Genomic DNA, 71,428 nt, shown 5'->3' on the forward strand with positions numbered 1-71,428 from the left:
TCCCTAAACTATTTTCGTAGTAAATCAAACAAGATAAAAATAAATCCCAATATTTTTGTTTTCAATTTACTGTTAGTTATCTAAATAAAAAATCCAAACCATTATCCTAATTATTTTGTATTTCGATCTTTGCTCTTTTTATCTAGGATATTTCATCCACACGTGCGAAACAAGCATGTGTGGACATGCAATTTGTGAGAAAAAGGAGGGGCTTTTGGGTGGAGAAGAAATTAAGGAAAGGGTAGATTCGTCATTTGAGAAAAGACCACAAAATGAAGACATGTCCTTTACGTTGGGGTCCCAAAAGACAAGTAGTCTGAATAGAAGCGTGTGTGGAAACCAGAAGAAGCTTCTCAGAAAACTCACTCAATCAAAGCGCTTCCTCTGCTGCTTGTGTTACGCAATGCGATGCTCTGCTTTCATTCCTTAGTGTTTTATGCTTCACAAACGACAACGTTAACTCTTCGACTACTTCGTACATCACACCATTAACTTTCAACCTCGATCTTCGAGTGGTTTGATGAAGAACTCCTGCCTCTGCAACACCCATTAAGCTAAAGGTAGTAGCTGCTATGCATGCATATGATATCAGTATCAGTCCTTCATTTTCCTCTGTATTTTCCAATGGAAACTTAATTCAAACCTTTATTTCCTTTAAGCATTTATTGAGATAGATGGCTCCCCAACCGCATCCTTTACAGGACTTAATTTCCATTAGTCTAAAGTCAACCACATATTTATACGCTTTTCCAACTTCCTCAAAAGGCTAACTCTTTATTTCCGCAGAAAGCTGATGATTACGCTGTTCCCTCAAATCCAAGTTTCATTACGCATCCAGAGATGTTTCACTACAACGCTAAGTTCGCTCTGATTCTCACCATCTTCGTTTTCTGTTCAACGATCGCCCAAACCAACACCAACTGCACGCGCAGTTGCGGACAACACTCCCTGCAATACCCTTTTGGCTTCTCTTCTGGCTGCAAACTCAAACTAAACTGCAGCAACGACAACATCAAAATCAAAATCGGCGAGTTTGAGGTTCAGAATATAACCTCTGATAGCATACTCGTGAGTCTTCCGGTGAAGTGCAACCGCAGCATGGGAATCGTAGACCCTCTTTTCGGTGTCAACTTTGCTCCTACGTTCAACAATAGCTTTCTGTTGCAGGGTTGCAAGTCCAAGCTCAATGGCTGCGATATTCCCCCATCGAGTTTCGTTGGCGAGCACAACCCGGTGGAGGGGTGCGGCCGGAAGAACGAAAGTGAAGATTTTATTTGCTTCACGCAGTTGCAGCGTAATAGTTCGCGTGAAGATGTGCTCGCGCAGCGAGATTTGAAGGGAAGTGGGTGTAGCTTCTTGTTTTCTGCTCTTGCTTATGATAAGAGTAAAGGGAAAGAGCTTTTGCTTCAATTACAGATGCTTGAGTTGGGGTGGTGGCTTAAAGGGTCGTGTAATTGTTCAAACAATGCATCCTGCACGAAGATCAAGCTTGCCGGAAGAGAACAAGGTTACCGGTGTCAATGCCATGAAGGTTTCGTCGGCGACGGTTTCAAAGACGGCGATGGTTGCCGGAGTAGTGAGTCTCATTCAATCACACGTTAGTTTGTTTATTTTTATACCAACCTGTTAAACTCTATTTTGATCACACTTTCATTCTTGTTTTGGGGAGAATACATTAATAGTAACAAGGTAAACGGTAAACAGTGTTTAAAGTTTTGTTTAACAAAAAGTTTAAATTAAGAAAGGAAATATATGTATTGTTTTCTTTTCTTGAAGTAGTCATTGTAATGATGATGATGATAATGGATGGTGATTATGATTGTTGAATGATGACTAAGTGGTGTTTGACATCTGGTTGCAGCTTTATGCTTTGGGCAACCAGGTTGGTTTAGTTTATAATACTGGTGTAGGATTGTACATCGGGAATTTCGGGGGTTGAGTTTTTTTAAGTGGGGAATCTCTTAAAGATCAGTGTGTGCTTTTTCAAGGTCCACAATGGCAATAATTGATTTGTTAGGGGCATGGATGGTATCTAGATTTAAGCACAGGGTTCAATGTTTTGATTATTGTGGACCAATTTAGATCATGGTGATAATGATTCTCTTTCCGGGGGTGGGAGTTAGTTTTTGAGTTAATGAGTGATTAGTCAGCCATAATTTCGCAGAGAATATGGAAGAATGGAACTGTTCAATATTTGGCTTGATATGTTCTTGTTTTGAAGGGTAATTTGCGTAGGAAAGAATCCTTCAAAAGTCAACATGTTCTGATGGTACCTTTGGATTATTTATGGATCAATATTAGGTAAATCACATGTCTGGTAGGATAGATTTGAATTTTTTTGATTCTATATTATAAGTGGTCAGAGGGGAGAGAGTGGTGCCAAATACATTTATCATCTGGGTGGGGAATTAGGAAGTGAACCTAATAGTACAGGTAACTTCTTAGTTCAGGACATCACCTACCAATGGTTGTTGCTTATCATTTTTTCTTTTGCTGACACTAGAAATGGAGTGAGAAACGAGTCATTGGAAAACTAAAATTAAGTAAACATCTACTTTGACGCAATCCATAAGAAATATTGTTTAAGACACGAGAGATCAGGTTAGAATTGGTCAGTAGATACGGCTATGAACTCACCGACTTTGTTGTAGATCTGAATAATGCCATGATTTTTAGTTGTTTACTCTCTTGTTTTGGTGTCTGAAATAGAATTATGGGTGTTAAAAAATCAGTTGCATCATGCAATAATTCTGGCACTTACTATTTCGTTTCCTTGGAGACGTAAGTATTTAACATTGTCATTTTTCTAATCCCCTTTTACGTTTTATCCTTCTCATCAGTTCCTCCTCAATGCAAAGCTTCAACACTAAGGTCTGGCGGATGTAGAAAAGCAATCAAAATCGGTGTCCTTGTTGGAGGTAGAACCTTAATTACCAACTTCAGCCCATATATGATCTTCTATACAGTATAGTTCATATATTTTTTTATTCAATGATTTCCTGATAAATGGATCTCCTACTAAAATAAGCAACAGTTGGAGAAAGCTAAGCACTAAATGGATTTTATGTTTTTGTTGATTAAATTATTTCTCTATTCCCATTATCCAATACATAATCGATTCAGTTAAAAATGTCTAGTAGAATCTGAACAAATGCTGCATGGTTGTTTACAGGGATCATAATTGCGACTACCGTGGTAGTTGCTCTGTCTCTTCTATGTTACTTTACTAGGCGTCGTTCCTCTTGGCTGAGAAAACAATTGACAGTAAAGCGCCTATTACGAGAAGCTGGAGGCGACTCTACTGTTCCTCTATATCCCTACAAAGAAATAGAAAGGGCCACAAGTTTTTTCGATGAAAAACATAGGCTGGGAACTGGGGCTTTTGGCACAGTTTATGCTGGACACCTTCACAATGACGAGTGCGTTGCTATAAAAAAGATTAAGTATAGAGACACCAACAGTGTTGACCAAGTCATAAACGAGATCAAGCTCCTTTCTTCAGTGAGTCACCCAAACTTAGTGCGCCTCCTAGGTTGTTGCATAGAAGGGGGAGAGCAGATACTTGTGTATGAGTTTATGCCCAACGGAACACTATCTCAACATTTGCAAAGAGAGAGGGGCGGAGCACTTCCTTGGACAGTAAGACTCACCATTGCTACTGAAACTGCTAATGCTATAGCATACCTTCATTCTGCAATTAACCCTCCAATATATCACAGAGACATAAAATCCAGCAACATACTCTTGGACTATAGTTTTCAATCAAAAGTGGCAGATTTTGGGCTTTCTAGGCTTGGCATGTCAGAAACATCACATATCTCAACCGCTCCACAGGGGACCCCGGGCTATGTTGATCCCCAATACCACCAGAACTTCCACCTTTCTGATAAGAGTGATGTCTACAGTTTTGGAGTGGTTTTGGTAGAGATAATAACTGCCATGAAAGTAGTTGATTTTTCGCGACCTAAAAGTGAAATCAATTTGGCTGCACTTGCAGTTGAAAGGATTAGGAGGGCTTGTCTAGATGAAATTATTGACCCCTTCCTTGAGCCACATAGGGATGCTTGGACACTCTATTCTGTGCACAAGGTGTCTGAGCTTGCATTTAGATGCCTTTCTTTTCATAGTGACATGAGGCCTACCATGATTGAAGTGGCTGAGGAGCTTGAACTTCTCAGACGCAGTGAGTGGGAAAATTTGGAGGAAACCATATGCACAGCTTCATCGGTTGGGTCCGTGTGTTCATCCCCTCGAATTAGAAGAGAGAATTCAGTGGTTGGTGTTAGTTTTGAGAGAGTTCCAGGGCAAGGGAGTGAGATATTGATTGTTCCACCCAAGACTGAAATGTTTTTGCAATCAATGAAGGAAGTGAAGGACAGCTCTCCTGTATCTGTGCATGATGCTTGGCTAAGTGGAACTAGCTCACCTTCAACAATTGCTAGTTAGGAAATATACTTATTTTGGCTGAAACACCTATTATTTGAATGGCAAAGGTCATTCAATGGTTTCCTTTTTCTTTTGCAATTGTAGGTATAGAGCCCTTTCGAAGTATATATGATTGGCATAGAGATTCTTCTTTCTCTCTCTCTGAATCGTCCTAACAATGTCCAAGGCAATTTATTTATGTTCATCAATCTTAAGTATTCAATATACAGAATTCACCTATTCACTATTCTTTGTTCGTAAGAAAGTGACCTATGAATAGTTAGCGTGTAGAATTTGTTGCAGGAATAACCAACAGCGGAGCCTATAACTATCTTGTTTGTATTTGTTTAGTCAGTGATGGAAGGATGCCTTTGATATTTGCTAACGGTGCTTCAATAGAAGTTATCCGAAGTCAGTGAGCTAATAAGTGACATTACACAAACATGGTTTTCATTGGTATTTTATGTCATGGCAATCTATTCCATCACTGATCAACGACAAATAGTAAAATACACACAAATATTGGCAATCTCAAAAAAAATATTTACTGCAATGAATTCAACGGTGGTGTCGGGGGGGAATGCTAATAATTTAGAACGTAAAGGCATCCTTCAAGGTTTTTCTTATTATTTGCTGTAATCCCTTATTGAAAGTACCCATAATTTGGGTGGCAAATATAGGAACAAAGTGACGAAATTTGCTTTTGACAGGAGGTGTTTAGCATGTGTAGCATTTTAGTTTGTAGGAATAATGAAAATGATAGTTCCATGAAGAGGTTAACTAGTCCCATAAAAAATACCCCCCTGGTTTTGCTATTGGAAATAGTATCGTTTCAGGCAATCCAGTGTATTAACCCTTTTGATTTTAAGTGCCTAATGATCCCAGTTGTAGCACACTACTTTTACTTAACCTTTTTTAACAAAAAACTGCACGATCTTTCGCTGACAAGAGAGTTATTTTTGCTTTCAAAAGAGTTCGCTGAAATCTAGAAAAGTAACAGATAAAATTGGAAGTACCACTCATCTTCCATTCTATCCTCTTGTTATTCAAAATACTCTATTTTCAACCGATTTTCATAGCCATTTTAACAAAGCTCACACTATCTGAGGTTTCCATAGCAATATTAAAGTTAAATTGACAAGTAAGACGAATGACAGGAGGCTCCTCGATTAATGCGAAAACATAATTCTGTGTTGCAACAAGAAACATTACTACTAGGCTTGAACCTGAAGATGTCTTATAGAAGAGTGCCTAAGTAAAAGGAATATAGAACCTAATAAAGTTGTGGAAAACAAGCATAATGTTCAGTTCAACAAGCATATTTCATTTTAGTTCCGGTGAACACGCGCTTTTTGATTGGACACGAGTTGCATGACCAGAGTGTGAGAGCGAGAAGCAGATTAAAAAGTGTTTATGTTCACACATGGTATTATCCACATTCAACTTAACAACAAAGCTCGCCCACTTCCTGTTCTCAGATGTATGTCAGTGGAATCAAGATAGTAAATTATTGCACATGAAAAGGTTACAAGAAGCTCAATAATTTGAGAAATTATGCAGAAGGCATCAAAAGCTATTGAAGTCAGCACTTTACAGACGCTCTAATTTGTCATCACTTGTAATGCTGCTCAACTTTGTGCACACTAGGAGCTAAATCCCCCCACATACTTCAAACTAATCTTCATCAAACTCCACCACAGTGGACTTCCCGTTGTGCTGAGCCTGGAACATCCAACACCACAGAACCAATCCCATAACTTTTTAATTCCATGTTTTATTTCTATATATTTGGATAGAAATTATATATCTTGACAAATCTTATTGAATGCGTGTGAAGTAAAAGACAGAAATTCTGAAATGGGGAGCTATTAGGGAACAAACCTCTTCGGACGGTAATGCATGGGCACAATGATCCTTCGAAGGGACACCAAAGAAGTGAAGACGTGTAGCTAATAAAAGTCCCAGAGCTCCTATAAAGGAAACAATGGCAATTTTCTTCTTCAAGTCTTTGCTTGGGAATTTGCGAGGAACACCTTCTGGTGTACTCGTTCCCTTGGTATTGCCAAGCTCTGCAACACATTTTTCCTGACATCACACCTTTAATTAGAGCATCTCATGTACTTCCTATCTTCAAAAGATTTACATTCTCATAAATTTGAATGGCTACTTCAATTTTTTCTGCAATTTAAAATTAATTTAATCATATGATGCATTAAACGTGAATTCTACTTAACAGGTTTCAGAGATAATCTTAGGAAGTTTAATAGTTACCACGAACTATAAAAGTGAATGGTAGACGTACCTAATGAAATTGAATAGTAAAATTAAAAAAGATCGTAATAAAGAATTAAAGAAATACCGTTGTTGAAGATTTGTGTAGGTTTTGATTTAAGATCTTGACTTTACGAATGCTGCGACGTTGGAACGGAATTGGAAGTATTTGAAGAGGTTGATGGATTTTGAAGTGTGGTGAGAAAATGTGGAGAGTTGAGAGGCTCAGAGAGAAGTGAGACATTGAGGGAGAGAGTAAAAGAAGTTAGAAAGGAAAGATCCTCTAGTTAAGTATTTATAGGTGTAAGTAGCGAGTAAGTAGAAGAAGCAACTAACACGGAACTAATGGTGATAACTTGTACGGTGAATTTGATTGCAACTGCTATTTAGTTTTTTCTCTTTGCTTCTTTAACTTCCTTTACGATTCTAATCATACATTAATGCACTCTCTGAGTAACTAACAAAAAGAATAAGAAAGAAATGCAAAGTGAAATTATTTGAATTGAAATAATAAAGATGGAAAATGAAAAGAAATGGACCCTAGATTCTTAATTGATTTAATATAATATTTTTTTAAGAGACTCCAAGAATAGCTGTCCAATATATTGGTTTTGGTCTTTTAGTTAAATGATTATACAGTTGTGAAAGGATGTCTCTGGTGCAAGTTAGCCATATAGGTCAATTCAATTCTTCGTTGCAAGTATGCAATTTATGTACATAATTTTTGTTATGGTTCATTTTGAAAGTGTATTGTTTTTGTACATTTTTATATAGTAAAATTTTCAGATAATAATCCAACTAATATTTCCATATCCCTACTCTTAGCTAGCCTTAACTTAGATGTTAGTTAGTCAAGCAGGTATATATTTATTGGCTCAATTAACATTTAAGTATATTGTAAAATTAAATTTGAATATTTTCAATATGATTTTTATGTTTAAGAAGAAGACTTGACTGTTGCTTTAGTTTTTTATTTTTGTCTCTAGTTCAATGATTAAATCATTTTCCCCCTTTTTAATTTCCTCAAAAAAATTGGCCTAGCAGGTCAATTAACTTATTTTCTTGCCAAGAACGAGTCTCAGATAAGAAGAAGGAATTAAAAACTACGTAATTCCCTTTATGATAAAACTAAATAATAAGATACTGAGACACAAATAAAAAATATTAAATACTCTATAAAACAATTTTTTTTAATAGAAACTTAATTTATAAAACACTTAAAATTTAATTAAATTTATTATTTAGTAGGACCGGAGATGCCTTATTTTCTTAAACTTGAACTGTCGTGAAGCAGTGTGCAACTTTTCCCAGCCGAAGAAACTGAATGAAAGTGTTTTGAAAGTATTATCAACTTCTGTAGTGTTACGTAAATAAAATACTACTAACATGTTTTTCTTTGAGGACAAAGCTATCGTCGTCTAAAACATCAATTTTTTCTTGGACTCTGCCACCAAATGTTTTCAGAGTAATTTACTCATCACTCTGTAAATTCATTTTATGAAAATACATCATTTTAATTAAATTCAAATTGTAATATTGTTCCAGAACTCTTATGTAAGAAACACTAAAGAAGATAATTTTTCTCTAAGAAAATGTTTCGGCTATTTATAATAAGTCATAGCAGGGACTCGAAGCTACCAATTAAAAATTTTAATAAAAAATTTTAAGCTATTACACCATTTAAATTTTATTGTGAAGTTATAATTATTATTATACTTATTAATATGATTATAATTATTAATATAAAAATTATTAATATTATTTATATATTTAAAATTATTTATATTATTAATTTTATTAATATTAATATTATTTATTTTATAGTGTTAATAGTATGCATAATAATAATAATTATTTATAATTATTCATATTATAATAATATTTTTAATATTATGTATATAATTATGATTAATATTATTATATTATTAAAATGATTAAGATTATTTATATTTTTGATATTGTTAATAAAAGGTTTATATTACTAATTACTAATAATATAGAATTTATTTTAGATATAAATTTATGGGTAAAATTTGTGAATAATGTAAAATTTACTTACGGATAGAGATTTGTGGGTAATAATTTGTAGGTAAAGTGGAATTTACCTATGAATTCAGGTCAATGGATAATGTTTGTAGGTAATGTTGAATTTATGTACGAATTCAGTCATTGGATAAAAATCTGTTGGTAAATCTGATTTTTTTTAGTGTGTATATGTTCTTAAAATATTATAAATTGTAAATTAATTTATAAATATTTTACACAAATTGTAAATTGATCTTTAATTATTTCATTTACTATTTGAAATTTAATTAGAAGATTAAGGTCTAACCCTACTGGTCTAACTAAGTCAACCCAATCCAACTTGGGTTTGTCTCGACCCAACATTGTCCAACGTATCTTTAACCTTAGCCGACCTTGTCTTAGCTTGATAAGAACTTGGTCCAACATGGACTTGAAGTGGGCTCGACTCGACTAGGCTTGATGTTGGCCCCACTCAATCCAGTTTGATGTGGCTTGACTCGAGTCAGAGCGATGTGAAAGTGATTCTACTCCACTCAATGTAGACTCGACAACACTCAACTTAATGTGTGTATGACTCGATTTGACCCAACACAGGTTTGACTCGACTCGGTCTGACGTGAGTCCAACTTGACTCAGTCCAATGTGGGCTCGACTCGACTTGGTTCGACAAAGACCCAACTTGACTTAGTTCAATGTGGACTCGACTCAACTAAGCCTAAGGAGGGCACAACTCTATCGACCTAAGGTGGACCCAACATAACTCGTCCAAAGGTGGAGCCAACTCAATTTGACTTGACTCGATCCAACATGGGTATGACTCTACTCGAACTAACATGGACACAATTCTACGCTGTCCAAAATGGGTTTGACTCTAGTCGACTTGATGTGAGCCTAACATCTTAACCCAATATGGGTCTAAATTAACTCGGCTTGACTCCATTCGACTAACGTGGACCTAACTTGACTCAGTTTGAGGTGGGCCTAACTCGATTGGTGTGGGCCTAACTCGATTGGTGTGGGCCTAACTTAACTTCACTTGTCGTTGGTCTAACGTGGGCCTAACTTGACTTGATTCAACGTGGGCCCAACTCTACTCAGTTTGACGTGAACCTAAAACTCGCCTTGAGACGATGTGGGTCTAACTTGACTCAGCTTGATGTGCAACTCAGTTTGAGATTTGACTGATTCAACTCGACTTGATCAAGGAGCACCAGACTCAACTCAACTTGATGTTGGCTAGACTCAACTTGGCCTGATGTGAGTCTGACTCAACTTGGCCCAATGTGGGCTCAATTCAAATTAACCCAACATGAGCCCTATCAACCTTGGTTTGACTTGGACTCAACCTGACCTAGACTCAACTCTTGTCGACCTACTTGACTTGGGTGCAACCCAACCCTATCCTTCTTGACCTCAGACCGACTCAAACAAATTCTCTCTACTTAAATCGACTTGACCTAAGTGCGACTTGCCTTGGTCAACATAGATCCAACCCAACTTGGCTCAACATGAGTCATCTCAACCTAACTTGACTTTCTTGAATATGGTTTTAGCTTTGACCTAGACTTAGTTTGACCTAACTGGTCATAACTCGTGCTCAGTCCAACTCGGTACGACTTGGTCATGCTTAACTCAGCCGAATTATACTTATAACCTGACCTAGACCTGTGTCAACTAGCTTGAGATAGTGTCAACTTGACCTAACTTGACTTAAGTGTTATTTGATTTTGCTTATACTAAGTTTAGATTTAGACTGAATAAATATATTTTTTATACCAATAAAGGTTTTTAAGTGTTTTTTTTTCATTTTTATTTTTAAATAAGTTTTTTACTTCAAAAGAAAATGGTTCATAGAACTTTTGTTGAGATTTTGACCCTATGAACTTTCTTTCTTATGTGGATTTTTTGGTCCCGAGGGCCAAATCGTGTGTATAGGCTGGGCCAAACCGTTAGTTATTGTTCGTGCCTCCTCAAATATCAAAGTTTGATTACTAGTATAAAGCTTCCTCTAAGGGCCTAATCCTAAAAAATGTACAAGAAATTAATGAATTCTTAATAATAGTTATATATAAATTAAACAAAATATTGAGATAGAGAAACATCGTAAGAGTATGTGGCCTTTAGCAAACTGTGTTTGAGCGGAGACTTATCTGTCAACTAATTCTTCAGTTCTATACTCATAGTTTGGGTTTTGGATTAACCAGGATTAGGCAGACCAGACGGGTAAAATGATGAGAAGTTCTCTCTAGTACGATAATTCCTATTTGGTTGATTAATAAATTAAATATAAATAAACTTTTTTAAGGAATTAAACAAAAGTAAAACCATTACATCATGTCTGGTTGAAATATTTCTAATTGTCCATCACTTCCGAAACGATGCCTCCTAATTAAGAGAAAGTATATTATATGTAAGGAGAGTAAAATATTTTTATATAGTCATCGATTCACAAATTACTATGATAAATATATTAATTACTAGAATAATTATTTTAAATAATTTTTCACACTACCACTTAACAATGGATAATATTATTATTTTATTTTTATTTATTAAATATAATATTTTTTGTTAAAAAAATTGTAAGGCCGAAGTAAGATACAAAAGTGGAATTCAAAGAATTGTATTCTTTTAAAATATAAAACTATACTTTGACATTCACGAAAAGATATATCTATTTTACGATTATTTTAATAATATGTATTAGTATTTTAAGTAAAAAATAAAATAAATTTAATTAGAATATTAATATTTTGAGTTGTGTTCTTACATTGGTGTAAAGGTGTGGCCACTCATTGACATATTCATATGAGAATGCCGCTTTTAAAGTCGTTAATTAATCAGAATGTGCAACAGAAAAAAGCAAAAAACGGGAGAAGTAGATGTTTGGAGCGATTTGTCCAAGGATTGTGATTTGGCAAGGCGATATGATTTCAATCTTTGTTCCCTGAAACGTTGAAAAGCCATCCAAGTGGGGGTAGGTGAAAACTCCAAACTCAAAAGTGATTTACTATGTTAAGAGCAAGCTGTTGCTACAATGAGTAAGCTGACAAAAGAAACATAATTAAGAAAGATGTTTACTAGGTGCCAACACTAATATTTATCTCTCTCTTTTATTCCAGGTTGAGCCATTGAATTGGTAGAAGTAGAAAACGTAAGTGGATCATAGAAAGCATCATGTGTTACAGGGTGTTGTGCCAGAAGTGTGGGAAATATACTTGGGGTGGGTGTGGTGATCACTTGCCCAGTGTTTACAGAAACATTGGGGAAGGAAATCATTGTATGTGTCGCTCGTGGCCTGGCATTGTCACACCCCGACCTACTCAACAGCAACCAACACAATCAACAACTACTCCACCCCAAGCTATAAGCACGTTTGATTGTTGGAGATATGCAGGTCAGATTATCAAGGGCCTGTTTGGTTACGGGAAAAGCGCGTCACTTTGAAGCAACCATCTTCCAGTATCTTCTTCTTTGCTACATGTACTCAGTGTTGTACTTCATTCATAATTGGAGTCTCACTTTAATCATATGTATGATACAAAAGCCTCATTAAATGTTATTCATATCGTTAAAACATGAAACTTCAAATTTCATTGAACAACAATACCAGTATCTATAATGTTATGTCAAAGTTTTGCTATTGTAATCAAAGTTTATCCAAATACGATTGAGTTAAAAAAACGTGTCTCAGCTTATTTTTAGATCAGTTTACGCACAGGTGTTGTGGACAACACTAGTCTTCTTTTCCTTTGGTTATTGATTAAGTCAAAGTGATTCTACGAAAGGAATAATAAAAGAAGAGGAGTTATATTGTACTATCTTGTGATAAATTAATCAGAATCTCTATCATTGAACTATTATGAATAACCCAAATAGCAGATTAAAGTGACAAGATTTTATATATATAGTTCAGAGCACGGAGAACCTTGAGTAAGAAAACTCGCTAAATGTGCTAAAGTGGCTTATAAAGAAGAAATTTACTTTTTTCTAAATGGTGTTTTCTGCAGGGAACCCTCAATTTCTTGAAGCAGTCGCAGTGGATTGTCTGAAATGAATATTTTTGCTTATGGTGGGATGACGAGGACAGAGAGAGAGAAACAAAAGGATTTGGATACCTCTTATGTTGTTCCTAGGTGTTGCTGTTGACATGATAATACTATGAAAACAGTCATATGTTAATCCTTCCGCTGTTTTGTTATTTTTATGCTAAGTGTGGATTCTGTATCAACAATTAATATACTATACTCCATTGATAAAAAAATGGTTATTCGTTTTTATTTCCAAGAAAAAAAATCATATTTTTTAAGTATAAGGAAATTTTAATTCTTTTTTATTTTATTTCACAGTATTAAATTTTCAAATACTTTAACTTCAATTAATATTTAGCTTTTGATTACACAGTCATAATACGTAGAGAAGAACATTTTAGAAAGAATATTAATAAGTTAGTAAAATTAAATCTAATAATATTTTCCTAGGATATGATGATGTAAGGTGGGGCTGGTGAGGTTAAAATAAGCAACATAAACATGCATGCTTTTCTATGTTTATGGTTGAATTAATAAAGAATAGTTTCCTCTGTTCTTGTGCTGATTGTTTTATTACTTTTAGATAAGGTTCTTCAACTTGCGACGCAGAACTTTTAGAATTGAATAGTTACTGTTAGTTTACTATCTTGTATTATGGTTTTGTGCTCCTTCCTATTTTAACCTACTCTCTGTAAATGTGTGTATGTCCTCGAGCGAAAGAAAAGAAGAGGGCGGGAATTGATGAAGTAGGGAAAGGGAGGGACCTTTGGAATTTTAAATACAAGAATATAGTTTGATTTAACCTCATTATTACATCTGGAGTTGGTAAAATGGAAGCAAGTAAAAATGTGTTTGGTTTTTCATTCAAATATAGCTATGAATTGGAATGAAAGTAGATTAAAGCACATGTGAACAAACAATCAAAGAAAAACGAAGCAAATTAGCCCAGTTTAAGAGTTGGGTGGGAAGAACTTGAAAGAAGAGTGTGGTATTTTGGTTTTGGTGGTTTGTCTTTACATTGTCCTTGGAGAACGCCCAAATGCATGGGCAGAGTAATAGGGTGCATTATTGACAGAATGACACGACTTGTGTTTGTGCAAATAGCCTGATGGTGAGCCACCAAACACGTGAAAAGAAGCATCAAAGACATACCTATTACCTATTAGTAAACCACATTCTAAAATAATTGATCTATCCTCCCAGTAACTTTGTTCATTCAAATCAATTTCAAACCTGTGTAGGGTAAGTGGGGCTTCTTTGACCTTTTCCACATCCTTGTTCAAGATATTGTGCCCTCAGACCTTCTCCTTGGACGCTCGTTCCTACACAACTTGATCCTTTGTCCACATTTTGGACTCTCCCAATTTGAACATTTGAAAATAGCTTGCGTTCACTTTGAACTTGTGACGGGAATAATTAATAATTTATCTTACACTGACTGTCTACTTATTAAATGCAGCCATAAATTCTTAGTAAGGATGCATGAAAGGGCAGATATGGCAACATAAATGAAGGGAGAGGGGCATTTCCAGAAGACATGGCAAGGGGACCAGAGGTGAAAACTTCAAAAGTTTCAAGACTAAAAAATCTTAACAATAATGATTCTGAGATGCATATCAAGCAACTTTCTTTTTATATACAGTTTCCTACTTATGACTATTTATATGTATGCCCACTTCATAAAGTAGGAAAACTCTTGAACCAATTAAAGCCGATGGAGTGAGTATGAGCTGGACCAAGTGGTGTGCTCATCACAAATTTCAAATATCCTTTCTTACACTTAACCACTACAATTGACCTGTGCTCTAAGTTGCATATTAGTCCCCAATTTCTTGTTTTTGAACTATGTTACGGTGACTTATTATTTGCCAGTGACATTGACAGATAAAAAGTAAAGTACATTACCAATCCTAGTGATTCAAATTGATTTCATTTTCCAGTACTGGTAAACTTCATAAATTTCATGTGTCCTGTGAATTTTTACAATATTAAATAACTAAATAGGACACAACACCTCATCAGTTCAGCGTAATATAACGCTAATTTATTTATTAAACTAAAGGAATCAAGTAAGTCAATGACGGAATTTCATTTATAAGATTTAAAATATTTCATCATTTGCGGAAAACGTAAGGGAGAAACAAAGTATAAAAAAATAAAATAGTATATGGTCTAATAGGTGATTGTTGTCTTTTCAAATGGTTTTAAGGAGAAACGGCATGGAAGACACTTCCCTTTTTGTTGAGTGTATTAGGCTCTCTTAACTCATGAGAGAGATAGAGAAGGTGAGAGTGAAATTGTGATCTGATTCGTAGAAAAGAAAAAGAAAGAAGGTTTGGTAAAGGAGGGAAAAATGATCCAATGTGATCCCCTTTTTAGGAATTTGCTCTAGGTCCATTTGTCCGCTTTGAGTTTGTGGATTCCATTCCATTCTGTTTCACTTATTTTTTAATTTTTTATTTCTAATTATCTTTTGTTAAAGTTTCAGCTGTTGTTTTCTTTCATAAAACCTCAACAGAAAGCAGAAACAAACAATTTATTTCATTCTCATCTTGCCTTTCTTTTTTTCCAATTGGTAGTGCAAGTCAAGTCCATTTCAGCCCCTGCAACACTACCACAACTCTGGGTATTATCCCCCTCACATTTTGCATCTGTCCATTCTAATCTTTCGTAGTCGCCAATTTTTCAGCGTCTCCATTCCCTCAAATCATTCCCACCCTTCTCATACTCATGGATCTGACTGTCCAGTAACCTACATATTCCCAGAGAACAATAAAATCATTTCATATATTTAATTTACAGAGAAAAATGTCATCAGCGGAAAAACCCAGCTCCAAAGGGCAAGCGTGGTTAGAAGACTATTCTCCTTTAAGCTTCTTGGTTCGTACAAATCCGTTTTCTTCAAGATTTGTTTTTCTCACAACTCTATTCTGCAGGTTCTGCACAACGGGATTACCGAGTGACATTGTGGTGGAAGTTGATGACATGACATTCCATCTCCACAAGGTAAGCCTCAAAATATTTCTTGCATACATGCCACATGGGTATATTTCCACTTCCAGTAGTGACAATAATCCGTACTCCATTCTCTGAAATTTGTCTCTGATGCCTATTTCAGTTTCCTCTGATGTCCAAAAGCCGAAAGCTCCACCACCTCATAACGCAGCAAGAAGCAGCGGCTCATTCCTCTGCCCCACAGCAGCAGCAACAAGAAACCGAAGACGAAGACGAAATCGTTGAAGAGCAGTGCAACGTGACGTTCACAGGCTTCCCCGGCGGCTCTGAGGCCTTCGAGATGGCCGCCAAATTCTGTTACGGCGTCAAGATCGACCTATCCCCGTCCAATGTGGCCGCGCTCCGGTGCGCCGGTGAGTTTCTCGAAATGACCGAAGAGTACTCCGAAGACAACCTCGTTTCCAAGACGGAAAGGTTCCTCTCGCAGCACGTGCTCAAGAGCCTCAAGGACTCTGTGAAAACCCTAAAATCTTGTGACTCCTTGATGCCTATGGCGGAAACGCTCGGAATCACGCAGAGGTGCGTTGATTCTGTGGTTTCCAGAGCTTCATCGGCGGATCCTGCATTGTTTGGATGGCCAGTGAGTGATGCCACTACTGCTTCCAAACAGGTCCTCTGGAACGGAATTGACGGTGCAGGAAGAAGAAAGGCCGGCGCCGGTACCGGCGATTCTTGGTTTGAAGATCTGGCGCTTTTGCGTTTGCCTCTGTTCAAGAGATTGATTCTTGCGATGAAAACTGCGGAGCTGAGTCCTGAGATTATTGAAACTTGCGTGATGTATTATGCTAAGAAGTACATTCCTGGTGTTTCAAGATCGAATCGGAAGCCGTTGCCGTTGCCTTCATCGTCGTCGTCATCCGTTGCGACCGAGGCGGAGCAGAAGGAGCTTCTGGAGACACTAGTTTCGAATCTTCCGTTTCAGAAGAGTTCGAAGGCCGCAACGGCGACGAGGTTCTTTTTCGGATTGTTACGAACGGCGAATATACTGACCGCTTCCGAAGCATGCAGAGACGCGTTGGAGAAGAAGATAGGATTGCAGCTCGAAGAAGCCACACTCGACGACCTTCTCGTGCCGAGTTACTCGTACCTGAACGAAACGTTATACGACGTCGAGTGCGTGGAGAGGATTTTGAGTTATTTTCTGGAAAGTTTAGATGCAAGAAACGCCGCATCGAACGAAGACGCCGCGGCGAGGTCGCCGGCTTTGATGCTCGTTGGAAAACTCATCGATGGATACCTCTCGGAGATAGCTTCCGACGCGAATCTCAAGCCGGAGAAGTTCTACAATTTCGCCATCTCGGTTCCCGACGAGGCAAGACTCTTCCACGACGGTCTCTATCGAGCAGTCGATGTGTATCTGAAGGTACCGAACTACCAATTACATTGGGATTAATTACCAATATTCTCATTTGATGGAATTGTCAATTGTGTTCATATTCACTTCTGCAGGCACATCCGTGGATCTCCGAAGAGGAGAGAGAGAACATTTGCGGATTGCTGGACTGTCAGAAGTTGACGCTGGAGGCGTGCACGCACGCGGCGCAAAACGAGAGGCTTCCGCTGCGCGCGGTTGTTCAGGTGCTGTTCTTCGAGCAGCTTCAGCTGCGACACGCCATTGCCGGAACGCTGATGGCTGCGGAGGCTGCTGTCGAGCCGGGGCGCCAATCGGCGGTTCTGGAACGGGAAGCTGAGGAAGGCGAAGAAGGGTTAGAGCACGTGCAGGAACGGAACGGCACGTGGCGCGTAGCGGTGAGGGAGAATCAGGTGCTGCGCTTGGACATGGATAGCATGAGGACGCGGGTTCATCAACTGGAACGCGAGTGTTCCTCGATGAAGAGAGTCATCGCTAAGTTTGATAAGTCCGGCGGAAGCGACGGCGGTGGCGGCGGTTGGAGGGCGTCGCTAGGGCGGAAATTTGGTTGCAAGTTTAAAACTCAGGTTTGTGATTCGCACGAGTCAACGGCCGTTGATACCCGCAAGGGGCGCCACCACCAGCAGCCCCAGCAGCAGCATCCCCATCATGAATAGTCACCATGCTACACTTTCTTCCTCTCACGTGAGAATCATTGTTGGAGTAAATTTGATACGGGCCCACTTGTAACTCTTCATTTTTTTTTCTTTGATTTTCCATAAATTTAATTTTAATTTAATAATACATAGCTTTACTTTCTAAAATATGAGATGAACGTGTTTTAGAAACTTTTATTTATTACTATATAATTTAAATTGCTAACTCTATGGTTTTAATTAATCGAAACTGAAATGTATTCAGATAATCTTACATCATATACCTTATAAATTAGTTTCAGTTTATAAGATGTTTCTTTCTTTTTGCCATGGAGCTCCAGTGCAGCAATTATTGGGTGTAAATGGTTTGAGGTGATGAACTTTTGAGGTGATGGCGATGTGGTGAGAAGCACAAGACGTGAAATTATAGGGTATGAATGATAGTGGGTGGCATGGTGGAGACAGCAAATAGGTAATGGAAAATTCTTCGAAGTTTGTGTTATTATTATTGTTGGTTGCAGTACTCAATCACACTCATAATTGCTTCTAATAAAAGGTGGGGTTATGCCAAAGTGCTTTTCCGAAACTGAAAGTACTCGTGATCATGATACGTAGAAACAGCTACAAAGGCTTCTTCACTTTCTGGGTTTGATGCTGGACTCATTATTGTCTTTGCTTCCATTTCTCGTTGGGCAACACTAAAGTAGCCTTTCTGTGATTGGGTTTGGGTAGAAGGGGGTACAAATAGTCAAACTTATTATTTCATGTCTTCCTTAATTCTATATCCATCATCATTACGCGGGGAAGTTTATAGTCCCTAACTTTCAGCTTTCAATTTTATCTCTCTTCTTTTATTATTATTGTTGTTGACTTGAGAACATGGAATTGGAAAATAAAACAATTCCCAAACTCACATACATGAAAGTCACCTTTCTATCTGCATTATTTTCAAGGTAAACATTTTAAGGTTTATATTAAAAGAATACAAAATATTTATTGTAAATAAGTATTTCATATTTTGTTAGTGAAACTACTTTAACAAGATAACGAACGCATTGATCACCAGTCAACTAAAATCCTTTTGAACTTGATGAGTTTACAAGTTATAATATTTAATTAACTAAATTCTTGAATTAGTCAGCTAATTGTCAAGCAATTTAATAAATGAAGTTAGCTCTATTTTAACATATTAAAACAATCTTTTAGGCACGTAGTAAAATTACTTAAATAAAATCTCATTTTAATCAACTAAAAAATTTGTAACTTCAATTGATTTTGTTTTAGCGAACTAAAATGAGTTTTGGTTGGTAAAACTATCATATCAGCCAAGTTGTAGCTGTCACTCTTCTTAATTAGGAAATAAGTTCAAATTTAATAAAAAAACACTTTGACATTTGGAAAACAGTTTGAGTGTGATTTTTGCATTTAAAAGACACTTCTTTCGAGGTATCAATCAAGAATAATTAGATTAAGATCACAGATTGACCATCTTAATCTTAGGTTGAAATTCACCATTCTTTTCTTCTTGATTTAACACAAAGTTTTCTATCTGATTTTGTTCCATTATCGTTTTCATTGTTATTAACTAAGGTGGTGGATATATATATATATATATATATATATATATATATATATATATATATATAAATTTATGTTACACATTAATATGAAATTTGACATTTGACTTACACTAATATTGTAGACTCCATTAATTATAACACATTAAATGTAACATAAAAGAGAAAAGAAAAGAAGAAACAAACATGAGGACTAGACCAAACTTTTGCAAAGAAAACTTCTTAGAGAAATCTAAGCAAAACGATATATAGGACATTTATTCATATTATGGAAAAAAAATTAAATAATGCTAGATAACATATTGCTATACAAAAAATATTCAAGTATATTACTCATTCATAAAGATGCAATCTTATTATTACATTGGTCGTGCTCTCTAAAAATATGATAAACTTGAAACACAATATCTTAAAAAAGACAAACATGTATTCCATCTATTATGGATAGAACATGGAACAAAATGCTTGGAAGAAAAAGCAAAACAGACCAAGGTAGAATCACTCTAAGAATAATGTATCTTAAGGAGAGAAGAAAAGCCACCAACAAACCCATCATACTCCCTTTAGCACAAGCAGCAAGTCAGAAGAACCTATAGCAACATCATTAGTGTTGACTTTAATCCAACCAACAAGAGAAAAACTCCATAAAACTTGGGTAGGCCTGAATGCTTTTCTAGGCCTAGTATTGATACCAAAGAACTTCAAGGTAGAAAAGTCAAATATATCATTATACATAGATTTATTATAAGAGTTGCCTGACATTCTAATGTAGTTCTTTATAAAATGAATGACAAAATGGGTACTAATTTCTTGTTGGAACCTGGAATAATTCTTCCTTCTCCAAATCATCCAAATTGAAAATGAGATAACATGAAAAAATGAGATAACATGAAGTCTAATAAGTTTAACAAGAGGACCTCTGAGAGACTTAATAAAAGATATAAGGTTTACAGAAGAAGAAAAAGTCATCTGAGGGAAAACTTGTTGAAGGCAAATCCAAATATAAACAACATTAAAGCATTAAAAAAAAAAGAGATTATAAATAGAATTGTCGTGAAATCCACATAAAGAACACATGGAGCATAAAACCACTCCTCTATGATGAGCCTATAATGAGCCTCAAGATCAGTAAACAACTTATTGTAAAGGAGATTCTATAAAACCAAGGTTTTAGTAGGAGAAATAGAAGATGACCAAATAATATTATCACAATGACATATGTTTCCATAAGAAGAGGAATAAATCGACCAAATTTTTTACTATAAGGTTTAAGATCTTTAACTACATTGTATATTTTTTTAATTATTCTTTTAAAATTTGAAAATTTACTAAATTGATTTAATTAAAATGAGTAGTCAAACTCTATTGTAAGAATGAATATAGTAAAACAAATGTGAGACTACATCGATTTGATAATGTACTTTTTGAAATTTTAGAAAATATTAACATTACCAAATATTTAATAAGTTTTTCGTTAAAAATTATTAATTGAAAAAATTCTATTCATTCATTTAAAAAAAGAGTTTTTGAGACTTGTGAAGAATCAATTTATTCCTCTCAAAATTAACCTATTATTCTAACCCGTAATCCTTTTAATAGAGATAGATACGAGGAGTGTTGATATATCATTTTAACTTTACAAAAATTAACTAAAAAATAGGAGACAACTTTTTATATAACATCTTAGTACAAAAGAGAGATAAATGCACAATTTAGTTGTCCTTTATAAGAATAATGTAAAACTTATTTCTACTTGTATGAAAAACGAGCGCCAAAAGCTATAATTCTGTTTGTAAGGTTGCATTGCACAGTTGTGTCGGTGGTTGCTTCTATTATGGGATAAACATACAAGAGCATAAGGAATAAATATATTGTGTAAGATAAAAGCAATATGTTAGTTCTGCTTTGTATTGTGTAAGAAATATTAAAATGGTAAAGTTCTTTAGAAGGTCTTCGTAGTCTTCAAAACATGGATATTGGAGGCATTCAATTTAACTTTTTGGAAGTTTTTCTTAAGAAACATTATAACAAAGTGTGGTTTCTACACAATACTGTTAAAAATCTTTTCAATAGCTAAGTAAATAATACTTAATGGCTTTTGAATGTTTTCCAACCAATTTGTTACCTATTCTTATTATCAAAATTTAAAATATTTTAAGCATTAGGCATTGGCCTATTAGCTTCAGTCTAATAAACAACACTCAGTGAAATATATATAACTTTAAACTTTTATTAATCTAAAAAAAATGGATCTGGAGATTAAATTCATGAAGTTATGATAATTTACTTTACATCGTTCGTATATATTTTTTTTCTTTCTACTTTTGGACTCGATTCAATTTAGGAAACTGTTACGTCTTACTAAATATATTTTTGAAATATTAAAAATTGTGAATTGTCTTGGATAATTATTTAAACATAATTCTAATTTATAAAGTCCTAGGAATGAATGTGAATGTTTATGACATTTAAATTGATTGTGACGACAAAAAATGTCATGTTAAAAAGGCAATAGAAGTGAAGATTTGATCTAAATAATTTATCAAGGACACGAGATAATAGATTATATAGTTAAAAACTTATTTTCAAATGTTTCCTCAAGAAAAAAGAAGAGGAGTTTTAGCATAGTCTCTAAAGTGATAATAAATTTCAGACATGCTTATATGAAAGCATATTTTTAATAAGATGAAGTCACTATTACAATCAATATTAAACACTAAATAGTTTGTCCTAAAAAAAGTTTAAAAGATAGAAACTACTGCAGAAAAAGTTTATAAATTTTTAATATTTCGCATATTTATGTAAAAGTTATAATATCAATTAAACATCACATAAAAATTATTTTTAAAAAATAAAAAATAACTAATCACTATATTGTTTAAATTAAATATTATTTTAAAAAATAAAAATTATTAATATATAAAATAATTTCTATTATTAATAAAATTTATAAACTAATTTTTAAATTATATTTAATTAAATAATAAAATTTTAACTATCAGTTAATTTAAAAAAAAGACACAAAAATATTTTATATTAAATAGTAATATTGTACCGTCGAATGAGCTGACACAAAACTTATTACCAAAATTGTAATATAAATAAAATTGTCCCAATTTGAAATGTTTAAAATAGTTCTTTTTTTATAACTGTCTAATGAAAATAATTGAAAAAATATTATTGTTGTATTTTGGTTTTTGTTATTTAACCTCTACGTTAGTGGTAAAATCCTTTGTGGTTGTCTAATTTTATTTTAGGGACTTTGTTGTCCTTATTTGAGTTGTTTAATTCTTAGGTGTTACTATAACAAAATTATGAAATAAAAATCAATTTTAAAAACAAAAAATAATTAATTGTTATAGTGACTAAATTAGAGACCATTTTAAGGACTAAATAAATTTTTGGTTTCTAAATTAGTTTCTATTATTGTTAAATGGTTTCTAAATTGGTATGTAATTAGCAACTAAGGTTTTTGCTACCAAATTTATAAATTAAATAATTGGTAGTTAAAACCTTGGTAGCTAATTAGATATCAATTTAGAAACTATTTAACAATAATAGAAACTAATTTAGAAATAAAAAATTTGTTTAGTTTCTAAAATGGTCTCTAATTGAGTTACTATTGTAATTAATTGTTTTGGTTTTTAAAAATTGGTTTCTATTTGATGGTTTTCTTGTAGTGTGTGGTCCTACTAAGATTTTTTAGATTATATTTGTCTTAAATTATTTGTTTTAGTTTCTTTTTCATCTTTGTCTTAAATGTGTTTTAGTTAATGTTCCTTCTACTTTAACATTCTTGATATATTATACATTTTTTTTTACTTGTTTCTTTAATTGGTTTTACATGTTAAATTTCAGTAGATTGTGATCCCTCCTTTCAACCTATGTGTGGATAAACCATTTCAAACATTTTTCTCATTTCAAGCCTTGTGTGACTTGTATTGCTGATTAAAAAAAATAACTTGTGTGACTACTACATTTGAAACAAATTTATTTTTTTAAGTTTCAAATAGAATATTAGTATATGTTACACTTTCAGAAACTTATGTAAGTTAGGAATTGTAATTTCATGCAATTTTGTCCAATCTTGATCTTTCCAACTTTAAGGTTGGAAGTTTACTCTATATAAAATAAAATGCATAATAATAATAATAATAATAATAATAATAATAATAATAATAATAATAATAATAATAATAATAATAATAATAATAATAATAATAATAATAATAATAATAATAATAAGTCCATTACAAATGACAAGACCCGTAATTGTTTTTTTAAATAACTAGATGATTTACAAAATGATATAAAAAATGAGATATAAACATCTTATTTTGTTATGTACAATTTGTTATATATTATATTATCACGAATTACATCACCAAACACTACAAGAAATTGTTTATTTAGCTGCAAAAAAAAAAAAAGCGAAGGTCTTAGGTCGATACTAAATAGTGTCAAATAAGCCTACGTTATTCACAAAATTTAAATAAAATGTGAGAAAGCGTGGGTTATACCCACGCAAACTTTAAAAAAAATATAAAAAAAGTTGCATGGATGAAACGGCCACTATTGAAAATATAAAAATAATAAAAATTTAAAAGTTTGAAGGTTTAGTCCATGCTAAACATTTTAAATTATATTTAAATAAAGAATTAAATTCTGAAGGTGAAACTCACGCAAACAAATAATTTTTGTTTATTTGAAAATTCTTAATTGTTAAGGTTTTGAATATTTTGAAAAAAATTTAAACCTTTTTTAGAGGATTGCATTTGATACGGGAGAAGTCATCGTCGTTCATAGCCTTAAATTTAGGCTATGAACAGCGTGAGCAGCGTCGTTCTTAGTTTGAGCGTGAGCAGCGTGCCATTGTCGTCCATATAGAGAGGGGAGTAGTCACCGTTAACGCTTGAGCTTGAGCAGCGTGCCACCGTGATGGAGTAGCCGTGCCACCGTGAGAACGCAAACGGAGTCTCCGCAGTTTTTCCTTAGGTTTTCATCTCGATTCCTTTCTTTCTGTGTTGTGTAATTTTGTTATTGATTCCTACTCTTTCTCGTTTTCAGACAATGAGATATTAGAGAATTTGTTTCACCATATTCAGTTGAGTGATTTCCACATGCTTCAACCTTAAACACATTCCAAAAACTTGAAAAACCCTTCCAATAGCGCCCTGAATTTCCCAAATTTCCAAAATGCTGCCCTCGGAAACGAAACCACAAATTTAAGAACAAGCTCCTACACTGATAGTCGTGGTTCTTCTTTGGTTCTTTCTTCCAATTTACATGCTACTTGTGCTCGCGGTAACAGTTCATTCTTCTGTGGTTTTTTCTTCTACAGTTCATTTTTATTTCGATTTTCTCATTGGTTAGGGTTCATGGTGACCTAAGTAGAGTTGATCATTCTCTTGTAATTGCTTTTGTCACTATGTTTGGACTAATATGCATATCTCTATATATCACACCATGCATCTATGACCTCCCTGTACCTCAAATCAACTCATATGTAATCATACTCCTTGCCTTTTCTCCAATAAACAATTTTGTAGACTCTATTTGACTATTTTTATAATTATATACATATATATTCCCATGGACAATATATATTGATATGAGCGTGGACAATGCATACTAGTGTTGTTGCCATTAATCAAATCAGTCTTTAATAAGATGTTTGGTTTGGTGGAGAATTAGATTTAAATCGAAGTTGGTTTATATAAAGGAAATAAAAAAAATCGAAGTTGTTCCTACCGACCATGTTGTTTTTCCCTGTTTCTTTTTTCTTTTATAAATTATCATTTTCCACATTTTTTTATCTACTTTTTCTTTAAAAAAAAACTCAAAACTGTAACAATATTTGTGTATTGAAGTTGCTGAAATTTGTATCATTCTTATAGGTAAACTTTTTTCTTCCTTTCTCTCATGTTTGTTCTGTTAAAGTTTTCATGATTTATCTTGAGAAATGAAGTTGCTTGCTAAGTGTTTGAACTATATTTCTAAGGTTGAAATATTGAGTCCTAGTTGATTTCTAATGTACCCTTAAACAATATCCATCATAATTTTAAAATGATAGGGCAATTTGTGATGCTTTACTTTTTTAAATTTGTTTATAGCAGTGTATTTGTAAAGGAGCTTAGTTAGTTGAATGTTTTGGAAGGAAATTTTATTGAAGTTGTGTGAAGGATATTAGCTTCAAAGTTGTGTGAAGGCAAAGCCCACGTTAATTGCATCTTTGCGTGGGTTTTTTGTGATTAGTGTCCGTCTTTGACTCTTTCTAATAAAAGTTTTTTTTGTAGTGAAAAGAATAATGATTTTTTTTTACGAAAAAAAAATATGCAATCTACATTATAGTCCAAGATAAAATATTTAATTAATTACTAATTTAATGAATTACAACATTTAATATGTCTTATTTATCAATAATAAACTGATTAGAAAAGCTTGACAATTAATATTAATAGTCTTAGTTAAAAATAGAATACTATATTAAAGATATTATTTTATGATAAAGTTATAGAATCATGTGTTGTTCCCTCTTTCTGAATCCTTTACAGCACAAGCTTGCGATGTTCGATGCCATCTAAATTATTATCGTAGACTTACCTTGCAAATTCAGCATATACCTTTCATTTGCCCTACAATCTTATGACAATTCTTTATGGCTAGGAAGTGATTTTACATGTAATTTAAAAAAAAAAATATTTTACTAAAAAAAATTATGAAATAAAAATAAATTTTAGAGACAAAAAATAATTAGTTGTTATAGTGAGTGACTAAATTAGAGACATTTTAGAGAATAAAAAAATTGTTGATTTCTAAAATTAGTTTTTATTATTGTTAAATAGTTTCTAATCTTGTACGCCAATATAGTTTCACATCGCTCAGAAGTCGAGACTAATGACAGTTTATATATTCCTTTCTCCCTCAACTCACCGTGACCGAGCATCGACATTCAAAATGGACAATACCTCGAATATGGTGATTGATCCTATCTCTCCGACTTGAGATCGGAACAGATAGCTAATTAGATACCAAACTAATTTAAAAACTAAAAAAAATAGTTTATGAAATATCTTTAATTTAATCACCATAATAACTAATTAATTTACTTTTAAAATTAATTTTTATTTCATAATTTCTTATTTCATCTATATAATTTCACGGTGATTACACCAATTTTATGGGATTATATTTGCATAAACAACCTCTTCTCTCTCACTTCTTTTGTTCAAGAATCTTGTTTGTTTATCCTCACTCTTGTTGGTTTCAATCAATTTGTATACTTACGATGATAAAATTTATTATTTTATTAAATTTTATTATAAGCAATAACTTAACTTCTGTGACACGCACAGCATGGCTATATGTGGAACAAAAACAGAATAAAAACATGTGCAAAGATCTGCCTTATGTTTTAAAAAAGATAGTAGTTACTTCTGCCAACAAACTGCCACAGACGGTTGAAGAAAAGTTGCAGTACAATATACAAATGCATGACATATAAAGGTTAACATAATATATACTCTTTCAACAACTTCTAAGTGTACTTGTGATTTTTAAATGTATAATAAGAACCCTCTTTCTACGTTTTTTCAGGAAATACTTTTTTTTATTGGCATAAATGTTAAAACTAAAATGAGTGGCATGGCATGTCTATACATAACTAGTATATATAATAAAAATAATAATTTAAATTTAGAATATAAAAGGTTATGCAATTGTTATACTTTTGAGTGTAACTTTTTGACTTCATAGTAACTGTTTATCCTAACAATTGTTATTGAACCAATCCAAAAATGTATCAAACTGATAAAAAAACTGATCAACAATAATTGATAAATTATATTTTTAACTTAAAACAAAATGAAAGTCAACTTAAATTATTAGTTTTTTTATTATACATAGAAACTTGTTATTATTAATAAATATTAATATATATTATTAAACTTTTAATTAAGTATAATATCTATTTTATTTAAACTTGTATATGTGTATTTTAAATATAGATATATAAATTTATGTTTTATTTTAGTTCATTTATCATAAAATTATGATGTTATTTTTTTTTTAAGATTATTTTATTAATATTAGTTTGATTCCGATTTTATGCAAATTAAACTAGTAAAGTTTACATCATTATTTTGATAAGTTTAATGAGTTGTTGGATTTTAAAAGCATTGATATTTATTTGGACAAACTCTTGTACTCTCACTACACACCATCACATTTTCGTATAAAAAGTTCGTGGCTTACACATGGTACAAGGAGTCAAACATAACATTTATTAATAATATTATGACCACGGTTACTGTGGGGCATTTGAATGTCTCCCACAGTAGAGAACATGTTTCACAGTCATTAGATTTTTAATATAAAAAAAAGCGTATCCAAATTAAACATTTGTCAAACAATTGAATGAGACCCTATTAGCATTACAAAATATTTTGATAGTTAAGAAGATTCTGTTCTAGTGAAGTCCACAATGGGCACCAATTTCACATATTCTTTTGAAGTGGCATCTTAGTTCACACTTACAATAATTTTGAAATATGATTCAATCAGAACACATTTATTTGTAAATTGTTCTAGTCAACTCGAGATGGTCGGTATCTGGATGAGCTTCTAGTGGTGGTCTTCCTTTAAGTGATTCAACCTTTGAGAAACGAGAGGGGCTCCTCCTGCGATGACACTTCGACGCTCAAGTCAGTAAGAGCATAAGTATAATGAGTATAATATGAAATAGGAGTTGAGAGTACTCCCTCTGTTGTTTATTAGATGATGATTAGATCATATATTAGATGATCATTTCTATAGGGCGTAATATGGTATATATAGATCGAATTGTAACATCTTCAGCTTTAGTCATGATTATACCTTAATTAAGTGATTAAAATTAATTGATTGAGATCTCTTGAATTATGCTCCCTCGTAATGTTAGATAGTCAGAAAATGACCCATAAATGACTAAATATCAGGCCAGGATCATGACCTAAGATAAATAAATTATGAATGCATGAGGTCACTAATTTATTTTGAACATTATCGTTGTAGTACAAAAATATAATAAATCATAAACTATTAAAAGACTATTTATTCCATTTTTATGAAATAATAAAATAAATAAATACATATAGTAAAGCCAATTAAATCAATATTAATAAATTGTTGTAATTGAAGAAAACATAAATAATATAATATTGTAGAAATTTAATTAAATGTACAATAATGTATTGAAAACATAATTGTATAATTGAAAACATTAAAAACTGTAGCTTAACATTGTCTAATACACTTTCAAAAAGAAACTTTTTTTTTAAAATTATATCTAACAGAAATATTTAATTTATTTCTACATTTTGTGAATTCTCTTCTTCAAATGATCTTCAACTTCATCCTAAAAAAGGTAAAAACAAAAAATATTAAGTCATGAAGGCAATATTGTTGTTTACTTCCAACGTTAATATATATGTACTTGAGACTTGAAAGAAACAAATTCACTTCCTTTCATTCAATTTAACTCGTGAAATAATTTCAATTATGATGTTTGTAACTATCGCAAGGTTAAAAAAGTGCATTGGAATAGGTATAACATAATGCACCATAGATTTAAAGAAAATAAACAAATTAATTATCACTACATTAAACAATAATTATACTTGGGATATAACTTAACAATTTGTATTATTACATGTCCACCCACCCATCACTATTCTCAATTTGTAACCTAAAACCAAACCAAAATCCAAGAAAATATGAAATAGTATTATTTTTCAAAACACATTATACACTTGGATAATGATTTGAGGGAAAATAAAAATGATTTGAGGGCTTACAAATCTTCAAAATTCAAAGACTAAAAGGCTTGAAGTTTTAATAGCAATGCCAAATATATTCAATCATCAAATAAAAAAAAATAGTTAAATTTATAGACACGTGGATTAGTAGTAAGTGCATCACTAGTGAAAAAACAACATATTAAGTAAGTTTAACTTTTACTTAGTTGATTTTATTACCATGTGACAAAAAAGTGTGATTTTTTTTTTTTTTGTAAATAAAAGGTGAGATATATGTCGATTTCAAGTCACCCAATATAGTAATACATTATTTACGTTTATGAATCAACCACATAATCCTTAGAAAAACGTTTACAACACCGTAGAGGACTTGCACCATCTTTATTCTTATCATTTGGTTTCCTTTGTTTTTTTCTTCACGACATTCCTTTTACTTTTAGAAATTTCACCATTAAGAAAGTTATCAAAATAATTATTTTTATATTGTTATCAAATAAAATAAAATAAAAAGTAACATTTCACAATGAACAAATTTTCATAAAAACACATGATAATTTTAAAAATAATTTTTATCTTATAAATTCTTTCAGTGTACTTTTTTATTTTAATTTTTTTTATCAGCAATGTATTAATAGAATAAAATAGAATAAAACACTTAAGGGTGTCTCAACCCTTATACATAAACACTCCTAGTTTAAGGAAACAAACTTATTTTAAACCTGTCTTTTCTCAAAAAAATTAAAATAGACTTTATAATTATAAAGACTAAATATTTTAAACTCTTTAAAAATCTTTAAGAAATTTTGAGACTAAATTATTTTAGTTTTAATTGCCGTTTTTGTATTTATTTTAGTAGTTTTGATCATATTTAATTTTCTATTTATGCACTCATTGAGTGAATTTTAATTTTTTATTTGAGATTTAATATAAATATTAATCATTTGTATTGAATATTAAATTGTTGGTTTGAACACTTTAAAAAATTATTCTTTTTTACGTGATTAATTAATGAAAACAAATTAAATTTGAAAGAACTTTTAATTGGAAGTATATTTTTTGTTGTTTGTTACATATTGACACAAGATAAAATGTGTTTGATGGATGTTGAATAATAAATAACTTTTCATCCAATAGTAATTTGAGTGGTTAGAATATCAAAGATCATTATGTATGTTTATACATAAAGAAAAGTACAGCTATACCTAATTGAAACATGAGAAACACTATGTAAACTATGTATCAAGATGATGAAAAGTATTTAATAGTTGTGAAGATGAAAACCAAGGTAAAAGTACTGCTTACATTTCTTATATCTCAGTTCAATAGATGATCTAAATTAATGAAAATAGCAAACATTAAAAGACTTTTTTAGATTAGTACAAACACACAAAAATGAAATTTATTTGATTATAGGTTAACATGCAAAAGATAAAATTTATTTTTTAAATAGTATAGATGACACTTTGCAACATGTGAAACAAATTGGCATTGTGTCGAAAGGGATGCAATGCAATTTGGATCACAGAGATGGTAAACACAAAACAGTTAAAGACGATCTGAAAGTTCGCATCGTTTTGCATTCCCACACCATTGGTCAAACAACGAATTAGGACCTCATATCATATATAACACAACATTCCACACTCACTTGCTTTCAAACTCCCTATATACCCTTATCTTTCTCCATCACTTCACATCAACAACTTGGCTACATTCATTCATTGGTTGGATCTCTGTTGGTGAATTGTGAGTTCAGATCTGAAACCAAATGGGTCGAATATTACAACAGTATGTGGATATCAAAAGGGACACTGTAGTTGCTAGTTTAATCGATTCCGATTTAAATGAGCTCAAGCTTGCAGCCGGAAAGTTCCTCCACGATGCAACCGTCGTAGGAGGCAAAGCCATTGGTGCTTCTTTCTTTAAATGGCTCTCTTCCTTTGCTGCCATGTAAGTTCAAATTTCTTGCCACCAATATATGCGTGCATCTATTATCCTATGTTATAATTTGTTAATCCAAATCTATTTACATTTTGACTGATATCAAATATTTGTTTCAGTTATTTACTAATACTGGATAGCACAAACTGGAGGACGAATATACTAACAGCGTTGTTAGTGCCTTACATATTTTTTAGCTTTCCTGACTCGTTGTTCTACTTTTTAAGGTGGTTTCTCTATTTCTTTCTTCTGTTATCGCTTTACAAAATACACGTTTTAGTTATATATTGATTGAATCTAATCGTTCAGAGGTGAAGTTGGAGAATGGATTGCATTCGTTACAGTTGTGCTGAGGCTTTTCTTCCCTAGACATTTTCCTGGTATGCTTAACTGTTTGTAACCCTAACAACACTTAAGTTCAACTGGAAAATATATTTCTACATATTTTTTTGCTAAAATATGATTACATAATTTATATTATGACTTTTATCTCATTCATAATTCGTAGTGTCAAAGTGTTTATTAAATACAAAACTAAAAAACACTTAAAAGATACTCCAAGAATATATTTAATAAACTAAAAAATCAAATTATAAAAAAGTTAGAAAGTTATATGTACTTAACTAGTGTTTTAAATTACGTGCAGATTGGCTGGAAATACCTGGCTCAATGATTCTTATTTTGACAGTGGCTCCCGAATTATTTGCTCACAAATTAAGGAATAACTGGGTTGGATTAGCAATTGATCTTTTCATTGGTTGTTACCTACTACAAGAACATATCAGGGCTTCTGGTGGATTCAAAAATTCTTTCACACAAAAACATGGAATATCAAATACTCTTGGAATCTTGCTCCTCATAGTCTATCCTATTTGTGCATTCATTATTCATTAAGTATAAAACATCATGCATAGTAGTTGGTGATGAAGTAATCTGATAGGAAAATAAACTTTTAGATGGTAGAGTTTGATACCAGCCTAGACAAAACAACTCCTTTACCCCACCAATGTAAAGTTCATATAGTTAGCTATTCTAAAAAATAAACTGTTAGAACATAATTTCACTTAAGTGTCCTAAATATGTTTGCAAATCCTCATGCAAAAATTAGTCTGATCACTATTCAGCAAAAAAAACAGTTAATAATCAATTCGATTTATTCCTTAAATTTTTATGGATGGAAGTCTAATTACCCTTTACTTTTTTATAAAGATAAATCTCAATCTCTCTCTATAATATATATATATATATATATATATATATATATATATATAAATAAAAGTGCATGTTTAATCTGACTTTGAATTAAGTTAAACTTGAATTTGTGATCTGAATCTGAAATTGTAGATATGAGACTTCAAATACTAATTCAAATATTTATATTATAAAATAATCAATTGGTAGTAGATGAAGATAATTAAATTTAAGAATTTGCATTTGCAAAGGAATAAAATCATAAATAAAAGTTAAATTAAATGTTCAGTTAATACAAGAGAAATCAAACGATTTAGCCAATAGTTGTTGGCTTGACTTTTTTTTCTTTCAACAAAGATGTAAAAAAAAAACAACTTTTAATCACAATTTTTTTTATACCCCATTGTCAAAACGAAAGCCTGAGGGCTCTTTGAAACTCGTGCTAAGTATTGGAATGATTTATTATTCTGATGTGATCGGAACTTTTCGTTTGGATGTAGTTTTAGTTTTACTTTTCTCGTTTTGTACCTTACCATACGAAAAACTGAATCCAATTACATATAAATCCACCGCAATTCCTTCTTCCTACACATAATAGGGTTATAAAAAGTATAAATTATTGATGAGTTGGAAATATTTCACATTATATAATATTATATAATATGGAAATTTATTCTACTTGCCCAATTTAATCTCCAAAATGTATTCCAAATTTAAGAAATATAGTTTGGATTAGACCATTCATAAGGTATTTTAGATTAGAATCTTTCTTCCTATACCTTCATACTTTCTTGTGCCACTCTCATACTAAATATGAAAATATCATTTTATTCTTTTTTTTTTCACTCCCTTGGATTTCAAATAATAAGCCTATGGATTATGTAATCCGGATAAAAGTCAATTTCATATTTAGAAAAGACTTCCGGATTATGTAATCCAGAAGCTAATAGCACATCTGAAAAAAAAGACTTCCGGATTACATAATCCGAAAGCTAATCTTATGTATAGAAAAGACTTCCGGATTATGTAATCCGGAAGCTAATCACAAAAGACTTCTGGATTACATAATCCGGAAACTAATTTTGAATCTAGAAAAAAACTTCCGGATTATGTAATCCGGAATATTGAAAAGGGTATTTTTGGAATAAGAAAAATTTATGGGGGTGGCACAAGAAGGTATGGAAGTGCAGGAAGAAGCAGCCTTTAGATTATATAATGAAAATTCTTTGGCACCTTCATGCCTTCTTATCACACTTTTATATATATAAAAAAGAGAAATAACATTTTTACTTTTTTTCTTAATGTTTTTCATTAAGCATCCCCCTCTTTCCTTTTTTAGGCTTAGCGATTTTCACTGTTGTATTGTAGTAACTTTTCACCTTTAACATCCAATGTCGTGACCCCACCTTCAACTTCACTGCAAGACACCTCCCATGTTTGACTCTCTAAGTAGAAAAATATTATATTTTGAATTACACAATTCAAAATACAAATTAATGTATTTAGTGTAGTTTAGATTCTAAAATTCGAAATACAAAATTTGTATCCTATAAATTTGGAACATTGCGTATTATGAAGAATACATATCAAAATTTATATTTCGAATCGTAAAATCCAAAATAAAAATTTGTATTCCAATAATCCATATAAAGTAAAAGAAATTTTTAAATTTACAATCTGAAAGTCAAATTTTCTTTTGGATTGCACCATTCTGAAAGTGAAAATAGTTTATAAAAAAATTATTTTTTCATAAACCAAAAGGACAAATTGGGAATTTCAATATTTATGAGGTGCAAAAAATTTCCCCATAGGATTAGCCTTAGAATGTTTCTTCCCGCACCTCCATCACTTCTTCAGCCACCTCCATAAATTTTGAAACTCCCAAAATTACCCTTCATTTTGAAACTCCCAAAATTACCCTTTAGTAAGGAGTAAAAATAAAAGCGATGTTTTACACTATGAATTACTTAATCCAGAATTCAAAAATTACAACTTCCAGATTACATAATCCATAACCTATTTAACAATTCAGAATACTACATTACATAATCCAGAACTTATTTAAGAAAATAAACCTATCGAATTATGTAATCCAAAACCTAACTAAATACTCATCGGATTACATAATCCTGAACTCAATTACCAGTTCTTAATTTTGCGCCCACCTTCCTTCTAAAGTCCCAATCTCCAAAGCTCTTCTTCAAATCTCTCTTCCAAACATTGTCCTCCATCATTCACCACTGTAGCCCTCTTTATCCACCACAAGGTTAGTAGTTTTGATGGTTTAGTTTCTAACCCTTTTTAATTTGAATTTGGTGGAAGTGTTTCAAACATGATAGTTTAATTTGGTATTTTTCTTTGTTTAATTAGGTTTCAGATTACATAATCTGGTAGTTTTAATTTGTTAAATAGGTTCTAGATTACGTAATTTGCTGAGTGTTTAGTTAGGTTCCAAATTACGTAATCTGGTAGGTTTATTTTCTTAAATAAGTTCATGATTACGTAATCCAGTATTGTTAGTTGTTAAATAGGTTTCAGATTATGTAATTCGAAAGTGGTAATTTTTGAGTTATGGATTATGTAATTTTGAAGTTGTAATTTTTGACTTTCGAATTAGGTAATCTATAGTGTAAAGCACGGTTTGTATTTTTTATCTTTCTACTAAAGGGTAATTTTGAGAATTTTAAAATTCATGGACGTGGCTGAAGAAGTGATGGAGGTGCATAAGCGGTCTTAGGCTTAAGATGATTGATCAGGCCCATTTAGCTTGTGGCCCAATAAATGGACTCATAAACCCTTGGCTTCTTATTCCTACACCGTCACATTTTTCTTCCTGCACCCCCACAATTTTAAATATCCCAAAATTGAGATTGACCTATTATTTGAAAAGGGGCACCGTGCTGGACTTTCTTTGCCACTGTTCATCTTCATCATTGAATATCATTCAGTGGTGGATGATCTTTGCAGTTGTTCGGAGCAAGGTGGAGGAGTAGGCTACGCTGCCGAAGTGCTGCTTGGGTTGTAGAGGTAAGAATTAAGTTTTTTTAGGGAGCATTGGTGGTTATGGAGATTTTGTGGTTACCAAAATTTGGGATCCGGTAATGTGCTATGGATTCGTCAATCCAGAATTGATTAAATTTTGTTTTCAGATGAGAAGGTGTTCTGGAAGCTAAGTTTTCATAAACTGTTGATTTTTGGATTGCTGAATCCGGAAACCTAAATTCTATTACGGATTGGTGGATCAAGAATTATTTTTTGTATTATGGATTCCTGAATCTGGAATGCGTAATTTGCATTACGAATTTCAGGATCTAGAATGCATTTTTGGAGTTATGGATTTCTGGATCTGAAATGGTTTTTTTGAATTATGGATTGTTGGATCTAGAATGAATTGTTTGACTTATGGATTCATGGATTCGAAATACAATGATTTAGTTTCATTTTTTAATTTGTAGAAACATGGACAATAGTGAAGAATTTGAACAAGAAGTATATGATGGGGTTGATGTGTGGGGTTCAGCTTCTTCAGGTTCAACATGTTCTGCATCTTCATGTTCTTCATCTTCATTAACATGTCTTCTTATTCTAACAGAGGTTGTGGGACGTAGACAATCACCTTGTGAACCTCCTCCCCTAGTGTTCACAATTTCTGTTCAATTACACCATTCAAGTTAAACTAAATTACAAACTAATGAATGAGTGTATACTAACCCAACCCCACAACTCCTCTAGTTCGACCCAATACAATTTTGGTTTACTAATTTGAGCCAACACAAACCCGAAACATCAAATTATTATTCTGGAAACACAAATCCGAAACATTCCCAGAACCACAAATCTGAAACATTCCCGAAACCACAAATTTGGGATATTTCTGGAAACATAAATCCAGGATTTTTACGGATTTCATAAGACGAAAATCATCCGTATTCTATAATCCGAAATTCTACTGGATTCTAAAATTTGGAATGTGAAAAACTATTTACGAAAACAAAAAATCAAGAGCACTCTAAATCACAAGAGATGTGTGAGATTAAAAGGTGAATGGACTTCTGCAGTTTGGAGGTGCCGCTGCTGCAAAACGAAGAAGATGAAGACCGGATGCGCAAGAAGAACAATGTTGTCTAGGGTTTTATTAGGTTGGGGTATTTTTGCAATTTTAAAAACTAATAAGGACGATTTAGTCTTTGCATAAAAGTGTGGGAGTGCAGGAAGAAAAATACGAAGGTGCAGGAAGAAACTGCCTAAACCCTTATGGTTGTGCTGAACCCTAAATCTTCTTTTGCAATAGGGATGGCAAAGTAGGGCGGGCTTCCCCCCTAGCTACTAGTAAAAAACGCGAGACAGGCTCACCTCTTCAACCCGCCTTAACCCGCCCCGCATAACCCGCAACTCGCGCGAACTAGCAGTGAAGGGGGGCAGGCTGGCCCACTAATCTGCAAAACAAAACAAAAAATGTGCTAGCAGTGGATGAAGAGAGAGGAGTGCATTGCAAAAACGAAAATAGGGTTTCAATCCATCCAAAAACCAAAATGCAAATGCTAGGTTTTCTTCAACGCTATTTCCCTCATTCCAATCTACAACTTTGTGTTGCCGCTTCACGCCACTGTTATTACCATTTGCGTCGTTGTTGCCCCCCTTAACGTCGCCGCTTCCCGTTACTGTTGTCGCCCTTCGCGTCATTGTTGTCACTGTTGCTGCTCTGCGTCCTGTTACTCTGCGTCAGAAAAAAAAAAATGAATGCGGGCTAACCCGCAAACCCGCGGGCTAGCCCTTACGCAAGGTGGGACAGAAAATTCAACCCGCATCCATTACGCATGGCAGGCTGGCCTACTTTGCCATCCCTACTTCGCAGATCTAAAGGCCTATAAAAGTGAAACGGTAGCCCCTCATTTCCATTCAACTTGCACAACAAGAAATGTAAACACAACTTCAATTTTTTTTCGTATCTTAAATTTATTTAACGTCGTATGTTTTGTATTCGATTTTCTTGATTTGATTTTGTTGATATTTGTTTGTGAATCCTTTTTTCATTGAACTTTTGGAAAGGTGTGATTTTCTCAATGATGATCAAACAATGATGGCGAGTCCGATCAAATCCATTCTTACAATTCTGACGACAAAACGAGGCATTTGTCTGAGAGGATTCCACTATTCCCATTCATTATGTTATTGCATTCATTTTTCAAAAAATTATTGTGTAGAGTTTTTGTTTTCCATTATTATGGAAAAGTTGTGGTAGTAGGCAAAGCCATTGACGCTTCTTTCTTTAAATGACTATCTTCCTTTATTAGTTAACAACTTTTGTTTCCATGCCTCTATAAAACAACTCTACTTACGATTTCTTATCAAGAATATAGTTTTTCATCTCTCTCTTTCTCATCTTTCTTTACCTCCTGCAAATTGATCTCTCTCTCCTCTGGTAAGAGTCATTCATGGATTCTTATACCTCTGTTGCCAATTCTCCAATCTCTTCAACCTCTACTACAAATACTGCATATGTTTCCCCTTCTTATTTTTTTCCCATATCTTTGCCACACGCATTCATTTCAAACTAGATGATGATAATTACTCGATCTAAAAACAACAAGTGTTAACCACCATTAATAATCTCAGTCTTACATCCTTTTTTGAACCTCCAATTGCTTCTTCCTCATTGGACACACCTTCACTTTCTGCCGCCTATCATCAGCAAGATCAAGCTATAGTCGCTTGGTTTCTTTCCTCCATGACTCCTTCAGTGTTGACAAAAAGGGTTGGTCTCAAAACTTCTTATGAAATATGGCACAATCTCATGGTATACTTTTTCTTTTAAACATGTTCTCGAGTAAAAAAACTCAAAATACGTTTTGAGAAAACTACTAAGCATCTTATTCAAGTCCATAATACCTACATCTCCTCCCGGGTTTTTTTTTTTCCATTTGCATATCACCCTCTCTCTCCACTATTATTCATTACATCCTTTGGTGCCATGTAAGTTCAACTTTCTTGCCATCAAAAGATTCATGCATCTATTATCAATATGTCATAATGTGCTAATCCAAATCCATTTACAAATTGCTGATATCAGTTATTTGTTTCAGTTATTTACTGATACTGGATGACACAAACTAGAGGACGAATATACTCATAGTGTTGTTAGTGCCTTACATATTCTTCAGCTTTCTTGACTCGTTGTTATACTTTTTAAGGTAACGATCACATTTGTAGTTTCTCTTTCTTTATTCTGCTATTTATCGAATTACAAAATACAAGTTTTAGTTATATATTGATTGAATCTAATCGTTCAGAGGCAAGGTTGGAAAATGGATTGCATTCGTTGCAGTTGTGTTGAGGCTTTCTTCCCTGGACATTTTCCTGATATGCTTAATTGTTTGTAACCCTAATAACACTTCAAGTTCAACAGAAAAATATATTTCTCCATATTTTCTGGGCTAAAATATGATTACATAAATCCCAGTTGAGTCTATTTCTTTTATGCTCTGACTTTTATCTCTTTCATAAGACTTTTATCTCATTCGTAATGTCAAACTGTTTATTAAGTACCAAACTAAAAAACACTTCAAAGATACTACATTCAATTTTGACCCACTTACAAGATAAGTTGAAAATGCTCAAGTCCGACTTGAAAGTGTGGAATCGCGAAGTGTTCGGGTGTTTGGAATTCAGCTTCACTCCTTTTACATGGGAAACCAGATTTTTGCCATCTTGTTCAAGGTTGCAGTAAAACACCTTCACAAGATCTGGATAGACATTTCCATTCATCTCCAGAAATCCTTTCAGCTTTTGATGTTTGAGCAAGTCTTTGGCTTCTATCAAATTCTCCTCTCTCAGCCATGAGAACTCAAGCAGCTTGGGTACATTGATTTGCTTCCTGCCAGTTTCATGTATGAACCTTGTCATTGCCTCTGAATCTCCAGCAAACCAGTTTTCCAGGATACCTTGGCTGCTTTGAGATTGCTCCTTGGATTTCTTCTTTCTATGTGAGGAGGATGCCATGCTTAATCTGTTCTTCCCTGCATCAACATATTACCATACAATTCTAGAAGAAAGACATTACAGATTATTATTCAAAAGCAGAAACAAAACCTGTGGTGAAGCAATGTGCACCTGGACAGCTTACAGTGCAAGTGAGATGATGTGAGGGACGAGCTAAATTGTGCTAGGTTTATATAGACTTATTAAACCAAAATTGAAAAGCACAGATTTTAATTCAGGGCAATGTAATCAGATTTTGGAAATAATGAATTTTGAAGAAAAAATCAAATCCCACAGATATGCTACAAATTTTATTCCAATGGTGCAGCAGGTTCAGGTGTGGATTCACGTAAGAATATCTTGGAACCTGATTTTGGTACATCAAATCTGTTGCATCTACACAAAATCCAATTAGTTAGGATACCCACACACTAATTTGCATGGATCTGCTGGTCAATAACCGTAAAAGCAGTCAATAATAAAGTGAGAGAGAGAAAAATAAATCTTTCTCTTTCCTAGTCACAGCTGTGATTTCTGAAACAGAGAACGAAACATGTTAAAACATAAAACAACAGATTGAAATTTTCACTGCAGAGGACAATTCAAGCTAATTATACCCAATTCATTTAAAAGAAAGTGAAACCTGTCTTTAGCAAGTGGTTTAGTGAATAGATCAGCTAATTGAAATTCAGTACCAATGAATTGTATATCACATGTTCCGTTAGCTATATGTTCTCTTAGAAAGTGATGTCTAATTTCAATGTGCTTAGTCCTTGAGTGCATGACAGGATTCTTAGACAGATTTATGGCACTTGTATTATCACAATTTATAGGTATGTTATTTAACAGAATACCAAAATCACTTAGCTGCTGCCTTAGCCATAAGGTTTGAGCACAACAACTTCCAGCAGCTATGTATTCTGCTTCTGCTGTGGAGAGAGCAACACAAGCTTGCTTCTTGCAATGCCAAGAGATTAGACTTGATCCAAGCATGTGACAAGTCCCACTTGTGCTCTTTCTATCAACTTTGCAGCCTGCAAAATCAGAATCTGAAAAACCAATCAAATTCAAAGATACCTTGTTAGGATACCACAATCCAACATCCTTAGATCCTTGCAAATATTTCAGAATTCTCTTTGCTGCATTGTAGTGTGATTCCCTTGGATCAGATTGATATCTAGCACATAGACATACAGCAAACATAATGTCAGGCCTGCTGGCAGTTAGATATAATAAGGAACCAATTAAACCCCTATATTTCGTTTGATCCACTGATTTTCCTGTAGAATCTTGATCCAGCTGACAACTTGTTGAAATAGGAGTGCTGATTGCTTTGCATTGATTCATATCAAACTTCTTGAGCAGTTCCTTGCAGTATTTTTCTTGACTTATGAAAATCCCATCCTTGATTTGCTTAACTTGTAGACCAAGGAAGAAATTCATTTCTCCTAACATTGACATCTCAAACTCACTTTTCATGGTTTTCACAAAGTCTTCACACATCTCTTCATTTGTAGATCCAAAGATAATATCATCTACATAGACTTGCACAAGTATGATATCTTCACTTTTCTTCTTTAGAAAGAGAGTTTTATCTGAATTGTCACGGCTATAACCTTGAGACAACAAAAATTCACTTAGCCTTTCATACCATTGCCTAGGTGCTTGCTTTAATCCATATAAGGCTTTCTTAAGCCTGAACACATGTTCTGGATTCTTGTGATCTTCAAATCCTGGAGGCTGAGATACAAACACCTCTTCATTGATGTAGCCATTTAGAAATGCACTCTTGACATCCATTTGAAACAGCTTGAAACCTTGTATGCTGGAAAATGCTAGAAGAAGTCTGACAGCTTCAAGACGTGCTACTGGTGCATAGGTTTCACCAAAGTCAATACCTTCTTCTTGGTTATACCCTTTAGCAACTAGTCTTGCTTTATTTCTAGTGATAGCTCCATGTTCATCCATCTTGTTCCTGTACACCCACTTGGTTCCTATGATGTTCATCTCATGCTTCCTTGGAACCAAGGTCCATACTTCATTGTATTCAAACTGATTCAGCTCTTCCTGCATTGCTGTTATCCAATTGCTGTCTTGCAGTGCTTCTTCCAGGCTTTTAGGCTCAATCTGTGACACAAAAGCTACTGTTCTGCAGAAGTTATTGAGTGAATTCCTTGTTGAGACTCCTTTCTCAATTTTACCAATTACATTGTCAAGAGTGAGATCCCTTGGAGTCTTCCATTCTTTAGGCAGTCCTGCATTCACAGTAGATTCTTTGACAGAATTTGGATTAGTAGCATCAAGCTCACTGGATTTATTCTGTTGCATAATTGTTCTTAAATCATCCATACCAGGTTCATCCATAACAGATTTGGGCACAGAAAAATCTGTTTCATCAAACACAACATGTATAGATTCTTCAACAGCAAGCAATCTTTTGTTATATACTCTATAAGCATGACCATTTATAGCATAACCAATATGTATTCCTTCATCTGATTTAGGATCAAACTTCCCCAGATTATCCTTACCATTATTTAAAACAAAACATTTGCAGCCAAACACCCTAAGATGACTAATGCTAGGCTTCCTACCTTTATACAATTCATAGGGAGTTTTCTTAAGAATTGGTCTAATCAATGTTCTGTTAAGCACATAAGAAGCAGTATATACAGCATCAACCCAAAAATATTTAGGTAAACCAGATTCATTTAGCATAGTCCTAGCTAACTCTTCTAGTGATCTATTCTTTCTTTCAACAACACCATTTTGTTGGGGTGTCCTAGGAGCAGAATAACTATGTATGATCCCATGTTTTTCACAATATTTATCAAACTTTGCATTTTGAAATTCTCCCCCATGATCACTACGAATCTGTTTTATCCTATTTTCATTCTCATTATGCAGAACCTTTGCAAGTTTCTTAAAGGCTTTATATGCATCATTTTTAGAAGCAAGAAACAAAGTCCATGTATATCTTGAAAAGTCATCAACAATCACCAAAGCATAGTAATTTCCAGCTAAGCTAGCAGTCCTAGATGGTCCAAACAAATCCATATGCAAAACATCCAAAGCTTTATTTGAAGAAACCATATCTTTTGATTTAAAAGAAGTTCTAATCTGTTTTCCCTTTACACAGGCATCACACAATCTGTTATTTTGAAACTTTATGTTTGGTAAACCAGAAACAAGTTCCTTAGATTTTAGCTTATTCAAGTGATTTGTGTGAATGTGAGCTAGTCTCCTATGCCACAGCCATGACTCATCATTTTTAGATAGCAAACACTCATTTTCAGAACAACTCTTAATAATGTCTAGGAGATAAATGTTGTTTACCCTTTTTCCAGTGAACAACACCTTACCAGAATTTTCATTTGAAATTGTACAAGTATTTGCTTCGAAATTGACCTTGTATCCCTTGTCACACAGCTGGCTAATGCTTAGAAGACTATGTTTTAGCCCTTCAACATATAGAACATTCTCAATTGTAGTTGAGTCTTTAGTACCAACATCTCCTCTTCCAAGAATTTTTCCTCTATTGTTATCTCCATATGTGACATGCCCTTCAGCTTTGAGTTTCAGATTTATGAACTGAGTCACATCACCAGTCATGTGCTTTGAGCAACCACTGTCTAGATACCACTGGTTTCTCCTGCTGTTTTTCTGCAACAAAACAGATTTAGCACATATGGTACCCCTTTAGTTTAGGGTCCAGCATGATTAACACCTTTCCTTAGGAAGCCATTTGGCCAATCCTTTAGGAACAAGATATCTCCTAGCCTTACATGTTCTAGATACATGACCAGATTTCATACAATAAAAACATGTTGCAGTATGCATTGTTTTTGAATTACTAAAAGAGGAAAAACCTGTTTTGGAAGAAACAAAGAAACTTGACAGCTTTTTCACATTGCCTTTCATTCCAGGATTATATCCTAAACCATTTTTATTGAAAACAGCATTCTGTGAACCTAATAATGTTTCAAGATTTTCTCTTCCCTTAGTGAAATTTGAAAGTGTTTTTAACAAATACTCAACCTGTTTTTCCAGCTTTTTGCAATTATCACAAGTTTTAATTGATGCATGCAAACATGTCAATTCAAGACTAATTAATTCAGTTTTAGCTTTGTGCAGTTCTTCTTCAAGAGCTTTGACCTTTGGTTCAAGTACCTTATTTACTTTATTCAATCTGTTGCACATAACAGCCAACCTGTTTGCTTCATCATGTGTTTCCTTAAAGGCTAATAGCAGTTGATCATAGTTTTCAGAATCAGTGGAGAAATTACTTACTGAGTCAGAGTTGGATCCCTCATCATTCATCATGAAGCAAAGATTTGTTTCTTCATTTTCAGTTGAAGAATCACTGGATGAGGATACATCATTTTCTTTCCATGAGATATATGCTCTTCTACCTTTCCCTTTGTCACTCCTCTTGCTTGCTGATTTTTCTTTACTTTGATTGTTTGGACAATCAGCTTTTATATGACCTGGTTTACCACATCCAAAGCACGTGTAATTGGAAGAATTTGAATCAATAGGTTGTTTGGAATACCTCTTTCTCTGCTGAGTTCTGTCACGGTTTTTCTTTCTAAGAAATTTGCTGAATTTCCTGGTGAGCGGACTCACAGTCTCATCATGTTCTGGATCACCTTCTTCCTCACTTGTATCATGTTCTATGGTAGTTTTCAGAGCAATTCCTTTGGCCTTCTTTTCCACTGTTTCTTGTTCTTTCAATCTTTTCAGCTCAATTTCATGTTCTATCAGCTTTCCAAAAAGTGCAGCAGTAGACATCTTGGATAAATCTCTGGATTCTGAGATTGCTGTTACCTTAGGCTGCCAGCTCCTATCAAGACATTTCAATACCTTAATGTTAAGTTCTTCCTTGTCAAAGACTTTACCAAGGCCAGTGAGGTGATTTACAATGTGTGTAAATCGTTTCTGCACATCTGCAATACTTTCTTCAGATTGCATTCTGAACAGCTCATACTCCTGAATTAGTGAGTGCTTCCTTGCCCGTTTCACATCATCAGTTCCTTCATGAGTCACCTCTAGTACATCCCACATCTCCTTTGCTGAGTTACATTGAGAGACTCTAAAGAACTCATCCATATTCAGTGCAGATGTGATGATATTCTTGGCTAAAGAATCATATTGGGCCTTTTTCTTCTCAGTTTCACTCCATTCAGACCAAGGCTTCTTTATTGTTTCATCTTTGACAACCTGCATAGGTATAAAAGGTCCACTGACCACTGCATCCCAGATTCCCATGTCAATAGATTCCATAAAGATCTTCATCCTGATTTTCCAGAAAGCATAGTTAACACCACCAAACATAGAAGGTCTATTAATAGATGCACCTTCATCAAAAGGCATTTTAAACTCAGACATCATACACACACTTGAGCAAAATACAAGCCCTAGCTCTTGATACCAATTGTTGGGTCTATTAGTGTCTAAGTTCAAGAGGGGAGGGGTGAATTGAGCTTATAAATTTTCGCAAGAACACACAATTTTTCAGTATTCCAGAGGCAAAAAGAACAGATTGTTTTTACATGAAACAGATTGATTCTTCAGAGCAGTCTTGGCACAATTTAAATTTTGTTCAATGTAAAGTTGTGTTCAACAAGAAATATAACAGAACCAGATCAGCTTAATATTGTGAGGATGAAGGATATAGCTATGCTTAGAAATCAATCAAAAGTTACACAACACAAGATTTCAAGAAGTATGATCCTTTCTCAGGTTTTAATGAATGATCAGTTTGTTTACAATTCACTTAAACCATTATATGCAGCAACCTTGTTTATGATCAGAAAACTTTAACAAATCAGTAAGAACAGTTTTCACTTAACCCAGAATTAACAGATTCAATTTAAAAAGAACAGATTTAGTTCTTGACAGAATTAAGCAAAAAATCAGAAAAGAGTGCAGGGATGAGAATACAAGATACACACGTTTTTATACTGGTTCACTCATACAGAGCTACATCCAGTCTCACCTTACCCCAAGGTGGAATTCACTAAAACAGTACCAATCACTTACAAAACCAGCAGTTCTTGAACACTACAAGAACAACACACACAATGCTGAAAAACCCTATTTCAGCACACCTTGCACTCCAAGAAACCCTATCAAGGAGTGACTAACACTTACACCTTTACAAAACAGAATAAAGGAAAGATTACACCTGAAAAGAAGATGCAAGAACTCAAAACCAGTAGTTCAATTTGCTGCAGAACTGCACCAGCACCTTCACCAAGATTCAAGGTTTCCTAGAACAAGCACACTTAAAAATCTCTTTGGAAAACCTTTCAAAAAACTCTTTCAATCCTTCTTCTCACATGGAAGTTGTTTGATCTCTGTCAAAAGCGTAATTCCTCAGCACTAATTCATGTGAGAGAGACTTTTCTTTATATAGAAAACAGTTTCTAACTTCTTTTCAAAAAACAGTTGAAAAGCAGTTAAGAAAACAACAGATTCAGTTTTGAACTTAACAGATTTATTTTGTGAAAACTGCCAACTCAGCTTAACAGAAATAACTGTCTGAGTGGTACCTTTGGTGCCCTAACTAACTTGTGAAAAACCTTTCAGCAGACCAAAGAATAAACCTGTTCTTTCACAGTAAAACAGATTAAAGTATAACACACAAGCCAGCTCATCTTAACTGAAATAACGAACTGAGCTTTCCCTTGGTGCCTTAACAGAAATTAGAAAAGTCTTTTAACAGAGAAGAAATAAACAGATTCTTTCTCCATAAAACAGATTTATTTGTGTACTGTTTTAAAACTGTTAAAACCATTTTAAAAAGCTTTTCAAAAACCATTTAACCACATCATGTGCTTGGTCTAGACTTGGTTAGGCATCTAGGATAGGTTACACAGCAAAAGGCAATCATACACACTTACAAGCCTAATTACAAATGAATCTAAAAACCTATTACAATCTTCAAAGCACTCAAGCCATTTTCTTCATCAAACACACATCAAGCCTTGGTAGGGAAGAAGCTTCCTCCAGCTTCAACACTAAGTTGTCTATGCTCTCAGGGCTTAAGTGGGGAGAAATGAGGTTGAATCTTTCTTGTTCCAGTTTGCGGATGATACCATCTTCTTGTGTGAGGACTCCTTCTCTAATGTGGTTACCCTTAAGGTAATCCTAAGGTGTTTTGAGTTAGTTTCAGGGCTAAAAATCAACTTCCATAAATCAAAGCTGACAGACATAAATGTGGTTAGGAGTAACCTTAATTACTACGCAAGGTGCCTTAATTGTTCTGTGATGGGAATATCGTTCAATTATTTTGGGCTTGTTGTAAGGGGCAACCCGAGAAAAAAGGAGTTTTGGGAGCCTGTTGTGAATAGAATTAGTAGTAGACTCAGTGCTTGGAAGGGAAGGTTCCTCTCGTTGGCAGGGATAATTTATCTTTTTTTAAAGTGGCGGAGTCAGTTTATAAAAGAATCGTTAATATTCAAAGGAGGTTCCTATGGGGGTGGGTAGCCATTTCTTGGGTCAATTAGGACAAAGTGTGCAAACCATTGGAGGACGGTGGGTTGGGAATTAAAGATATCAAGAAGTTCAATTGTGCTCTTCTGGCTAAATGGAAATGGCACTTGGCGAGTGAAGAGCGTGGTAACTGGAAGGATATCCTAATTTCTAAATATGGTTCTGATCTAAGCCCTTGTCATATTCCTAAGAAATACCTTTCCTGGTGGTGGAGGGATTTGTCTAGGGCCTGTGGCGAGGGTGTTGAAGACGGGTGGTTCAAACAAGCTTTGGTTTGGAGAGTTGGGAGTGAGGATAAAGTAAGATTCTGGGATGATGCTTGGATGGATAATTCTAAGCTCATATCCTTGTACCCGATGTTATTCTCTATATCATTGGATAAGAGGTTGACGGTAGGAGAATGGGTTAACTCAGTATGGATTTGGAAGCTAAGATGGAGGAGGGCCAGGTTTGAATGGGATGTTGAACAAGTTGTTGAACTGCTTAGGCTCTTTTCATCGGGCACTTTGAACAGGGAAACACAAGACCTACAGAGGTGGGAAGGAGATATCTCAGGCGAGTTCTCAGTGGAATCAACTTATAATTGTTTAGTATCTCCTGTCATAGGAGTCCGGGTATCTTTATCCAGTTATGGCAGGCTAAAGCCTTCCCTAATGCCTTAGCAACAACTTGGAGGGCGTTATTGGATAGACTCCCGACTCAAAGAAGCTTAATAAGGAGAGGGGTGATGGTTAACTAACCTTTATGCACTCTCTGTTTGGTCTTGGAAGAGTGCGCTCAACATCTCTTCTTGGAATGTACCGTAGCTCATCATGTATGGTTGAGTTGCTTCAGATGGATTAGTATTCTGACAGTCCAACATCAGGACCTTTGGTGCCACTTTGAGAATTTCTATTTAGTGCACTTGAGTACCATGCAGAATTTGGTTTGGAAAGGTTTGTGGGTGGCTATAGTAAGGTGTATTTGGGAACAATGGAATTATATCATTTTTAAGCAAGGAGTGTCTGACGCATACGAAATCTTCCAAATGGCACAACTCAAATCATAGATCTGGTTGAAGCACAGGGTAAGCTTTTTCTCCTACTCTTTCTCGGATTGGTTGCTCAATCCTTATATGTGTTTTAAGTGCATTGTGTAATGGGGAAGGGGGTTGGAGATCAAACAAATCTGCAGATGCCTCTTAAGGAGCTTACAAAGGTGTGGAGCTTGGAGTTTGAAAGATGATGTTAAAGCTAACACCAAGCGTTGTGCGGAATATGATGAAGTTTTGTTGTAGTAAAGAGGGATTAGCAGGAGTATGCAGACTAGCTGGCTCCAGTGTTTTGTTTTTTTGAATTGGAAATAGGGAAGTAGTGTGGAAGGAGTAGGTATGTTGGAATGGTTTGTGACTTATCTGTGGGTGAAGATAGAAGTAGAGTTCTTTCTAAGCCAAGCACCAACGATCTTTTTATGTTGAATTTGCATGTACTTTTATGCAGATTTGTTTGTTCTTTCGGGCAACTAGAACTTGATGATGTCCCTACAGTTAGGCAATAAATTGGTTCTCAGGAGCTGGGGCAAAAGCTGGTCATGTTTCTTTGGCCAAAGGACTTAATGTATCATGTGCTTAGCTCTTTGTCTTAAGGATCAACAAATACAAAGCAAAAGCCCTACAATGGAAATGGAGGTTACATATCCTAGTTATGTAGAAGAATTATGCAGAAGTAATGTAGTTGTCATGACATGAAGTAAGAAGAAAGAAGCAAGTGAAGGGTGTTGTGATTCAAGGTAGTGAAGTGGCCACAAAAGTTATCTAGCAGCAGAGGCTGGGTTTTACTATGGAAATTTTAATGTTGTTCATGTTGCAGTTGGCTTTGTTATGATGTAAAGGGAAGGGAGGGAGTTTTTTCTCACCTTTCTAATAGCCTTCCAGTAGCTTGTTAATTTCCAGCAGTTTGTTTTTGTTGGTTTTTTTGTGTAGATCAAGTTTTTTATGGGGTTGGGGCTCCTTAATAGTTTAAGTTTTCTTGAGTTAAGTGCTTTATTTTTTAACTTTGCTTTGATTGTTGTTTGCTTAAACTAGGAGTGTCTTATGTATAAAGGATTGGGACACTCCTAAAGTGTTTCATTTTATTCTATTAATTCGTTGTTGATAAAAAAAAATGTTGATGAGATCGAAACTTTTCGTTTGGACGTAGTTTTAGTTTTACTCTTCTCGTTTTGTACCTTACCATACCAAAAAATAAAACCAAAAATTATATATAAGCCCACTGCAATCCCTTTTTCCTACACATACTACGGGTAGAAAAAGTCTAAATTATTTATGAGTTATAAATATTTTATATATACTTCCCCAATTTAGAACTCCAAAATGTATTTCAAATTAAAAATATAGTTTAGATTACACAATTCATAATGTATTTTAAATTATACAATGACCTTTATGCTTTCTTATAGCACTTTCATACAAGAAGCGAAATAACAATTTTATCCTCTTCTTCATCTTCTCCATTGAGTACCCCTCTTTTCCTTTTTAGTCGCACCAACCTCCACTCCAATTTCTATCGTCGCAGTAACTCCCCACCTCCAAAATCCACTTTTGCGATAGCTCCCTGCATGAGCGCCACTCTCGCAGTAGCCCCCACCTCTAGCGTCACCGTCGTGACACCTTCCACGTTCATCAGCACCATCGTAGGAGCCCCTCAACTTTATCGTCTAATCAGAAAAAAAAAATTGTATTTTGGATTATACAATCTGAAATACAAATTAATGTATTTAGAGTATTCTGGATTCTAGAATTCGAAATACAAAATTTGTATCCCATAGAATTCGAAATACAATATTAGGGATTGTAAAATTCAAAATACATACTACTTGTACAATTTTGTAATCCATATTATATAATTCAAAATGTAAATTTTGTATTATGAATTTTATAATTCAGAATGGAAACTTTTGTATTTTGAATTTTAGAATTTAAAATAGACAATTTTGATATTTTTGAAAAATATGTGGATGTCATAAGAAACTAAGGAGGTGAAAAAAAATTTGTCATCCATAAATATATTTTGAATTCTGTAAATGTATTCAAGATCACATAATCTAAAAATCTGAAAATGTATTTTGGATTTATTCTTGAATACATTTTTGAATTACACAATAAAAAATAATTAAGGCATCCAAGTTTGTTAGGCCGAACGGGTTCTAAATAGAAAATGGCCTATACTGTTTATACTCTCCATTTTGCTCTTTAAATCCTTTGCGTATATTATTAAATTACAAAAGTTTGAAGTAAAATGATTTTACAAAATTTAGTTTCTATTTTATAAAAAAATTATATTATTTAAAATAACATTCGTAAAATGTAGGGAAAAAGTGAGAATATGACGGTGGGAGAAAATAAGACTATTTTGAAAGTATTAAAAAGACGTGGATTGTGGAAAGAAAAAGCAAGATGTAAATAGAATGAGGGTTATTTCTTTCTGCACCTCATAGTTTCCATGTGTACACATATGAGTGTGGTTAAAAGCCTAAATTTGTTGTTATCACTTATCGTGGTTGTCATCCTTCTTTATGTTTATATATATGTATTGTCTCATAGATGAATTAAAGGAAAAAATATTTTGGATTATGTAATCCAAAAAATATTTTAAATTGTGTAATTTAGAATTTTTTTTAATAAAAAATTATTCTAATTATGTAGTGTGAATGAGACTTTTTTGGACTACACACTCTATAAGTCAAAGAATGACTTCTAAATTATGCAATTTGAAAGATTTTATAAAACAAATACTTATGTATTACACAATTCAAAAATAAAATAAAAATTAAATGGTATAATCCAAAAATAAAAAATAACTTTCAAACTATATCATTTGAAAAAAATTTCATGTAAAAGTGATTTTTAAATTGTGCAATTCAAACGTTAAAGGAACTTTCGGATTACTTGAAAGTAAAAAAACTTATAAATTACACAATTTAAAAATAAAAATAAAATTTTTAAATTACACAATTTAAAGATAAAAAAAGTTTTAAATTACAAAATTTGAAAGTAAATTTTTTTAGATTGCACAATTCTAAAAAATAAAATAAAATTTATGATTTTTTTTTTCATATGAAGAACATTGGGAATCCAACAAGGGTGCAAAAAATATCCCAATAGGATTAGGGAAATTTCTTCCTACACATATCACTTTTAACCTGCACCATATATTTTTTTAAAATTTCTAGAATTATCCTTATTTTAAATTTAAAAATCTGAAATAATAAATATAATTCAAAATTAAAAAAATACATTCTGGATAAGAATTTCTGTAATTCAAAAATGTATTCTGGAAATTTAAATTCAGAATATATCTGGAATAAGAGTTTTGAAATTTATCCACACCCTCTTTTTATCCAAGATTATTTTTGTCAGTTTTTAGGAACATTTTTGTCATTTCAATAGCAGATTGGGTGTACGTTAAAATGGGAGAATTTGTCTAGGATTAGCCTTAAAACGATGACTCTTTCTTCCTGCACCTCCATACCTTCTTCTCTCACCTCCATAAATTTTCAAATTTCCAAAAATGCCCCTCTATAATATTTCGAATTACATAATCCGGAAGTCATTTTTCAAATTTGTAATTAGCTTCCGGATTACATAATCCGGAAGCCTTTTTTCCAATGCATGATTACTTTTCAGATTACATAATCCGAAAGTCTTATTTAGCTTCTGGATTATGTAATCCGGAAGTCTTTTTTAAATGAGTTTCCGGATTACATAATCCGGAAGCTATTCTATGGGGTGACACAAGAAGGATAAAAATGTATTTTCATGTTGTGTATGGAGGTGGCAGAAGAAGATATGGAGGTGCAGGAAGAAACAGTCTAAAACGATCGATCAGGCCCATTCAGCTTGCGGCCCAATAATTGGACCCATTAAACCCTTATGGCTACGCGAACCCTAAGTCTTCCTTCTCAGATCTAAAGGGCTATAAAAGTAGTCTCTTCCATTCAACTTGCACAACAAGAACTACAGCTTCAATTTTTTAATTCTTTTTTTGTTATCTCAAATCTATTTCGTGTTTCGTAGGTTTTGTATTCGATTTATTTGATTTGGTTGATATTGGTTTTTGAATCCTTTTTTTATTAAACTTCTGAGAAGATGTGGTTTTCTCGGTGATGATCAAACAACGATGACGAGTCCGATAAATCCATTCTTACAATTCTGACGACAAAACGAGGCATTTGTCTGAGAGGATTCCACTCTTTCCATTCATTATGCTATTTAATTTATTTTTCAAGAATTTATTGTTTAAATTTTCGTGGTGATTAATTGGCATGATGATGATAATTTTAAATACTTTCATACGATTATTTATATGATGAAAGCAATCCTCCTACTCATTCTGAATGCCGGTTAAGTAATTAGTTATTAATGTGCACTGCTGATGTTACGAAGGTATTTAGATTGTGTTTCCATGATTTTGTCCGAAGCTATTTTGAGTCTCTTTTTCCCCCTTCTTTCATCCGTTTCCTCAGACTTTTAGTAGAAAATTTCCACCTGCATTGATTCTTATTTCTTGTATGTCATAAAGAATCTGCGGGTAATTTTGAGAGTGGTTTTGTTTATGTGATTGTATCAAATTTTAATGTCAAATAATGAAGCTTTTGAAAGGGAATTGTGTTTACTTACGCCCTTTTAAAGATAATGGGTTGGTTGGGTCTTGAAAACTAGTATGTTTAGTAGCGTTAATGGTGTTTTGCTGTGGTGATTACTGGTTGCACAGATAAAAGCGAAGATTTCATTACACAATCAACCATTTCATTATATTGATAAGTTTTTTGTTCTGGTTCAGCAGTGTCTGATGAACTCGTGTTAAAGTTGGCGTCCCTTTTTTCCTTCTTTCTTCCTCTTTTTGTAGTTTAAATTTACCTTATAAAGTCGAGTAATAGAAACCATTTCCAGGGATTTTGGTAGTTTTTGCTCATGTTCAAAAAATTTCGCCGGAATATAGGTCAGTTACAATGTCATACTGAGATGAGGAGTACCCTATGGTCATGGACCTCTCCTTAGGCCAATTGAAAAAATAGTATTAGGCTGTTTCTTCCTGCACCCACTTCATATTTTGAAAAAGACTGTTTTATTCTTTTAAAATTGTCTTTTGTTGCTTTTTTAGTGATTTTTTCAGAAGACATTTTTTGAAAGGATATTTTGTAATAGTTTTGTCTTTTGAATTTTCTATTCTGAAAACAATTTTTGTTTATGAAACTCTTATTCTGGAAATACTTTTTGTTTATGGAACTTTTAATTCTAAAAACATCCAAAACTGAAAAAGAATAATGTAGGGGTGAGGAAGAAACTCCCCTGATCTTATACCGTGAGGAAAGGAAGATCCAGCATTTGAGAACTTAGATTAGAACCAACTTTAAGAAAAATAGAAACATATAAGGCCATTACTAAAAAGTTTAAAAAATAATGATTACAAGGCCCAAAATAAAAAAAATACAAAATTACTTTTTATTCTAACTCCTAATTAAATTATAAATAACTTTGTAGTTAATGATGGATGATTGTGCACTCCAATAGAATGTTGAAGAAATTCGACATTTTAGAAGTATATTCTTGTCTAAAATAATAATAAAAACAATAATGGAATTCTGATTAAACATGAATTAAATTAATGATACCGAAACAATAGTAAATTTTCCAAATACAAATATACGTTGTTAGTCCTTACATATTCTTCAGCTTTGTGACTCGGTGTGTTCAACTTTTTAAAATAACCTTTCACATTTGAAGTTTCCCTTTCTTTCTTCTGCTATTTATTGAATTACAAAATACAAGTTTTAGTTACATGTATTGATTGAGGTTTTTTTTTTTTTTCTATGACTTTTATCTCATTTATAATGAAAAACTGTTTATTAAGTACCAAACTAAAAAAACACTTCAAACATTCAATTTTGACCCACTTACATGATAATTTTAAATTGGTATCTAATTAGTCACCAAAGTTTTTGCTACCGTTGCTAATTAGATACCAATTTAAAAACTATTTAACAATAATAGAAACTAATTTAGAAACCAATTTGTTTTATAGTTTCTAAAATAGTCTATAATTTAATTACTCTTACAACTAATTATTTTAGTATCTAAAAATTGATTTTTTTTCATGATTTTCTTGTAATGCTCATAGTCTATTCTAAAGTATCCTCAGTATCCTCTTTTATTTAATTTATTCATTGTTGATAGAAAAAAATGTAAAATTTATAGTTAGCTATTCTAAAAAATAAATTGTTGAACATAATTTTACTTAGTTGTCCTAAACATTGTAAATCCTCATGCTAGTCTGATCACTATTTTACAATATTCAGAAAAAAAAGCTAATAATCAATTCGATTAATTCCTTAAATTTTTATGGATGGAAGTCTTTTATATATATATATATATATATATATATATATATATATATATATATATATTCTGACTTTGAATTAAGTTAAACTTGAATTTGTGATCTAAAATTATTTTGAGTATTCAATTTTTTACATCTGAAATTGTAGATATGAGACTTCAAATACTAATTCAAACAAGTTGTTTGTGTCGAATACTTATATTATAAAATAATCAATTGGTAGTAGATGAAGATAATTAAATTTAAGAATTTGCATTTGCAAAGCAATAAAATCATAAATAAAAATTAAATTAAATGTTCAATTGATACAAGAGAAATCAAACGATTTAGCCATCGACGCTTCAACGAACGGTTGCTGCCTATCTTCTTGATCTTAAAGAAGCTGTGGATGCTCTTGATTGTCCTATATCTTCTGAAGAACACCGTGAAGCAATTTTAAATGGCTTGTCGGATGACTATGAGTCCATCATCATTTCCATTACTTCAAGATTAAACTCATGCAGAGTTGAAGATCTGGAAGTTCTTCTATTGATTCAGGAAGAACATTTGGAGAAAAATAGCCTTTCGACTAAGCTTCTAATTCAAGCGCATAACACTTACATCATCTCCCGTTTTCGTTCTTTCCCTCCTGCATATCACCCACTTTTATTCATTACATCATTTGCTGCCATGTAAGTTCAAATTTCTTGCCACCAAAAGGTTCATGCATCTATTATCATATGTCATAATTTGCTAATCCAAATCCATTTACAAATATTAGTTATTTGTTTCAGTTATTTACTGAAACTGGATAGCACAAACTGGAGGACGAATATACTCACAGCGGTGTTAGTGCCTTACATATTATTCAGCTTTCCTGATTCGTTGTTATACTTTTTAAGGTAACGATCACATTTGTAGTTTCTCTTTCTTTCTTTGCTATTTGTCGATTTACAAAATACACGTTTTAATTATATATTGATTGAATGTAATCCTCCAGAGCTGAAGTTCGAAAATTGATTGGATTCGTTGTAGTTATGCTAAGGCTTTTCTTCCCCGGACATTTAACTGGTATGCTTAACTGTTTGTAACCCTAACAACACTTCATTTTCAACCGGAAAATATATTTCTCCACATTTTCTTGGCTAAAATATGATTACATAAATCCCAGTTGAGTCTATTTCTTTTATGCTCTAACTTTTAATGTCAAACTGTTTATTAAGTACAAACTAAAAAACACTTCAAAGATACTCCAAGAATATATTTAATAAACTCAAAAATCAAATTATAAAAAAACTAAGTCAAATTTAGCTTTTATATTTTTCTAATAGGTCAATTTACTTATAATACATTCATGATCATTTTTGCATAGTTAGAAAGTTATATGTACTTGTAAATTACGTGTAGATTGGCTGGACGTACCTGGCTCAATAATTGTTATTTTTGCATTGGCTCCGAAGTATTTATTCAGAAATTAAGGAATAATTGGGTTGAATTAGCCATTGATCTTTTCATTGATTCTTACCTACTACAATAGAATATCAGGACTTATGAAGGATTCAGACATTTTTTCACAAGGAAACATGGAGTATCAAATATCCTTACAATCCTTCTCCTCATAGTCTACCTATTTGTGCATTTATATATATAAAGTGCATGTTTAATCTGACTTTGAATTAAGTTAAACTTGAATTTGTGATCTGAAATTATTTTGAGTATTCAATTTTTTACATCTGAAATTGTAGATATGAGACTTCAAACAAGTTGTTTGTGTCGAATACTTATATTATAAAATAATCAATTGGTAGTAGATGAAGATAATTAAATTATTGCTAATAAAAAAAAAGATAATTAATTTTTTTTCTGGCTTGGGTGCAATGGTGGGTGTGTTTATGGTTCGAGTTTACGGTTACTTTTTCATGGGTATAATCATCTGTGAAATTTGAACTACAACTATGACTTTCTTTACTATTTTATTTTATTTTTCTTACTTTTATTCCTTTAAATGGTCCAGTACTGTGTATGTTTACTGGCTTACTGTTAATTTTGGCTAAGCTGTGTGATTCAATTAGTGGCTGACTTCATTAGTGTTTTTTACTCTCTGTGTTTTTTAAACATGTCTGAAATTGAATTGGTTTTCCAGCGAAATTAAAGCAGCCAATGCTACATGGATGTTTTATAAGGAACGCATTATACCGTCATTGATTTATTGTAAATACCAGATAAACGGAAGACACCAATTTCTTATCTAACGGTTGTCCTTTCTTGTTGGAAGAAGGGAAAATAATAGTATCACATTATCGGCTTAAACTTGTTAAGATTATAGATTTAATGAATTTCCATAAACTTGGTAATTCTTAAAAACTTACTTTGGAAGAAATATTTGAAATCTGTTTGTGTAAGTTTTGAGGCAGTTGAAACGAGAAGGAACAACAAGCATTTGCTTTAATAGTAGGGAATGTGTAGGGAGGGAGGGGTGTAACTTTGCGGTGTATTTTGACTGTTTTGCTTTCCTAAAGTGTAGCTGAAAAATCTCTTTGTTTGCCTTGTCTTTTTTTGTTTGTATTTTCAACTTTAGGACTCTACTAAAGTTGATTTTGTTCTCTTTGACAAACTTCTATCTTCAATTCTAAGTTTGGCTGTGGGGTGCCTGGAAAAACGGCTACATATTAGCATGGGGAAGGGAACCAAAAACAGCATTCTTCATCGCTGTCCAAAATCAAGAAATTTCGTCTTCATTTAATTTTTAGTTTAATCTTTGAAATCTACAACAACTGTTTGTTTGAAAGACTGAGGGGGGAGATTTTAAAAAAACATTATTATAGTTTTGCCTTGTAAAATGGGTGGAAGAAAAGAAAAAGAAAACAAAAAATTATTTTTCATGACTGAGAAAATAATAATAATAATAATTCTCCACACTCTCTTCCACATAATCACTCTCTCTGTCACATAGACATTCTTTTTCTGCCCACGTAAACAGCAACATCTGACCTTGTTATGAAGGACTTCACGGAAATGACTAATTTAGATACGTTTTTAAAAACATAGGGACCAAATTGATTTTTTTAAAAACCACGGTACTAAATTGAATATTGACCCCAAATGTAAGGACGAATAAGGTAATCAAATCTATTTTGTATATACTTTCCCAATTTAGAACTCCAAAATGTATTCCAAATTAAAAATATAGTTTAGATTACACAATTCATAATGTATTTTAAATTATACAATGACCTTCATGCTTTCTTATAGCACTTTCATACAATAAGCAAAATGACAATTTTATCCTCTTCTTCATCTTCTCCATTGAATACCCCTCTTCTCCTTTTTGGTCGCAGCAACCTCCACTCCAATTTCTACCGTCGCAGTAACTCCCCACTTCAAAAATTCACTGTTGCAATAGCTCCCTACCTCAGCGCCACTGCCACACTAGCCCCCACCTCTAGCGCCACCGTCGTGACACCTTCCACGTTCAGCAACACCGTCGTAGCAACCTCTCAACTTTATCGTCTAATTAGAAAAAAAATTGTATTTAGATTATACAATCTGAAATACAAATTAATGTATTTAGTGTATTCAAGATTCTAGAATTCGAAATACAAATTTTATATCCCATAGAATTTGAAATACAATATTAGGGATTGTAAAATTCATAATACATACTAAAAATTATATTTCAAATTGTAGAATTTGGAATTAAAATTTGTATTTTTGTAATCCATATTGTAAAATTCAAACTTTTGTATTTTGAATTTTATAATTCCGAATGAAATTTTTGTATTTTGAATTTTAAAATTCAAAATAGGCAATTTTGATATTTTTGAAAAATATGTGGATGCCATAAGAAACTATGGAGGTAAAAAAAAATTGTCATCTATAAATATATTTTGAATTGTGTAAATGCATATCACATAATCTACAAATCTGAAAATGTATTTTGGATTACATAGATTACACAATAAAAAAATTAAAATAAAATTAAAAATTATGTAATTTGGAACATTTTTATGAACTCCACAATCCAACATGCATTTTAGATATTTCAAAGCAACAAGAAATCTTGTGGTGCATAAATTAACTTACCTAAGACATCCAAGTTTGTTAGGCCGAACGAGTTCTAAATAAAAAATGGCCCATACCGTTTATACTCTCCATTTTGCTCTTTAAATCCTCTGCATATATTTTTAAATTACAAAAGTTTGAAGTAAAATGATTTTACAAAATTTAGTTTCTATTTTATAAAAAAATTATATTATTTAAAATAACGTAAAATGTAAAAAAAAAAAGGTGAGAATATGACGGTGGGAAAAAATAAGACTATTTTGAAAGTATTAAAAACACGTGGATTGTGGAAAGAAAAATCAAGATGTAAATAGAATAAGGGTTATTTCTTTCTGCACTCTCATAGTTTCCATGTGTACACATATGAGTGTGGTTAAAAACTTAAATTACTCATATTTTGTTATCTCTTATTGTGGTTGCCATCCTTCTTTATGTTTATGTATATGTATTGTTTCATAGATGAATTAAAGGAAAAAAATATTTTGAATTATGTAATTCAAAAGATACTTTATGTGTAATTTAATTTTTTTTTATAAAAAAATTATTTTAATTATGTAGTATGGATGAGACTTATGTATTACACCATTTAAAAATGACTTATGTGATTTTTAAATTGTGCAACTCAAACGTCAAACGAACTTTCGGATTACATGATTGAAAGTAAAAAAACTTATAAATTACACAATTTAAAGATAAAAAAAAGTTTTAAATTACACACAAAGTCATTTTTTAGATTTTCACAATTCTGAAAGTAAAAAAAGTTTTATGAATTTTTTTTTTCATAAACCAGAAGGACATTGGGAATTCAACAATGGTGCAAAAAATATCCCAATAGGATTAGGGCAATTTCTTCCTACACTATATCACTTCTAACCTACACCATATTATTTTTTGAAATTTCTAAAATTATTCTTATTTTGAATTTTTAAAAATCTAAAATAATAAATATAATTCAAAATTAAAAAAATACATTATGAAAAATAATTTATGTAATTCAAAAATATATTCTGAAAATTTAAATTCAGAATATTTCTCGAATAAGAGTTTTGGAATTTATTCACACCCCTCTTACTATCCGAGGTTATTTTCGTCATTTTTAGGATATTTTTGCCATTTCAATAGCAGATTGGGTGTATGTTAAAATGGGAGAATTTGTCTAGGATTAGTCTTAAAAAGATCAATCAGGCCCATTAAGCTTGTGGCCCAGTAACTGGACCCATTAAACCCTTATGGCTGCGCAAACCCTAAGTCTTCCTTCGCAGATCTAAAGGGCTATAAAGTTGTGACCTCTCGTTTCCATTCAACTTGCACAACAAGAACTACAGCTTCAATTTTTTAATTCTTTTTTGTTATCTTAAATCTATTTCGTGTTTCGTAGGTTTTGTATTCGATTTATTTGATTTGGTTGATACTTGTTTTTGAATTTTTTTTATTGAACTTTTGAGAAGATGTGGTTTTCTCGGTGATGATCAAATAATGATGACGAGTCCGATCGAATCCATTCTTACAATTCTGACGACAAAACGAGGCATTTGTCTGAGAGGATTCCACTCTTTCCATTCATTATGCTATTTAATTTATTTTGCAAGAATTTATTGTTTAAATTTTCGTGGTGATTGATTGGCATGATGATGATAATTTTAAATACTTTCATATGATTATTTATATGATGAAAACAATCCTCCTACGCATTCTGAATGCAGGTTAAGTAATTAGTTATTAACTGTGTACTGCTGATGTTACGACAGTATGTAGATTGTGTGTTTTCCATGATTTTGTTCCAAGCTCTTTTGAGTCTCTTTTTCCCCCTTCTTTCATCAGTTTCCTCGGACCTTTTTGTAGAAAATTTCCACCTGCATTGATTCTTATTTCTTGTTTGTCAAAAAGAATCTGCGGGTAATTTTGAGAGTGGTTTTGATTATGTGATTATATCAAATTTTAATGTCAAATAATGAAGCTTTTGAAAGGGGATTGTGTTTACTTACGCCCTCTTAAATATAATGGGTTAATTGGGTCTTGAAATCTAGTATTTTTAGCGTTAATGGTGTTTTGGTATCGTGATTACTGGTTGCACAGATAAAAGCAAAGATTTCTCATTACACAATTAACCATTTCATTATATTGATAAATTTTTTGTTCTGGTTCAGCAGTGTTTCTAGATGAACTCCTGTTAAAGTTGGCGTCCCTTTTTTCCTTCTTTCTTCCTCATTTTTGTAGTTTAAATTTACCTCATAGTTCAGTAATAGAAACATTTTTCAGGGTTTTTGTAGTTTTTGCTCATTTCAAAATTTTCGCCGGGAATTTCGGTAAGTTACAATGTCATCCTTAGACGGGGAGTACAAATGGTCATGGACCTCTCCTTAGGTTAATTGAAAAACTAATCTTAGGCTGTGTATTCGCTGTGCTTCATCATTTTTGAAAAAGACTGCTTTATCATTTCTGGAAACACTTTTTTTGTTTATGAAACTCTTATTCAAACACTTTTTTGTTTATGAAACTCTTATTCAAACACTTTTTTGTTTATGAAACTCTTATTCAAACACTTTTTGTTTATGAAACTCTTATTATGGAAACACTTCTTTGTTTATGGAACTTTTAATTCTGAATTCATCCAAAACTGGAAAAGAAAAATGTAGAAGAGGTAGATACTCTTCTGATCTTATACCATGAGGAAAGGAAGATCCAGCTTGTTCTCACATATGTAGATAAATAAGTGAGAAAGCCACCTAAGTATGTGCCCCCATATCCATTTTTTTAACTATATCATGCACATATAATAAATCATAAAAAAAATAACGAAAATTGTAAAAAAGTTTATATATTAATAAAAAAATTAACTATATTAATTATATAAATATTAAAATAACAATAATATTAAAAATAAAATTTTAAAATAATGATAATAAATATTAATTAAAATAATTTCAGTTATTTTAATTTTATTTCAAATATACTGTATACACCCAAAAAAATTAATCATTTATAATAAAAATATTAAATATATTTCTAATAAAATAAAAATGCCTATATATATTTATAAAAGTAGTATAAAAATTTAATTAAATTAAATTTTGTAAAATATTTCATATTTTATTTTAAATATTTTAAAGATAAAAGTAAATTTGTAAATATATATAATTTAAAGAATCATAAATAATATTAAAATTAATTAAATTCATTAATATACGTACAGGTAAATTTGTAATCTTACAATTTACAGAATTTAAAATATTCTTACAACCTATTTCAATAAACTTTCCTCAAATACATACCTCAATCCAAATAACCTCAACTTTCTTTACACCTCCCCTCTCTCAATTTTCCACTCGCCCACACCCTATAATCCAAACAAAGCCTTAAATTATAACCAAGCTTTAGGAAAAATAAAAACATATCAAAGCACGTTACAAATAAGTTTAAAAATATAATGATTACAAGACCCAAAATACAAAATTACATTTTATTTTAACTTCTAATTAAATTATAAATAAATTCATCGTTGATGATTGATGATTGTGCACTCCAGTGTTGAAAAAATGCGACATGTTAGAAGTATATTCTTGTCTAAAACAATAATGGGATTTTAATTAAACATGAATTAAATTAATGATACCGAAACAATAGTAAGTTTTCAAAAAAATTGTCACTTCTCATCCTAACACTAGACAAAATACATGAATGTAAGTAAAAATTAAGGTTAACATTATCTTGGGTAAAAATTGTTATAGTTTATGATATATAGTTGAACCCTCATTCTTGATGGTGGAACTGAATTGGAATAATCATATTCAATAAGGTTTTAGGGTTTGGTGGAACTGAATTGGAATGATTATATTCAATAAGGCTTGGTGGAGCTGCATAATAAACATATTACATTCTTCCAGAAGGGGAAAGGAATTAAAATAAAGAACTAAAATATTTTCTATAATTAACATTGAAAGGGATTCCTTAATTGTCTATATAACTTAGTATTTATATTTATAATATTTACTTTCATTCTAATTTTAATTAAGAAATTTCTTAATCTTTTTAATATACATTTTGGCTGAAATATTAATTAAAATTAAAAACATATTTTCTAATCAATGACTAATTAAGTTTATATTACTAAATGCTGAATAAACATATTTACATTATTTCATAATGTTAATGGAGTTAAGTTCAAGTACTAAGCTATTTGCTATATTTATTAAAACCAATTACTTCAAATAATCTACAAGAATATATATTTATACTTGTGGTTTTAATATATTATTGTAAATTAAAATATTGTTGGGATTATTGTTTTTATTGTTGAAAATTTTGTTTTTTTTAACTTAGATAAAAAAACTCAAACGTGACAAAAATGTTAAACAAAAACATTATTTTTTGAACTCTAGTATATTTTTTTAATAAAAAATTAGATAATATATAAGGATTTTGCATTGTAATACAATGTTCTTCACCATATTATGGACTATAAATCATTTTATCTTTTAAACAAATGATTAAGAGTTGATTCCTAAATGTTGCCATAAAGCCTATTCTTTTATAAAAGACCTTAATGTAAAAAAGTAAAATATATCCTTTAAATTTAAGACATATTTAAAATCTATCTTGGATGAAGTATAGTGAGAATTAGATAGTGAGACAACATGCGTGCATTAGAAACTATATATAGTAGAAAAAATTATTGTGAAAAAACATTTATGATGAACATTTATTCTACATAAAAAAAAGTTGAGTCTACAACTATTTAAAAAAAATGTGGAGTTTAAATGAAGTTTGTTATCTTGAATTTTTTATTATTGTTGCATTGTTTTGATTAGAAAAATATTGAGGAGAATGATGGTATAAAAGATATATTTTATTACTCACTCAAATTTGTATTATTTTTACTTTCTCAAATATGTTTCATGGCTAAAGATTATTTTGTGTTCCAAGTAACATTTTCCTTGGGTTAAAGACTTACATAAACCATTATAATATCCTATTTTTTGGACCATGTTGCTCCTCAAACAAAAATTCGTGGTTTGTGTTTTGGATCCATATTCCTCTTTTATTTTTAAACGTCTTGGTTTGTGGTGCATGTGATCCTAGTCACCAAAATGCTGACAGATAGTATCTTGATCCGAATTGAGAAGCTTGCAATGTGGCAAGCAACAGCATCATTGTCATTAGCATGAACCATCCAATAAGAGATCACCTTATCCTATCCGTTATCCTACTCACACCATAGCCACCAAATAATTGTACTCTCTCCACTATCTGAAAACACTTACAAACTGCTTGTTTCAAGACCTCACAGAGACAAAGTGTGAGGAGGGAACACTACATTGGTGGCAATGGCAGCCTCACTACAAGCAGCAGCTACTTTCATGCAACCAACCAAGTTGGGCAGAACCAACACTTTGCAGCTAAAGTCCCCTCAGTCCATTTCAAAGGCTTTTGGTTTGGAACCTGCTGGAGCTAAGATCTCATGCTCCCTTCATGCTGATCTTAAGGACTTTGCTCAAAAGTGTGTTGATGCAACCAAAATTGCAGGATTCGCCCTCGCCACCTCTGCTCTCGTTGTCTCTGTATGTACTCTTCTTTTCTACCAATTTCATAACATAAATCTATTATTAACTGTTAGATGAACTTCCCACAATTTTCTATTTTTGCATAGGAAAAAACTTATGTACTATAAGGATGGTTGGTGTTGCTTGTTGGGAAGTCCCACATGGTAGTAACCTATAGTTTGATAGTAAAGTTCAAGGTTAGGCCTAAGAGCACCCATGTTCATCTTTCTTATCAAATGATGAATTCTTTTTGCTTTTCTTCTTTACGTTTTTGTAAGATCCATTAGATGAACATCTCTGGCTTGGAAGTAGTAACAGTCCATCTAATTAAGGAGGTGATTGACAAATGTTGCATAGAAATCATCAATGATAGTAATCGTCTGCAGTAATTTAATTTTGTCTTGTGATATATATATTCAGCATAACATATGTACTGATTTATGAAGCCAAGCCACTGCCAGTGTCAAGCATAGGACTTAACCTTTGTAAATATCAAATTAGAATACTAATTGATTTGCTAGAATTGATAAGACGTGCTTACCAATGATGCTCAGTTTATTAATGAACTAAATAGTCACATTTGTCCTTCAATGATATAATCTTAGTCATATTAGACCCTCAATGATGGAAATATATAACACTTGAAGCCCTTGAATATTCATCTTTGGTCAAGTCAGTTCTCGTGTAACATGTCATGAAGACTAGTTTCACAGTCCTTATACACTCATTCAGGATTAATTTACTGATTAAATGCACATATAAATGTTATACTTTTCAATACACTAATTTTAGCACACTTTTTATTATAGGATGAAGTTTATTAGAACTCAACAAATCATGTTGTTTAGAGTCTAACACATGGCCTTGTGAGTTCTGACAGATTTTAAGCAAAAATAGAGTGAGCTAATGTTGGTCATGGGTATTTTAGAAAAGGTGTTCTCAACATGAGTGACGTTGTATGTTTAAAGAACTAACTTGACTCAACTATTCATTTATATTGGCAATATTGTGCATTACTGACTAAAGAGCTTCAGGGGGCAAGTGCTGAGGGTGTTCCAAAGCGGCTAACCTTCGACGAAATCCAGAGCAAGACCTACTTGGAAGTGAAGGGGACAGGTACAGCAAACCAGTGTCCAACCATTGATGGTGGAGTGGACTCATTTGCCTTCAAGCCAGGCAAATACAATGCCAAGAAGTTATGCCTTGAGCCAACTTCATTCACAGTGAAGGCTGAAGGTGTGGCCAAGAACGCCCCACTTGAGTTCCAAAACACAAAGCTCATGACACGTTTGACCTACACTCTTGATGAGATTGAGGGACCCTTTGAGGTGTCTTCTGATGGCACAGTCAAGTTTGAGGAGAAAGATGGCATTGACTACGCAGCCGTGACGGTTCAGCTACCGGGTGGCGAACGTGTGCCATTCCTCTTCACCATCAAGCAGTTGGTGGCCTCAGGGAAGCCAGAGAGCTTCGGAGGGCCATTTCTGGTGCCATCATACCGTGGAAGCTCTTTCTTGGACCCCAAGGGAAGGGGTGCTTCCACAGGTTATGACAATGCTGTTGCTTTGCCTGCTGGTGGAAGAGGAGATGAAGAGGAACTTGCCAAGGAAAACAACAAAAGTGCCTCATCATCCACGGGGAAAATCACCTTGAGTGTCACCAAGACCAAGCCTGAGACTGGTGAGGTTATTGGTGTGTTCGAGAGTGTTCAGCCATCTGACACTGATTTGGGAGCAAAGGCCCCAAAGGATGTCAAGATCCAGGGCGTCTGGTACGCTCAGCTTGAGTCATAGAGTCTTTCTTTTATGCTTTGTTTTGTGTTTTTTGTTGGCTAAGATTTTGTTGTGACTCCATGGTGTTCCATTGACTCAACTTTCCTAGCACTACTCAGAGTACTATCATGGTTGTATATTATATCGACCTCCAATTACACTGCTTAACATTTCAATCTTTAAATTGATGGTGTGTGTGAGTTTTGTAGATTAAGTTCTTACTAGTTGCAACAATTGCATCGCATTATTTGCTTCATTACATATAATATGCTCGTAACCAGGGAAACACTGCATTTGAAGAGGATTGCAATTGACGTCTGCAGATGTAATTACTCTCAGTTCTCTGTCAGACAAATTATCAAACATTTTATGATCATCATAATATATTTTCAACTAGTTATTTTATTGGATTATAGCTTCATACAAAAATTCAGTTAACCAAACATTGGGCTAACCATCATAGTATGATGGTTCATAAACATGTGGTTAGAGGTTCAGTTTTCACATTTATTTATGAAAAAAATATCTACTGGAAGAAGTTAACTATTTAAGACTTGTTTGTATCAACTTCTTCATAAGCACTTTTAAAACAAAAAAATTATAAACAAAAATTAACTTATGTATAAATTAAAAGTGATTTTTTTAAAAAAAATAAAATATTTTTTTATAAATTAATTTATCAATAAACTAGTTTTAACTTATGAAAAAATTAATCTCTATTTTTTTTCAAAATATTTATACAAAATTTCATTCAAATATATACTAAAAGATATCCTAATAGTTTTAGATATTGGTTCTTATTTTTGTGATGCCTTTGAAAAAATAAAACCTAGAATTCATTTACTAACTTAATTTTTTTTCTTGTAGATCCCTAAACTGATAGTCAATCGTTTTTTTCACCCTAATGTTGAACCCAATTAATATGATGTTTGTTTACTATTTTGACTATATTAATTAAAAATATAAAATTAAAATAATTATGTATGTTGAACCCAATTTATTATTATTAAAATAAATTATTTAAAAACTGAAACTAAAACATATTAAAAGTGTTTTCAATTTACAATAAAAATAAGTGTATATCCAAAATATATGTTTATTCCTTAATAAGTTCTTTTCTTCACTTTTTTTTATCCAACTCTTTCAAATATTGTTCCACTTTCATGTACAATTTGTGAAATTTCCCAAAATACTTTGTATTTCATATCTCGATTTCCTCTTTGTTTGGATTCCGTTCTTCATGCAAATGGAAAAGGTGATTGAGTTTTGTGTTTATTTTCACTAAATGTCACTGATTTATGATGAATTAGTGTTTTTTTTTAATTCTTCTTTCAAGTGAAGAGAAAGCATGGAAAAGTCACTCACTGGTTTATTGAGATTTTGAGATCCATTGAGATTTTTTTTGAACATAAGCATTTGAATGAAACAAAACTGATTATCTTATCTATGATAACCGATTATCCTTGTATTTTCAATTCATAATTGATGTTTCATTGCCTTTAAATACTCACACCATTGATTATTCATATTTTTTTATTATCTATGTCTTTTTTTTTTTAAGTAGTGAACATCGATGTTGTGTTCTCCATAATCGATGTTGATTTTTTTCCAGTCACATAATCAATGGTGCGATGTAATTGTAGAGGTAGATAATCAATTATTCATATTTTTTCAGTGAACATCGATATCATGGTGTCCATAATTAATGCTATTTTTTTTCACTCACATAATCAATGTTGTGGTGCTAGAAAATTGATTATTTGTTTTTTTTTTCAGAAAAAATTGAATAATTTAACAATTTTATTTTTTTAATAGGAAATTAAATAATTTTAATCTGTGTTTATTTATGATTTGAGTAGTTTAGAAATTTTATTTACCTCATATTTTTATTTAAATAGGACATTAAATAATTTAAATTTTTTATTTATTTTATATTTTGAATAATTTAGAAATTTTATATATTTTATATTTTTTTTAAATAGGACATTAAATAATTTAGATTTATATTTATTTAAGATTTTGAATAGTTTAGGAATTTTATTTATCTTATAGGACATTATATAATTTAGGAAATTTCTTTAGGATTTTAAATAATTTAGGAATTTTATTTATTTTATATTTTAATTCAAATAGGATATTAAATAATTTAGAATTTATATTTATTTAGAATTTTGAATATTTTAGGAATTTTGTATATTTCATATATTTATTTAAATAGGACATTAAATAATTTAGGATTTATATTTATTTTAAATTTAGAATAATATAAAATTTTAATTTATTTATAATTTTCATTTAATAGTTCATGGAAAAAATTTGAATTTGTATTTGTTCAAAATTTGTAATACTTGAGAATTTTATTCATTTCTAATTTTTATTCAAATAAGGTATTAAGTAATTTAAAATTTATATTTATTTAAGATTTTGAATAATTTAGAAATTTTATTTATTTAAGACATTTTTTAAATAAAACATTAAATAATTTATATTTGTATTTATTTAAAATTTCCTATAAATAATGTTTTAATTAAAAACAATTATAATACAAAATAAATAAATCTAATTAATTTTTGAACAATTTTTAAATACAAAATCAAAGTTGTAAAATTATATTTTTATGAATTAAAAAAATAGAATTTCAGTCACATCATTCACAATATTTTTTACATTTTTCACTCGGTATACCGCAATCAAAACAACTTTACTGTAATTTTTCTTTTAGAACATTAAAAATTATTTTTTATTCTAAACAAAGAATAAGTGCTTTCAATTTTTCTTTGAAAGTATATGCCTCGAACCTTTGACCACTCCCCTTACCAAATTTTTTAAGTCTTTGGCATTCATCCCATAATGACTCCAAATGTTTTTCTTTTTTTTTTTGCCCAATCTTCCTTTGTTTCTCTCAACAACAATCAACAATGGTTAAAAAGTTCCTTTCCATCCATCTATTCCTTTATCATCAATTTTTTATCAATGTGACTTCTAGTCTTATTATTAAGTTTGGACCATGTAAACTTCATCTTCCAAACGAATATACTCTCCATTTTGTTGATGAACTCATTAAAATCTCTCTACATATTGATTTCTCTCATTCACTCTTTCATCTTATACAATTAAAATCACTCATAAGGCACACCACCTTTTGTTTTCTTAATTCGGTCTTTAAATTCCTCACTCCTCCAATAAGTATTTTTGTTTGTTTGTTTATAGACTACGAGACATAAATATTTATTATGATAACTCTCTTATTTCCTTCCTTCCTTCCAATTCTATACCATGGAACCTGACCCCATCAATGATTTTTGCATGTCAAAATCATCATTTCTCCACCGACAAAGTAATCTTCCTGCCATATTTTCTCTTGGCTTCATATACCATTGCGCCTATTCAAAAAGGAAAACATTACTTTTTCAAAAACCCGAAGTGCTGACCAAGTTTATGCTCAATAACTTCTGTCTATTTTGTTTCATGTATATTCACACATAAGTTGAAATTTCTTCCTTCACCACCTAATTCTCAACACTTTTCCCTTTTTATCCCTAATTCATTTTTTTTTCAACAATAAAAAATAAATAAATGTGAACTACTCTAGGGATGGTTCAACCCTTATACAAACATAAAATATCTAAGACACTTCATTTCAACACTCACACCGCCAAACACCTAGAATTACAAAACAATCTTAACTCAACCCAAAAAATCTGAACTAAAAAATAATTTAAAAAATCATCGTCATACAGATCAAAGGTTCGAGACACCACTCAAAAAATAGAACAAATATAAAAAAAACTTGGACGTAATCCAAGACCAAGCTTTCACTTGAACCAAAAAAACCACTTCTAAACCCGTGATATTAGATGTTAGTTTCTTTATTCAATACCTTCTTCCTTCCTCACATAACCCTGTTTTTCTCTTCACGTGTTTCGATTTTCTCCTGTAAATAACTATTTCTCCATCATGATGAACTCCTAGTAAAATGATAGATAGTAATATTTTATTTTTATTATATAAAAACAAGTTACTATTGCTTAGATAAAATAATAGTATTCTTGTACTATTACTTTTTTGCATAATTATATATGTGGAAATAAAAAGTTGAAGAAATAGTTTAATACATCTGTATAGTGCATATTACATTAATTTTAGTTTTAAGTGTTTTTAATATTTATTAATTACTTAAATTTTTTAAAAATACACGTAACTGTAAAATAAAATACATCTACTATACAACTTAAAATATTAATATTTTAATTACATTTATTTTATTTTTAATTTAAAATACTAATATATTATTATATTATTAAAATAGTTGTTAAGTGGAGGGTACGATTTCTGAGTACGTGTAGAAGTAGACTTTTTTTTTAAAAAAATTGTCAATCATATTAATCGTACAAGTCTTGGGCAGATTGCTTTTTACGAGGTACTGAATAAAAAAAAATACTTTGACACTGAAAGAGTAAAAAACATTTATTTGACTATCTATTATAATAATATATTAGTATTTAAAAAAAAACAATTAAAATATTAATTTATTAAGTTATTTAACAGGTATAATTAGTGTTTGAAGTGTGAAGATATATGAGTCGGCACTGAGCTAAGTTCTATAGTGTGGTGATGAAAGTCTAGAAATTAGAAGCCTGTTTGGTTTCATTGTTAGCGTGTTATTTTTTAGGCAATTATTTGTAGTACAGTTAAGACAGAATGATTAAGTGCCACGTAGGCGAATCCAGCCAGGTACCGCGCCGACAAAACCATTGAACCTAATTCCAAACAAGAAGAAAGAAGAAAGAAGAAAGAGAAGGAGAGGTTAAGAACCACCCACACCTACTTTATTTATCACAAGAACTCATTCCCCTCTCCAATTTAGATTAGTAACCACATTATTTAATAATTTTTGTGCCTTTCATACACTAATTCTCACCAATTATACATATAACACTCCTATTCCTACCTTATTATTATTATTATTATTACAGCTCTGAAATCTTAAGGTGGTTCATGTTACGGGCATGTTTGGGGTTGAATTACCATGGTAGAATGGAGGAGCTGCCAGGGGCGTTTGGAAGCAGCGCCAGTTTGGCTCTCCGATTGGGTCAAACAGTGTTTTCCACAGCTTCCCTTCTCTTCATGTGTTTGGATGTTGATTTCTACGGTTACACAGCTTTCTGGTATCTTTCTCTCTTTCTCTGTGTTTCTGACTTTGGTGTCGTCATGTTGTTCATCTTCTTGATATCCAAGTTGGGATCTTCCTTAATCTGTCACTCACTGCTTCACCAAATTTGCTAACTTTTGCCGATTTTATTATGCCCCATCATCTGATTTTTTTAAAGGGTAATTGATTTGGGGGGTCTTTGTTTAGTGATGTTGAAGTTTTATGTAGAATTGAGTTTGGGATCGTGTACCTGTGCTTGTCATGAATTGTTGCAGAAATCAAAGTGTGAGTTTTTGATTGGTGTGTCAGAGAGTGGTGTACTGTGGGGAAAGAACATGAGTAAAGGGAAGGGGGGGATTGTGGAAGAAACTGAGTCAAAGAAAGTGAGTCAAATTGGATGGCCTATTCAATTAATTGTAGTTGTTGCAGACATTCATACCAGTTGATGAGTAGTTTCTTAGTCATTACTCCCTTTTTCTTTCAAAGAAATGAAATAAGTTTTCTTTACCTTCAATACTTTTTTTATTTATATATCACAATATATATTTAAATTAATTAAAAGTTAAGTAAAAGAATAGGAATAGGAATATAAATGATGAAAAATTAATTAATATCGTCTTAAATTTTGAAAATAACACTAATATACTTAGAAACAAATCAAACGACTGGTTATATGGGAAAAAAATTACATTTTGGAATGGTGAGTCCGTATTTGTTGCTGTTGATCCATTTTTTCAACTTTGGCATTGAAATACCTTTATGAGACTTTAAGGAGGGATTGGAAACATTGAACAT

General features: G+C 32.2%; 6 protein-coding genes and 5 non-coding genes across 16 annotated transcripts in view; 10 read left to right on the forward strand and 1 right to left on the reverse strand.

Annotated features, from left to right (window-relative positions):
* The first annotated feature begins 291 nt into the window (after positions 1 to 291).
* Positions 292 to 4,672, forward strand: LOC137808355 (wall-associated receptor kinase-like 14). 2 transcript variants are annotated; one of them, XM_068609424.1, is made up of 4 exons: positions 292 to 560; positions 787 to 1,597; positions 2,841 to 2,918; positions 3,173 to 4,672. In XM_068609424.1, exons 2-4 carry the CDS (start codon positions 841 to 843, stop codon positions 4,444 to 4,446), a joined length of 2,109 nt encoding a protein of 702 aa, XP_068465525.1. In that variant the 5' UTR covers positions 292 to 560; positions 787 to 840; the 3' UTR covers positions 4,447 to 4,672. The 2 variants fall into 2 exon arrangements, with proteins under 2 accessions (XP_068465525.1, XP_068465526.1); XM_068609425.1 differs by having other exon boundaries at positions 787 to 1,576.
* A 1,153-nt stretch (positions 4,673 to 5,825) lies between these two features.
* Positions 5,826 to 6,968, reverse strand: LOC137808356 (uncharacterized). Its single transcript, XM_090299729.1, has 3 exons — positions 6,785 to 6,968; positions 6,307 to 6,510; positions 5,826 to 6,147 (listed from the first exon to the last, which is right to left on the reverse strand). Exons 1-3 carry the CDS (start codon positions 6,938 to 6,940, stop codon positions 6,100 to 6,102), a joined length of 408 nt encoding a protein of 135 aa, XP_090155855.1. The 5' UTR covers positions 6,941 to 6,968; the 3' UTR covers positions 5,826 to 6,099.
* A 7,979-nt stretch (positions 6,969 to 14,947) lies between these two features.
* LOC137808357 (BTB/POZ domain-containing protein At5g66560) lies at positions 14,948 to 18,631 on the forward strand. 5 transcript variants are annotated; one of them, XR_011080697.1, is made up of 6 exons: positions 14,948 to 15,601; positions 15,689 to 15,758; positions 15,871 to 17,130; positions 17,217 to 17,823; positions 18,116 to 18,246; positions 18,331 to 18,631. XR_011080697.1 is itself a non-coding variant. In XM_068609426.1 (5 exons), exons 1-4 carry the CDS (start codon positions 15,561 to 15,563, stop codon positions 17,793 to 17,795), a joined length of 1,950 nt encoding a protein of 649 aa, XP_068465527.1. In that variant the 5' UTR covers positions 14,959 to 15,560; the 3' UTR covers positions 17,796 to 17,823; positions 18,116 to 18,631. The 5 variants fall into 5 exon arrangements, 3 of the variants coding, with proteins under 3 accessions (XP_068465527.1, XP_090155857.1, XP_090155856.1); XM_068609426.1 differs by having other exon boundaries at positions 14,959 to 15,601; positions 18,116 to 18,631; XR_016519271.1 differs by having other exon boundaries at positions 15,424 to 15,758.
* A 12,192-nt stretch (positions 18,632 to 30,823) lies between these two features.
* LOC137805967 (cold-regulated 413 plasma membrane protein 2) lies at positions 30,824 to 32,205 on the forward strand. Its single transcript, XM_068605842.2, has 4 exons — positions 30,824 to 31,095; positions 31,206 to 31,313; positions 31,396 to 31,466; positions 31,733 to 32,205. The coding sequence occupies exons 1-4, from the start codon at positions 30,914 to 30,916 to the stop codon at positions 31,978 to 31,980; spliced, it is 609 nt and encodes a 202-aa protein (XP_068461943.1). The 5' UTR covers positions 30,824 to 30,913; the 3' UTR covers positions 31,981 to 32,205.
* Positions 32,206 to 37,335: 5,130 nt separating this feature from the next.
* On the forward strand, positions 37,336 to 37,423 carry LOC137808850 (small nucleolar RNA SNOR75). The gene has a single exon (XR_011080749.1). It is a non-coding gene; the product is annotated as a small nucleolar RNA SNOR75 (small nucleolar RNA).
* Positions 37,424 to 51,886: 14,463 nt separating this feature from the next.
* Positions 51,887 to 51,973, forward strand: LOC137808851 (small nucleolar RNA SNOR75). Its single transcript, XR_011080750.1, has one exon. It is a non-coding gene; the product is annotated as a small nucleolar RNA SNOR75 (small nucleolar RNA).
* A 75-nt stretch (positions 51,974 to 52,048) lies between these two features.
* On the forward strand, positions 52,049 to 52,125 carry LOC137808891 (small nucleolar RNA Z105). The gene has a single exon (XR_011080764.1). It is a non-coding gene; the product is annotated as a small nucleolar RNA Z105 (small nucleolar RNA).
* A 7,501-nt stretch (positions 52,126 to 59,626) lies between these two features.
* LOC137808849 (small nucleolar RNA SNOR75) lies at positions 59,627 to 59,714 on the forward strand. The gene has a single exon (XR_011080748.1). It is a non-coding gene; the product is annotated as a small nucleolar RNA SNOR75 (small nucleolar RNA).
* A 75-nt stretch (positions 59,715 to 59,789) lies between these two features.
* On the forward strand, positions 59,790 to 59,866 carry LOC137808892 (small nucleolar RNA Z105). Its single transcript, XR_011080765.1, has one exon. It is a non-coding gene; the product is annotated as a small nucleolar RNA Z105 (small nucleolar RNA).
* A 3,298-nt stretch (positions 59,867 to 63,164) lies between these two features.
* On the forward strand, positions 63,165 to 65,695 carry LOC137808358 (oxygen-evolving enhancer protein 1, chloroplastic). Its single transcript, XM_068609427.1, has 2 exons — positions 63,165 to 63,727; positions 64,744 to 65,695. Exons 1-2 carry the CDS (start codon positions 63,494 to 63,496, stop codon positions 65,500 to 65,502), a joined length of 993 nt encoding a protein of 330 aa, XP_068465528.1. The 5' UTR covers positions 63,165 to 63,493; the 3' UTR covers positions 65,503 to 65,695.
* Positions 65,696 to 70,253: 4,558 nt separating this feature from the next.
* Positions 70,254 to 71,428, forward strand: part of LOC137808359 (CASP-like protein ARALYDRAFT_485429) — a 2,301-nt gene continuing 1,126 nt past the window's right edge. The window contains exon 1 of the mRNA XM_068609428.2: positions 70,254 to 70,649. Coding sequence (XP_068465529.1) covers positions 70,480 to 70,649 — 170 coding nt within the window. The 5' untranslated portion in view covers positions 70,254 to 70,479. The remainder of the gene's footprint in view (positions 70,650 to 71,428) is intronic.

This window comes from Phaseolus vulgaris, chromosome 3 (assembly GCF_051622355.1).
Source record: "Phaseolus vulgaris cultivar YP4 chromosome 3, ASM5162235v1, whole genome shotgun sequence".
Taxonomy (NCBI): Eukaryota; Viridiplantae; Streptophyta; class Magnoliopsida; order Fabales; family Fabaceae; genus Phaseolus; species Phaseolus vulgaris.

Coding starts and splice junctions, on each gene's coding strand:
- LOC137808355 (XM_068609424.1), top strand. CDS start 841: ATGTTTCACTACAACGCTAAGTTCGCTCTGATTCTCACCATCTTCGTT. Junction 1,598..2,840: donor TGAGTCTCATTCAATCACAC/GTTAGTTTGTTT, acceptor CCTTCTCATCAG/TTCCTCCTCAATGCAAAGCT. Junction 2,919..3,172: donor AATCGGTGTCCTTGTTGGAG/GTAGAACCTTAA, acceptor GGTTGTTTACAG/GGATCATAATTGCGACTACC.
- LOC137808356 (XM_090299729.1), bottom strand. CDS start 6,940: ATGTCTCACTTCTCTCTGAGCCTCTCAACTCTCCACATTTTCTCACCA. Junction 6,511..6,784: donor TACACAAATCTTCAACAACG/GTATTTCTTTAA, acceptor GTGTGATGTCAG/GAAAAATGTGTTGCAGAGCT. Junction 6,148..6,306: donor ATGCATTACCGTCCGAAGAG/GTTTGTTCCCTA, acceptor TGGATGTTCCAG/GCTCAGCACAACGGGAAGTC.
- LOC137808357 (XM_090299731.1), top strand. CDS start 15,561: ATGTCATCAGCGGAAAAACCCAGCTCCAAAGGGCAAGCGTGGTTAGAA. Junction 15,759..15,870: donor TGACATTCCATCTCCACAAG/GTAAGCCTCAAA, acceptor TGCCTATTTCAG/TTTCCTCTGATGTCCAAAAG. Junction 17,131..17,216: donor CAGTCGATGTGTATCTGAAG/GTACCGAACTAC, acceptor TCACTTCTGCAG/GCACATCCGTGGATCTCCGA.
- LOC137805967 (XM_068605842.2), top strand. CDS start 30,914: ATGGGTCGAATATTACAACAGTATGTGGATATCAAAAGGGACACTGTA. Junction 31,096..31,205: donor CTCTCTTCCTTTGCTGCCAT/GTAAGTTCAAAT, acceptor TATTTGTTTCAG/TTATTTACTAATACTGGATA. Junction 31,314..31,395: donor TCGTTGTTCTACTTTTTAAG/GTGGTTTCTCTA, acceptor CTAATCGTTCAG/AGGTGAAGTTGGAGAATGGA.
- LOC137808358 (XM_068609427.1), top strand. CDS start 63,494: ATGGCAGCCTCACTACAAGCAGCAGCTACTTTCATGCAACCAACCAAG. Junction 63,728..64,743: donor CCTCTGCTCTCGTTGTCTCT/GTATGTACTCTT, acceptor AAAGAGCTTCAG/GGGGCAAGTGCTGAGGGTGT.